Here is a 70,567-nt window from a genome sequence, read left to right as displayed (position 1 = left end):
CCATTAGAGCATCTAATCTGACTGTGACGGTGCAGTTCTGGCGGGACCCAACTGAGAGTGCCAATTCAGGACCAATTGCTCAAACAGGGCAGTCACAGCCCTAGGCTGGGGTTTTCCCACCTTTAAGGCAAACCGAACCAGCCAGACAAACAGGACTTCGGTTTCACCCCACTGGCTAACCACAAGTCACACGAGCAATTCCCTTAGACACTCCAGTCTCCCAGTATCACCACCAGTGCACTCGTCCTGGGGATGAATGGTTATGAAAACCAACACCCCAATAAAAGAAAAAGGTTCTCTCGATCCCAAAGGACCAAGCCCCAGACCCAGGTCAATATACACATCAGATCTTACCCACAAATCATGCTGTTGCCAATCCTTTAGAATCTAAAATCTAAAGGTTTATTCATAAAGGGAAAAAGGTAGAGATCAGAGGTAGAATTGGTTAAATGGAATCAATTACATACAGTAATGGCAAAGTTCTTAGTTCAGGCTTGTAGCAGTGATGGAATAAACTACAGGTTCAAATCAAGTCTCTGGAATACATCCCCCGCTGGGATGGGTCAGTCAGTCCTTTGTGCAGCGCTTCAGTTTGTAGCAAAGTCCCTCCAGAGGTAAGAAGCAGGATTGAAGACAAGATGGAGATGAGGCATTAGCCTTATATAGGCTTTCCCAGGTGTAAGAACCTCTTTGTCCTTACTGTGGAAAATCACAGCAAAATGGAGTCTGGAGTCACATGGGCCAGTCCCTGCATACTTTGCTGAGTCACAAGGCGTGTTTGCCTTCTCTACATGGGTCAGTTGTGTAGCTGATGGTCCTTAATGGGCCATCAAGCCAGCTAGGCAGAGCTAACACCAACTTGTCTGCGGTGTCACCCAGCAGCAGAGCACAATACAGACAGTACAGAGCCAATACTTATAACTTCAACTACAAAATAATACACAGACACACAGATAGCATAATCATAACCAGCAACCCATAACCTGGTCTTAGACACCTTAGATGACCCCCTTTACCTAAGATTTGGTGCCACTACAGGACCTTGGTTGCAATCCATGTTCTATATGGTCCCAATTTATATCAATAACATCACACTGACTCCCTGCATATCCCAGCCCGTCTGTGTATCACAATAGCTTCTTTTTGACTAAAGCATCTTCCCAAAGGCCTCTAGTCTTCATTGGAAGACATCAAGAGATGCAGAATCCATCACTTCTCTTGGCAGCTTGTTCCAGTGATGAATCACCGTCCCTCTTACAAATCTCTGCCTTGTTCCAATGAGAATTTCTCTGATTTCTGCTTCCAGCCATTGGTTCTTGTTATGCCTTTCTTTGCAAGACTAAAGAGCCTTTAAATACTTGGTGTTTTCTCTCGCGAAGGCACTTGCACACTGCAATCAGCTCACCTCTAAACAGATTGAACTTTTCAATGCCTCCTTATAAGACATCTTCTCCATCCCTCAAATATGGCTCTTTTCTGCACCCTCTCCAATTTTTAAAACGTTATTTTTGAAACGTGGACACCAGAACGGGATGCAGTGTTCCAGTATCAGTCTCACCACTGCTGAATCACCTCCCTTTCCAGCCTCTGTTTATCTATCCATGAATGGTGTCACTGCCTCCCAAGACTTGTGCAGTCTCTCCGCCCCGTACAGTCCTTGGAAGGAACCCCCTTCAGTGTGACAGCCCTTCTTGGAGAGTCACGCTCTCTTGAGGGTAAAGGCCCCTCTGCTTCCGTGAGACCTGAGCATGCCTGTCTGCCATGGGCCCCTCAGGGAGTCCCCTCCCTCTGGACCCCCGGGGCCTCTACTCCCAGAGGAAGAATGCAACCCCGATGTCTAGACTGCAGTGATGCTCAGCCAGTATAAAAAAGAGGAGTTTATTGAACATCTGAACACAGCACAGGAAACTCTCAGGGCCTCAGGCCTAACCTCCCTCTGCACAGTCCAGCTAGGTCTCTCCTGCATCCATGTGGGCTCTGGCTGTTTTCTCTCCCCAGTCCAGAAGCCCCCTCTTTCCAGCTAAGCATCCGATATCATCTTCCCACAAGCCTCTGTCCTTTGTCTTCTGTCCCAGAGAAACTGGCTGCCTGGGTCTCCTCTCTCTCTTTAGCGCGAGGGGAGGGGGAGAGCTGAGATTTCAGGCCGCTGTGTTATGGCGGGATTGCTGCTATTATTTGACAGAACCTGATAATTCAATGGCACAAACAGGGGAATGGGGCAGCGCTACAGAGTCAGGGAGTGAACTGGAGAAAATACAGGAAGGATTTCTAGCAAGGGCGACGTGTAACTAACCAGAATGAAGAATATTCTCTGCCCCCCTCGTCTAACTCTGGGCCTGACTCTCTCCCGTGCTGAGGCCCCTTTCCCTGTCTCTGGCCGTGTCTGGGGGCTTTATGCCACGGTAGAGCCCCGAAGGTAAAGGTGTGATGTAGCCTCAGCCCCAACAAGACTCAGGCCCATGTCACTTTCATCCTGGGTTTCAGATGAGTGACCCCTAGAAGTTGGGGAGCCACCGGTGCCTAGACCATGGCCCGGCCACAGAGGCCCCGCCCCTGCTCATCCTCTTCCCCCAAGGCCCCGCCCACTTGCTGTTCACTGCCCCCTCCCCCAAGACCCCCTACCTGCCCCTCACTCTTCCTCCAAGATGCCACTCACCTGCTGCTTTCTCCTCTCTGCCCCTTTCCCCTAAGGGGGGCTGCCAGGGGGCCATGAGGCCAGGCACCCATCACTTTTTCCTACCTTAGGTGAGCAGGGGGTGGGGTCCTTGGGGAAGGAGGCGGAGCAGGGGCAGGAAGAGGCAGAGAGAGGGAGGGGGCTTGGGGGAAAAGGCTGAGCAGGGGTAGGGCGCAGGCTTTGGGGGGAAGAGGCAGAGGGGGGATGGGAGGAGGCAGAGCAGGCCATCGGGTTAAGAGGCAGAGCGGAAAGGGGTGCAGGTTGGGCCCCCACTTCTCTGGAGCTTCGCTTCCAGCGCTTGAAAGATGACAATGGGCCCACATCCCCAGTGTTCCCCCCTGCATGGGCGGCCGTTTGGGGGAGGCTCAGCCACCCCTGGCTAAAACACAGGCCTCGCTGTGAGCAGGATTTGAACCTGCACAGGGAAACCCTATTGAATTTCAAGTCCAACACCTTAACCACTCGGCCAGCACAGCTGTGAGCAAAGCAGGCCCCTAAGGCCAGAGAAACACCCAGGCCTGATGTCATCTGAACTGCAGAATTCAAACAGCAAACCTGGCTCCCAAAGCACCAGGGGGAATTTGGGGCTCTCGTTCCTTCGCCGTGTGGTTAAGCACCAAACCAGCACCCTCCTGTGGGGTCTGTCATTGTTCCTCTCCACACTGTAACCATCCAGACAGGGAGAGGTTCCCTGACCTGACCAAGGTCAGACAGTGAGGTAGAATCCAGCTCTGCCCCGCACCAGCTCCCGGCTCTATCCGCCAATTGACTGACTTTCTCGCTGGATTAAACTCTTTGTACTGGACTCTTTTCTCTATGTATAAACAGGACTAAGCCACAACTGGACTGTCCAACAGGAGAATGGGCCATGGCTCCCTTCCCCTGGACCCTGGATTTCTCACCACTTCAGAGAAACTTGTTAGTGGAAAAATGAATCACAGATAAATGACTACAGATTATGAACCATTTGCTGTTGCCTTGGCACATGGCCCCACCCAGCCTTTTCCCCTGAGTCAGGAATGATAATTTATTGGTTCACTCTGATTTGTTTCAGTTTTATGTTAGCATCTATTGCCACTAATTGGTCAGAGCCCGTCACTTCCGGAAGTCCAAAACGTTTCCCCCCTAGCTCCCGTTTTGGTACCTTTGATTTTCCTCAGTCTCCTTCAGAGCACTGGTTTTCTTGGCACCAATAACCAAGACTGATTTCCAGATCAGGAGACGTGTCCTCCAGCTGCTGGAACTTCCCTGTTTCACACCTAGAAAGAAGTGCCCTTATATAAATCCATGGTACGCCCACATCTCGAATACTGTGTACAGATGTGGTCTCCTCACCTCAAAAAAGATATTCTAGCACTAGAAAAGGTTCAGAAAAGAGCAACTAAAATGATTAGGGGTTTAGAGAAGGTCCCATATGAGGAAAGATTAAAGAGGCTAGGACTCTTCAGTTTGGAAAAGAGAAGACTAAGGGGGGACATGATAGAGGTATATAAAATCATGAGTGATGTTGAGAAAGTGGATAAGGAAAAGTTATTTACTTATTCACATAATACAAGAACTAGGGGTCACCAAATGAAATTAATAGGCAGCAGGTTTAAAACAAATAAAAGGAAGTTCTTCTTCACGCAGCGCACAGTCAACTTGTGGAACTCCTTACCTGAGGAGGTTGTGAAGGCTAGGACTATAACAATGTTTAAAAGGGGACTGGATAAATTCATGGTGGCTAAGTCCATAAATGGCTATTAGCCAGGATGGGTAAGAATGGTGTCCCTAGCCTCTGTTCGTCAGAGGATGGAGATGGATGGCAGGAGAGAGATCATTTGATCATTGCCTGTTAGGTTCACTCCCTCAGGGGCACCTGGCATTGGCCACTGTCGGTAGACAGATACTGGGCTAGATGGACCTTTGGTCTGACCCGGTATGGCCTTTCTTATGTTCTTATGTTCTTATGTTATGTTCCCCATTAATCATTATCATATTTTATTGTCGTATTTTACTCTGAATTTCTTGCCTGTGACAAATGCTGAATTGAGGGACTGGAGAATGAGTCTCCGTGTATCCAGCCACAGAATAGCTGCAGCCCCAGCAATGGCTCTGCAAGCTTCCCCGAGGTGTCCCGTCAATGTGCTTCACCCCGATTTACCGTGACCAGCTCTGGGGACAGGATGAGTTCGGTCCCATGGGCAATTCACTCCTCGGCCTTCGTGCTTTGATGGCCAATAGATTCCAGTGTTCCTGCTGGTCATTGTTCTGTGGCCATCTGCCCACCTGCCAGTGGACCGAGATCAGCTCCTCTCACACCAGCTCATTCCTCACTGGTCTGTGAATGGTCACCACGTCATACAGACGTTTGTTCACTCCTGCCGGCAGGGCCGGCTCTAGGTTTTTTGCCGCCCCAAGCAAAAAAATTTTTGGCTGCTTCTCCCCCCCGCCCCCAGACATGAGCCCTCCCCCGCCCACCAGTGCCCCCCAATCACACCTCCTGTTGTCCCAGCACTGGGCTCCCCCCCAAATGTGGGATCCGCTACCAGCACATTGCAGCCGAGCTGAGACTCCATCCCCATGCGGGTGGAGCTGCTGGGCAGCACGGAGCGGGAGTACTTCCAGGTGGCGGCACGGCTACGGGGTGGCACAAAGAACACGGCCCCCTCCCTGGGCTTCGCAGCACTGCTGGTGGCCAAGGTGGATCAGTTCGCGCTCACCGCCCTCACCCCCGACATGCTGGCAGCCGAGGACCTGCTGCTCTTTATTTATTTAGAGAATCTAAAAGCATTATCTAGAATCTCTAAATGAATCAATCTAAATGAATTTATTTAGAGATTCTAAAAGCATTTAGAGAGCTTCGAAGCTAAAGTTTCCAACGAAACCAACACTGACCAGACTTAAAAAGAAAACATTCACTGCTAAGGAGATCCCAAGCTGAAGTCGCACAAACAGTCCTGACACCAACCTTAGTGCTCAGTTCATGCCCACGCCAGTGAATAGAAACAGATAGTGACCAACATCCAAACCCCCTTAACTCTGACCCTGGGGTTTTCATAGACATCCATAGGCCCTTTCAATATTAAATTGAGAGGAATGCGTAGAGAGCACTCTCCCCTTAGGGCAGACACATCCCTCTCCTTTACCCTGGCAGAGGGGGGTCTCCCCCATAGCTCTTCTCCAACATCCAACCTTTCCTTAGGCCAGGGCTGGGCTCTCCCACTGGAGCTACTCATTGCTTCATGGATTGTGCTCCGAAATTCAGACAAAAAGAGGGCAATCCCAAGGCTCATGCAGACCAGGTGAGAGATTTCAGGAGAGATTAACTTTCACTTCAGAGAAAAAAATGCATGAAAACAGTTTTATAAACAAGTAGCTAAAGACACAAACCAAACCAACACTGACTGTGACACCTCCCCCTCCCCCTGAAATGCAGAGGAGATCCCGCGCTGAAGTCACACAAACAGTCCTGCCACCAGTTCTTCTCCGCTAGAGATACAGTGTCCCTCTGACGCTGCCACCTCCTCCCTCCCCTCTTCCCAAGGCCAGCCCCTACTGACCACTCTCTGGGCTGGAGTGGTTCTGCCCCTACACCCTGTCCCCTCCTCTTCGCCAGGCCAGGACAGGAGAATGGGCTCAGTGTGCAGCTCCCCGCTGGGTTTATATCTGGTGCCTCCCTCCTCTCACTCCCCTCTGCACAACGTCAGGTTCCTCCTCTCTAACCCTCCAAGGAGCAGCCCCAGCAGGGAGATGCAGCAGGGGAGGGGCGAGAGAGGCAGTTTCTGCAGCCCTCACAGCAGGTCCCAGCAGCTGGGAGAGGAGCTGCCAGGGCATCTCTGCTGGGTCCCAGGCACTCAGGGCAGAGAAGCAGCTCCCCAGGCTGGCGTCGTAAATCAGAGACCAGGTGCGCTCATCTCTGTGACCCTTTTCCTCTCCAGACCACAGGCGCCAACTTCCCTCAGTGCCGGTGGGTGCTCGCGCCCCCCGGTCCCACCCCAACTCCACCCTTTCCCCACCCTCATCCCACCCCCATTCCAACCCCTTCCCCAAAGTCTCAGCCCCCTCCCTGCCCCTATTGGACCCCTTCTCCAAATCCTCGTCCCGGCCCCACCGCTTCCCCAAGTGTGCTGCGTTCCCCCTCCTGCCCCCTCCCTCCTAGCCGAGCGAAACAGGTGCAAGCGCTGGGAGCTAGAGGGGGAAGCGGGCACGCGGTGCGCTCAGGGGAGGAGGTGGAGTGGAGGTGGAGGTGGAGGTGAGCTGGGCGGGGGGACAGGGAGCTGCCCAATTTTTCGGAGCACCCATGGAGTCGGCCCCTATGCTCCAGACTCTGCCATCTGAGCTACAGCCAGCTGGGGAACAGGGAGCTGCAGCCTCTGTAACCAAATGGGAATGTACAAAAGTGGGTCCCATTGCCCAGGCTGAGAACTGCAGTGACGTCTCTGCTCAGTGTCAGGCGCCCAGGACAGAGGCAACTCCCTGGGATCCAGGCCTGTCCCAGCCAGACCAGGGCTGCTGGGGAGTGTGAGAAATGGTCCCAGCCTCCCCCAGGGCTGAGCTCTGCCCCTAACGCTCTGATTCTCTCTGTCCCCAGTGACTGTGACTCTGGATCCAGACACAGCTCATCCCCAGCTCGCCCTGTCTGAGGATCGGAAACATGTGAGATGGGGACGCAGCCGGCAGGATCTGCCCGACAATCCTGAGCGATTTGACACTGAGCTCTGTGTGCTGGGCTGTGGGGGATTCACCCTGGGGAGACATTGCTGGGAGATGGAGGTGGGGGATGGGGAACGCTGGGCTGTGGGGGTGGCCAGAGAGTCTGTGAGGAGGAAAGGCTGGATCATTCTTAACCCTGAGGGGGGGGATCTGGGCTGTGCAGCGGTGGGGGCGTCAGTTCCAGGCTCTCACCTTCCCTGAGACTCCCCTGCCCCTGAACCAGGTCCCCAGAAGGATCCATGTTTCTCTGGACTGTGAATGGGGGCAGGTGGCATTTTTTGATGCTGATAACGAGGTCCCGATCTTCACTTTCCCGCCAGCCTCTTTCACCGGGCAGCGAATCCATCCCTGGTTCTGGGTCTGGACAGGATCCTGGCTCAGACAGTGTTGCTGAGACATGGCGGGGGATATCGCCCTGGAGTCCCTGAAATCAACCTCTCTAGTCTCACACACCCTTGTCTTTGTGACATTGGAAGTTTCCTGTTTCCTTCAGGCTTTCTGCCATGCAATGCACCATGACCCTGAAGGCCCTACTAAGTGTCTGCCCTGCCAAAGTATGGAAAACAAGGGGTGGCTTCTCTGCCTCCTCTAATCTCATCCACCCAAGGCTTTTGCTGCCGTAGGTCACTGTCCTCTGGCACAGGAGGACTCTGGGAATTCTGGCTCAGACGGTGCTACTGAGACATGGTGGGAATAGTCCAATGGGCATGAAAAAATGGGTGTCTCTAATCACAGTCATCTTAGTCTGTGATACTGGAGGCCTCTCATCTACCTAGCCTCTGGCTTATCTTTATGACCTTGGAGGACACCTGTCTACCCAATCCCAATATCTAATCTCTATGACACTCCCCTCCCTCCCTGCAGCCCCAGGGATGGGAAGGGGTGGGGGGTATGAATAACTCCTGGAGCAGCAGCAGGTGCATAGGGGCCCTGAGGGGCACGTGTGGGGGCTGCAGGATGAGAATCATAGAATCATAGAATCATAGAATTCAAGATCAGAAGGGACCATTATGATCATCTAGTCTGACCTCCTGCTAGATGCAGGCCACATAAGCCGATCCACCCACTCCTTTAGCAAGCGACCCCTGCCCCATGCTTCGGAGGAAGGCGAAAAACCTCCAGGGCCACTGCCAATCTTCCCTGGAGGAAAATTCCTTCCCGACCCCAAATATGGCGGTCAGCTGAACCCCGAGCATGCGGGCAAGACTCTCCAGCCATACCCTCTGGAAAAAGGTTATATCATATCATTGACCCATTGTACTATTTACCAGTGTGGCACTTAATTGACCTATTGACTAAGCCCGTTATCCTATCATACCATCTCCTCCATAAACTTATCTAGCTTAATCTTAAAGTCATGGAGGTCCTTCGCCCCACTGTTTCCCTCGGTAGGCTGTTCCAGTATTGCACTCCCCTGATGGTTAGAAACCTTCGTCTAATTTCAAGCCTGAATTTCCTGACTGACAATTTATATCCGTTTGTCCTCGTGTCCACATTAGCACTGAGCTGAAATAATTCCTCTCCTTCCCTGGTATATATCCCTCTGATATATTTAAAGAGTGCAATCATATCTCCTCTTATCCTTCTTTTGGTTAAGGAAAACAAACCGAGCTCCTCAAGTCTCCTTTCATACGACAGGCCTTCCATTCCTCGGATCATTCTAGTGGCCCTTCTTTATACCCGTTCCAGTTTGAATTCATCCTTCTTAAACATGGGAGACCAAAACTGCACACAATACTCCAAATGAGGTCTCACCAACGCCTTATATAACGGGACTAGCACCTCCTTATCCCTACTAGAAATACCTCGCCTAATGCATCCCAAGACCGCATTAGCTTTTTAACGCCACATCACATTGCCTACTCATAGTCATCCTACGATCAACCAGGACTCCTAGGTCCTTCTCCTCCTCCGTTACTTCCAACTGGTGCGTCCCAGCTTATAACTAAAATTCTTGTTAGTCATCCCTAAATGCATAACCTTACACTTCTCACTATTGAATTTCATCCTGTTACTAATACTCCAGTTTACAAGGTCATCCAAATCTCCCTGGAGGATATCCCGATCCTTTTCCGAATTGGCAATACCTCCCAACTTGGTGTCATCCGCAAACTTTATCAGCCCACTCCTACTCTTGGTTCCCAGGTCAGCAATAAATAGATTAAATAAAATCGGACCCAAAACCGAACCTTGAGGAACTCCACTGGTAACCCTCCAACCTGACAGTTCCCCCTTCAATACTACCCTCTGAAGTCTCCCCTTTAACCAGCTCCTTATCCACCTCTGGATTTTCATTTCGATCCCCATCTTTTCCAATTTAACCAGTAATTCTTCATGCGGTACCGTATCAAACGCCTTACTGAAATCCAGATATATTAGATCCACCGCATTTCCCTTGTCTAAAAAATCTGTTACTTTCTCAAAGAAGGAGATCAGGTTAGTTTGGCACGATCTACCTTTCATAAATCCATGCTGTAATCTATCCCAGTTGCCATCGGCCTCATGCTCCGGAACCACTCTCTCTTTTAAGATTTTTTCCATGACTTTGCATACTACAGATGTTAAACTAACAGGCCTGTAGTTACCCGGGTCACTTTTTTTCCCCTTCTTGAATATAGGAACTACATTAGCTAATCTCCAGTCAAACGGTACAACCCCCGAATTTAGAGACTTATTAAAAATTATCGCTAACGGGCTAGCAATATCACTCGCCAATCCCCTTAATATTCTAGGATGAAGATTATCCGGGCCCCCCGATTTACTTCCGTTAAGTTGTTCAAGTTTGGCTTCTACCTCAGATACCGTAATGTCTACCCCCATATCTTCATTCCCATTGGTCCCTCTATCACTATTCCTTAGCCCTTCATTAGCCTCATTAAAGACCGAGGCAAAATATTCGTTTAGATATTGTGCCATTCCAAAATTATCCCTAATCTCCACTCCATTTAAAGTTTTAAGCGGTCCCACTTCTTCTTTCTTGGTTTTCTTCCTATTTATATGGCTAAAAAACCGTTTGCTATTGGTTTTAATCCCCTTCGCTAGGTCCATCTCCACCCGTCGCTTTGCCTTTCTCACTGCTTCCCTACACCCTCTGACCTCAATAAGGTAGGTTTCTTTGCTGATCCCTCCCTTTTTCCACTCCTGGTACGCTTTCTGTTTTTTCTTAATAACCCCTCTAAGACGCTTGCTCATCCAGCTCGGTCTAAAACTGCTACCTACGAGCCGTTTTCCCCTTCTCGGGATACATGCCTCTGACAACTCTTGCAACTTCAACCTGAAGTAACCCCAGGCGTCATCTGCCTTTAGATCCCTAAATATGTTAGTCCAGTCCACTTCCCTAACTAGTCGCCTTAATTTAGTAAAGTTAGCCCTTTTGAAATCGTAAACCCTAGTCTCAGATGCACTATTGATTATCCTCCCATTTATTTTGAAACGAATTAGCTCATGATCACTCGAGCCAAGATTGTCCCCTACAACAATTTCCTCAACAAGGTCCTCGTTACTCACCAAAATCAAATCTAAAATGGCATCCCCCCTCGTCGGTTCAGCAACCACTTGATGAAGGAATTCATTAGCTATCATGTCTAGGAAAAGCTGAGCCCTATTATTATTACTAGCATTTGTTTCCCAATCTATATCCGGGAAGTTAAAGTCCCCCATGATCAAGCAGTTCCTATTAGTATTTACCTCCTTAAAAACATTAAAGAGCTCTCTATCTGTCTCCAAGCTAGATCCGGCGGTCTATAGCACACCCCAATCACTATCCCGGGTGAGGCTCTGGTAGTTTTTTTCCCCAATGTGACCATTGCCCAGACAGACTCTGTATTATCCATTGCATTGCTAGTTATCTCATTACATTTCACCTCATTATTGATATACAATGCTACTCCCCCACCTTTACCTTTGCATCGGTCTTTCCTAAACAGCACATACCCTTCCATACCTGTACTCCAGTCATGGCTACCGTTCCACCATGTTTCGGTTATTCCTACGATATCCGGTTTCAATTCTCGGACCAGGAGCTCCAGTTCCTCCATTTTGTTACCTAAGCTTCTTGCATTGGTGAACAAACATCCTAATTTTTCCTGTTGGGCTCCTCTCACTCTTTTCACCCAACTCGGTAGGGACACAGTACTTCCAGTATGACTTGTAGATCTAGTATCCGTCCCCCCCCTCTTCCTTACACCTAACCGTCCCCCTCTGGCTATATCTGTTGTTATCTTGTTGTTCTCACTCCCAATGTATAAATTTGGCGTGGAGAGCACCAGATGGAGAACTGATGGAGGGTCAGGGACAGAGGTGATGTGGGGGTTGGGGCTGTAACTGCTAGGTGGGCTGGGGGATAGGCAGCTGGGGGGCTGCCAAGGACACCAAATTAATTGTGATTTGGGAGGTGTGGGGAGAAGGGGGGTACTCTGCACCAGCAGGGAGCCTGGGAGATACAGACCCAGTCCCAGGGACTGGAAGGTGTGACCTCCAGGCCCCTGGGGAAGGGATGCTGTGGTGGGGGGGTGGGCAGGGGAGGGGATGTCATTTGGATGAAGATGAGCTGGCTGCAGGGAGGGGAGAGGAAGGTTTCATCAGAAGGGAGAGAAGAAATTAAAGGGGGGGCAGGAAATAAAGTAAAACAAGAGTAAATCGAGAAACCTGGGGAAAGGCGAGGGGGGTAGCGAACTAATGCGAAAAGAGTGAAAGCAAAACAATCCTGACAGCGGAGACGCTCGGAGCAGAGGGAGAGGAAGGGGAGAGATCTGGGAACCTGAGCTGGAACGATCTGTGATAGGGAATGAAAGAGATTTGGGGCAGACAGAGAAATAAATGGATGGAAAACAAGCGCTAGCTAAAATGATGTGCAGAACTGGATGAAATAAAAGAAAAGGGAGATGGAAAGAAAACACGAGAGGGAGAGCTATAAAATCTTTCTGATGTGTGACTGTAACTCGTTAACGGGGTGAAAGTAAGCAGAGGGACTTACTGGTACCCCAGGTCCCTCCTGGGCAAGGTGGGGGGTGGCTCTGGTCACTGGAAGGGGCAGGGCCTCGGGTGGAAGGGGCGGGGCTGGGGACCAGGAGCCCTGGTGCTGCAGCAGCAGTAGCCAGGAGTCCCGGGACCATGGCAGCGATTTGAAGGGTCCCCCCAGAGATGCTGCCCCTTTTGCTACCCACATCAGTGGCCCTGCCGGGAGAAAAAAGGCAACTCAGCAGTGCTTTAACATCGTCCGTGTGTGGACTGGTACTGGCGGCCAGTTCTCATCGGTACACTGCACCAGCCCACACCAGCCCATTTTCACCTCTGCTCATTAATTTCACTCCAGAGTGCATTTGCACTTTAATGCCTTTCAGAACAATACTTCAATTTTCTGGATGTTTTCCCCACATGGTCTTGTTATGAAAGTTCCCTTCCAGTTCCCTTTAAGCCTGTCATTTACTTTATGTAAATAAAGCATATAAAAGTGTTTCCTTGTTTATTTCCCTTTCATTTTCCAGATATGATTTTTGAAGATAGTCATGGAATTTTTTTTCTCCTGAACTGGTTGTGTCACCGAACTCTAATGAGGATATGCATGTATGTCACTCTGGGTTTGTCTACAATGCAATGTAAGCCCAGGGTTATTGGGTCTGGAGTCAGCTGGCCAGGGGTGAAAGTAACGTAAAGTACTTACCAGTACGACGGAGTCCTGAGCGGGGTTGTGGCCTCAGCCAGAAGAGGCGGGGCCTTTCAATATTTAAAGGCCCTGAGGCTCTGGCTGTGGCTGGGAGTCCTGGCAGGGCCGGTGCAAGGATGTTTCGCATCCTAAGCGAAACTTCCACTTTGCGCCCCCCCCCCATGCCCTCGCCCTGAGGTCCGCTCCCCCGCAGCAGCTCCCCCCCTCTGCCCTGAGGCACCCCCCTGCCCTAGCTCACTCCTGCTCTGCGCACAAGCACCAGCACCCTGAGCATGCTGTCGCTGCTTCACTTCTCCCGCCTCCCAGGCTTGCGGTGCCTAAGCTGATTGGCGCCACAAGCTGGGAGGCAGGAGAAGTGAAGCAGCCAGGGCATGCTCGGGGAGGAGTCAGGGCAGGGGTGAGCTGGGGTGGGGAGTTCCCCTGCATGCTGCCCCCCACCCCCAGTTGCTGCAGGTGGCCCTCCCCCCAAAGATCCGGCCGCTGCGGTCACTGTCGAAGAAAATGGCGCCCCCCAAATCCCAGCGCCCTAGTTGACCGCCTAGGTTGCCTAAATGGTTGCACCGGCCCTGGTCCCAGGGCCTTCAAATCACCCCGGAGCTACCAGCTGCAGAGGTGGCTGGGAGCCCCAGGGCTCAGGGGCAAATTAAAGGGCCCAGGACTCTGGCCTCCGCGGAGCTCCAGGCCCTTTAAATCACTGCTGGAGCCGTGTCTCCGCTACCCCAGGACGGCAGGGCTCCGGCGATGATTTAGAGGGCCCAGGGAAGCCAGTCTAGTCTGGCACAGCATACCAGTTCTTGCCGGTACACCGTACCAGACCATACAGGCTTACTTTCACCTCTGCAGCTGGCCCATGTTGGAGAACCCTGGGCTTGAGCATCTACACTGTTTCTTAACCCTACATTACGATATTTCTAACCTAGGCTCAAATCTAATAAGAACATAAGAACATGAGAAAGACCGTACCGGATCAGACCAAAGGTCCATCTAGCCCAGTATCTGTCTACCGACAGTGGCCAATGCCAGGTGCCCCAGAGGGAGTGAACCTAACAGGCAATGATCAAGTGATCTTCCTCCTGCCATCCATCTCCATCCTCTGACGAACAGAGGCTAGGGACACCATTCTTACCCATCCTGGCTAACAGCTATTTATGGACTTAGCCACCATGAATTTATCCAGTTCTCTTTTAAACATTGTTATAGTCCTAGCCTTCACAACCTCCTCAGGTAAGGAGTTCCACAAGTTGACTGTGCGCTGCGTGAAGAAGAACTTCCTTTTATTTGTTTAAACCTGCTGCCTATTAATTTCATTTGGTGACCCCTAGTTCTTGTATTATGGGAATAAGTAAATAACTTTTCTTTATCCACTTTCTCCACATCACTCATGATTTTATATACCTCTATCATATCTCCCCTTAGTCTTCTCTTTTCCAAGCTGAAGAGTCCAAGCCTCTTTAATCTTTCCTCGTATGGGACCTTCTCCAAACCCCTAATCATTTTAGTTGCCCTTTTCGGAACCTTTTCTAGTGCTAGAATATCTTTTTTGAGGTGAGGAGACCACATCTGTACACAGTATTTGAGATGTGGGCATACCATGGATTTATATAAGGGCAATACTATATTCTCCGTCTTGTTCTCTATCCCCTTTTTAAGATTCCTAACATCCTGTTTGCTTTTTTGATCGCCTCTGCACACTGCGTGGACATCTTCAGAGAACTATCCACAATGACTCCAAGATCTTTTTCCTGACTCGTTGTAGCTAAATTAGCCCCCATCATATTGTATGTATAGTTGGGGTTATTTTTTCCAATGTGCATTACTTTACATTTCTCCACATTAAATTTCATTTGCCATTTTGTTGCCCAATCACTTAGTTTTGTGAGATCTTTTTGAAGTTCTTCACAATCTGCTTTGGTCTTAACTATCTTGAGCAGTTTAGTATCATCTGCAAACTTTGCCACCTCACTGTTTACCCCTTTCTCCAGATCATTTATGAATAAATTGAATAGGATTGGTCCTAGGACTGACCTTTGGGGAACACCACTAGTTACCCCTCTCCATTCTGAGAATTTATCATTAATTCCTACCCTTTGTTCCCTGTCTTTTAACCAGTTCTCAATCCATGAAAGGACCTTCCCTTTTATCCCATGACAGCTTAATTTACATAAGAGCCTTTGGTGAGGGACCTTGTCAAAGGCTTTCTGGAAATCCAAGTACACTATGTCCACCGGATCCCCCTTGTCCACATGTTTGTTGACCCCTTCAAAGAACTCTAATAGATTAGTAAGACATGATTTCCCTTTACAGAAACCATGTTGACTACTGCTCAATAATTTATGTTTTTCTATCATAAATCTGGGGCTCTTGTGTCCACACTGCAGCATGTAGACCTGAATCCAACCAACCCTATCCCAGATTCCGACCTGAAATGTGGCCGCTGTAGCCCTTTGACCATGTTGCAGTGTAGCAAAACTCTTCTGCCCACCCTGCACTGTGGGAAAGCCTCCACGAGTGTTCAAATCTTAATATACATCAGACAATCCACACAAGAGAGAGACCCCATAAATGCTTGGATGGTGGAAAAAGCTTCAGTTCCAGCTCATACCTTCCTAAACATTTCAAAATCCACATGGCACTGTATCTATAAATGCCTCGACTGGAAAAAGTTTCATTGATGATCAAACCTTGCTTCACATCAAAGAGAGAACCGATAAATACTTGGAATGCAAGAAAAGCTTCAATAACTGCAGGAAAAGATTCAGTCTGAGCTCACACATTATTCCCCATCGGATAATTCACACAAGACAGAGCTTGAAGGGGTACCTTCATTTGGTGCTCACACAGCATCAAACGTCAGCAAGTCCATACAGGGAAGAGCCTCTCAGATGTCCTTAGCCTAGAAAATGCTTGGAGCTAACACCATCGTGGACATCAGAGACTCCTCCACACAGGAGAGAAATTCTCTCGGTGCCTTGACTAGGCAACATACAAGTTGTCAGTCTCAAAACACACAAGTTCAGGAATCATTTCCTTCTGGTTACAAGTTTCCACACTGTCAGTGGGCAACAAAATCAAATCAGTTTTATGGTTTCTTTGTGCCCTTGCTAGGGTATCAACTTGATTAGACAAAGTTGCTACACTCTTTCCCAGCAACACACTAAGCAACAGTACCAGAGTCACTTGGTGCCTGGGATCTTGTTAGGGCACTAACTGGATGCAACCTAGTTACAGTGTCACTCTCCCTAGCAGACACAAATTTAGGACCATTCCCTTTCTGGGCGTTAGTTGTAACCAGAACCAACTCTGAGACAACTGCACTGCCCTCAACCATCACAGGCTGAGATGCACCTTCTCTCTGCTCCACAGACAAAGAAGAGCTGGAGAAACGTTCCCCTTTACCAGACACACAGCTTGGGATATCCTTTCCCTTGTCCCAGCACACAGGACTGTTCACAGACAACTGCTTGGAGACTGGGGTAGCTTCCTCCATAGGCAAGTCATTACCCCTGACAGACACCGGCACATTCCCTTCACTGTCAGAATCCTCCACACAGGGAACAGGGAAGATATAGGGACACTCATTTTCCACTAACTTTGCCTTCCCCAACTGGTTAGACAAAGCCATCAGCTCACCTGGCTGCCTAGGCTCATCGAAACTTTCCTTGCCTTCTTCTCCCTTGTCCCACTACCCAGGGCTGGTTACAGACAAATACTGGGATAGAGGGGTGGTGTGTATTTGGTTGTCGTGGTAACAGAATCTTGTTGTTGCTCTGGCAACTGAGTTAGACTATTAGGGGATAGCCCAGCCAGTTTTGGCTGGTTTGGTTAGTTCAGTGTGTGGCAATAAATGGCTGCTCCATGATTTACAGCTCTCTGTGTCTCCAGTGATTTCTTCCTAAACTGCTGCCCGCAAGGATACAACAACGTGGCGACAACGGTGGGATCTCTATGCTGCCCCAGCAACAGAAGGACGTAAACGTCAAGGTAAAAAAAAACCCCACAAAACTAAAAACCTTGTTTGCTGCTGGAAGGGGGTGAGAATTGGCTTGTTTGCACTGACTGTGCAAACTGAAACTAAAACCATGGCTACACTTACAGGGCCACTGAAACCTTTTGAGGAGACTACAGTGCAATGGCCTGTATATACTGAGTGTTTTGAGCTTTTTGTTATTGCAAATGACATTACAAAAGAGAAGAAGGTGCCAATATTCTTAAGTGTTGTAGGGGCTAAGACCTACTACCTGCTACGCAGCTTACTACACCCTGTTAAACCAGAGACCAAATCTTACAGTGACACTGTGGAAATCCCGGGGTCCCATTTTTTTCTCCAAAACCACTGGTAATTGCTGAAAGATATATGTAAGCGGGGGAATGGTCCCGCTATTGTGGGGAACTTTCCTGGCTTCTGTGCTACCCCGGTGAAGTGGGCTAGCGAAAGGATCTGAGTCCTCGCTCCCACTTCCTTTACCCAGAGGCCTCCCTGCCCTTGAGGACTCTCCTGTTTGGCAGTAGCCCCAACAAGACTGGGCCCAGGATTCCTGGGGGGCTCAACCCCCAACCCTGCTGTGGCCACCTAGGACAGGGGCTAAGGTGTCCCCACTCCGGGGTACCCTCTCTGCACTGGGCACCTCCCTGACCCACTGATTATTCCAGACAATTTAAAGCAAATACAAGTTGTTTACTTAACAATCAATTTAAAGAAAAGAATAAGAATAAATGGGAACGGTTACAGGGAAACACATCAGCCTGCTCTGCGGCAGGGAACATTACAAACAGTGTCTCTGGACATCAAGGCACTTTGCAGTCTGTTCCTTGTAGGCCCCAGGCCTCCTTCTCAGGCCCTGGCTGTGCTGCAGGGATGCTGTGGGTGGGACACTTGAAATGGTGGTGACCACACACCTCCGGGCTTTGGGTGGTGGGATCCTTCTTCCCAGTGCCAGCCCCCCGGCAGGTTAAGATCCCCCTCCCAGCCTGGCCTGCATGGACCCTTGGCTGGGGCGTCTTCCTGCGCTGGGCCCTTTTACCAAGGTTCCCCCCTTGGCTGGCCCCAGTTGCTCACCACACTCTGGCTCTCTGGCTGCAGCTCTGCTCCCAGCACAGAATCTGCTCTCCCTGGGCTGTGCCTCTGGCTCTCTGGCTGCAGCTCCGCTCCCAGCACAGGATCTGCTCTCTCTGGGCTGTGCCTCTGGCTCTCTGGCTGCAGCTCCGCTCCCAGCACAGGATCTGCTCTCTCTGGGCTGTGCCTCTGGCTCTCTGGCTGCAGCTCTGCTCCCAGCACAGGGTCTGCTCTCTCTCTGCGCTGTGCCTCTGGCTCTCTGGCTGCAGCTCCGCTCCCAGCACAGGATCTGCTCTCTCTGGGCTGTGCCTCTGGCTCTCTGGCTGCAGCTCTGTTCTCCAGCTCAGCTTGGGCCCCTGCTTCCTCCTTAGCTCGGCCCCACTCTGTCTGACTCCGGCACATTCCTGCTCGCACACGGAGGACGGGACCCACACTGGCCTTCTGTCTCCCTGATTAGCCGGCCTGTCCTGTCAATCAGGCTGACCTGGAGCATTGGCCTCTTGCCATTGTTCCTGGGGACTGTCAGTCTCAGGGTCCTGATTTGCCATCAATCCCTCCCCTTTTAGTGCTGGGAGCTAGCAGCCAAAACACCCCCACTGAATGTTAGTAAGGGGGCAACAGTCCCCTTACATATAGGTTCCACAAAAGAGACCAGAAAGATGAAACAGTTGTACAATTTGTAGCAACTTTGAGAAAGCTTGCAGAACACTGTGAATTTAAGGAGATGTTTAATGACGCCCTACGTGATAGGTTAGAGTGTGACCTGCCCAGTGAAGCTATACGGAAGCGCCTATTGACAGAGGCTCAGCTTACCTTACCGAAGGCCATTGATATTGCTGTCTCCATGTAACTAGCTACAAAGGGGGCACAATCCATCAGTGCATCCCTTGGGGTGCATGAGGTGTCACAAGAAACTACCCACAAAACTGTGGGGAGTCAGAAATGTTACCGTTGTGGTAAGCTGGGTCACCCTGCATCAGAATGCTGGTGTAAGGACCTGGTGTGTCAACACTGTGGCAAAAAGGGACATGTTGAGTGTGCCTGTAAACAAAAGAAAAAGAGGCCTGGGGTCTGGCTGACCAAAAAGGGAAATCTGCATACCCTAGAGCAGACCTAGGATGACCAAGGAGACACCTCATCACAAGAAGAAGAGCCACTCCACGTTTTGTCCTGGGCAGTGGGCTCACATGAATACTGGGTAACCACGTTGTTGGACGGCAAACCTATATGCATGGAATTGGACACAAGTGCGGCCATTTCACTGGTCTCTGAGACTGTGTATAAAGAAAAGCTACAGCATCTTCTGCTTAAGGCAACAAAAACTGTTCTGAAGACGTATACGGGAGAAGCTGTGCCCATGTTGGGCACTACTGATGTTAAGGAGCTCAGTGGATAGGCTGCTAAATTGCCACTGTTTGTGGTGAGAGGTAATTACCCAGCCTTAATGGGTATGTCTTGGCTTAGGAAGATCCAGCTGAATGGGACAGAAGTGCACGAAATGACTAAAGAAGAAACCAGTCTGAATGCTGTACTAAGGAAACATGCTGCTGTTTTTGGAGAGGATCTGGGAAGTATGAAGGGAATCACTGTGACATTGAACATTAAACCTGACAGTCAACCAAAATATCTGAAAGCCAGAACTGTGCCATATGCCATCAGGCTGAAAGTTGAAGCGGACCTGGAGCACTTGGTCACAAATGGAGTCCTAATACCAGTTACCCCTAGTCCATGAGCAACTCCTATTGTTCCAATAGTGAAGAAAGATGGCTCCCTCAGATTTGTGGTGATTTTAAAGTCACTGTCAACCCAGTGTTATGTGCAGAGCAATACCCGCTTCCCCGCATTGATGACCTCTTCGCAGGCCTGGCTGGGGGACAAAAGTTCAGTAAGATTGATCTGAGTCAAATGTATTTACAGATGCATGTTGACGAAAAGTCCCAAGAGCTGTTGACTATTGTGACGCATAAGGGGCTTTATTGATACAGTCACCTACCCTTCGGAATAACATCTGCTCCTGCTCTGTTCCAGAGGGCATTGGACCAGGTCTTGTGTGGCTTGCCAGGAGTCCAGTGCTATCTGGACGACATCCTGGTCACTGGAAGGAATGAGGAGGATCATCTAAAGAATGTAAAGGCTACCTGACAAAGACTGGAAGAGTATGGCCTATGAGTCCGCAAAGACAAGTGTGAATTTTTCCAATCCTCTGTTGAATATTTGGGACACATCATTGATGCTACACGCCTTCATAAGGCCCCTGCAAAGGTTAAGTCTATTGTGGAGGCTCCCCCACCTCGAAATGTTAGCCAGCTTCACTCATTTCTAGGACTATTGAACTATTATGGAAAGTTCATCTCACATTTAACCACACTGCTAAAACCACTTCACAAACAACTTGGGCAGAACAAGACCTGGAAGTGGACTGAAGCCTGTGATGTTGCATTTAACAAAGCTAAGGGTGCATTGCTAAATTCTGATATTCTGATGCACTTTGATCCATCCTTACCCCTACAGTTGGCCTGCGATGCCTCCTGTTATAGAGTGGGAGTGGTCGTGTCACACATTATGCCTTCAGGAGAAGAGAGACCTTGTTTTTGCTTCACGCATTCTAAGCAAAGCAGAAACTAACTATGCCCAAATCGAACGTGAGGCATTCGGAATCATTTTTGGAATTCAGAAGTTTCATCAGTACCTGTTCTGATGGAAGTTTACTCTTCTCACAGACCATTGACCTCTGGCTTCAATTTTTGGACCTCACACAGGCATTCCCCCGTTAGCTACTAGTCTTATGCAAGATTGGGTATTGTTGCTTTCCGCACACACGTATGAAATAAAATATTGGAAATCCACTCTGCACGGCAATGCAGATGGTCTCTCAAGGCTACCTTTGCCAGTCAAATGTCAAGATATTGCCCAGAAGGAAATATTTTACTTTGAACAAGTACATAACACACCAGTCACTGCTACTCAGGTAAAGATGGCAACTTACGTTAACCCAGTATTCTCCCAAGTTATGGACCTGGTGATGCATGGAACATCTCAACGAACCTCTCCAGTCTCATCCGACCTTGTTACCTACATGTCCAGGAGGACGGAGTTATCAATCCAGTCTGGTTGTTTGTTGTGGGGGAGGCATGTCATTATCCCACCACCACTGAGATCACAGATGTTAGAACAGCTACATTCCGGTCACTGTGGAATAGTGCACATGAAGGAAATTGCACAAAGCTATTTTTGGTGGTCTGGATTGGACAGTACTATTAAAGAGAAGGCAAGGGCTTGTATGTATGTCAGGGTGTGAGGAATGCACCCCAGTGGGCACCCCTACACCCATGGGACTGGCCTGACAACCCATGGCAATGTATACACATTGACTTCGCTGGCCCATTTGAAGGAAGTATGTTCTTGGAAGTGGTAGATGCCCATTCTAACTGGCCAGAAGTCTCTGTAATGCAGTCCACTACTGCAGAGAGTACTATCCAAAAACTACGGAGACTCTTTAATCATTTTGATCTACCAGAATAACTAGTGAGCGACAACAGACCACAGTTCGTCTCTCAGGAGTCTGAAATTTTATGAAGGCAAATGGGATACACCACATTACTTCAGCACCATATCATCCATCCACCAGTGGATTAGGTGAAAGGTTTGTGCAGACAATGAAACAAGCTTTGAAATCAGCAAGGGAACAATTGACCATTCAAAAGCATCTGGACACCTTCTTACTATCCTATAGAAACACACCTCATGCTACGACCAAGGCATCCCCGGCTTGCTAATGATGGAATGACAGCTGCGCACTTGCTTTGATCTGCTGAAACCTTCTGAACCCCAACAAATTTTGCAATGTCAGCAGCAAGATCAAGTCATCAGGTGTACACCCAGAGCAAAAGACCAAACCTATAGCCAGCTTTTGGCTCGGAATTATACTTCTGGAGCTAAATGGGTCCCTGCCACTGTCATTGCTCAAACAGGACCTGTTTCCTACACTGTCCAGACTGCAGAGGACCTCACCTAGAGGCGCCATGTAGATCAGCTGTTGCCAGGTCATACCAGTCCTCAGGACACATCTTCAGTTGAATTGCCTGACTTCACCACTTCCAGCGAGACACCGAATCAAGAGTCACCTGCTCCTGACTTTCCCCCTCTATTACTGCCTGCGGTGGAGATACCCCTCTGTCTGGCATGAGCTGATACCCCATCCTCACCCTTTCATCCTACGAACCCTGAGCCCATTGTCAGGACTGCGCCCAGGACACTGTCAGGTGCAACAACACCAGAAATCCACTGTAATCCACCTAGAGACAGAAGGCCTCCTCAATATCTAAATCTTTAGCTAGGGCGAACCCACAGTTACAGGGCAAAATAATCCCCAGGGTTTAGCCGGGAATGGAGGCAGTCTACCCTCCTTCTCTAGTTAGTGTTTGCTTTATTTAGGGGATGCTCTCATTAAGGGGGGAGGAATATGTTGTGTATTTGATTGTCGTGGTAATAGAATCTTGTTGTTGCTATGGCAACTGAGTTAGATTATTAGGGGATAGGCCAGTCGGTTTTGGCTGGTTTTTGATTAGTTCAGTGTGTCGCAATGGCTCTTTCCAGGTTTACAGCTCTCTGTGTCTCCAGTGATTTCTTCCTAAACTGTTGCCCCCAAGGATACAACACATCTGAGTGCTGGTGGTCACAGGTGTCCTCCAGAAAAGGCCAGGCCAGCTGGTCCTATGCTCCAGTGGCGCTCAGAACTCTGAATCCTGTAATCCCAATTAAAATCTTGGTGGGACTTGCTGGCACTGCATTGGTTTTCTGCGAAGTCATGGAGGCCCTTCTGCTCAGCTCCCCAGTTGCACAAGAATTTGTCTTTTTCCTACTGCTGGGTTACTCATGCCCACTCAAGGGAGGTCTTTGGTCCGGCTGGCTTGACAGGATGGACCCATGCAATAACTTGGGGTCCCACAACTTGAGTGTCTGGCTAGAGATACCTGAAGTTCTGCGGGTTGCGTTTTTCTCTGTGTCACCTGATGCTGACAGGCTTTTGCCATTGCATCTCCATGCTTTTCCTCTTGCCCACCTCATTCTAAAAAAAAAAAAAGGAGCGCCATGGCCAGGCTTCATAGTCAGGGGAAAGAACCAGGAGCAAGAGTCGCAGGCTGGAGCACAGCACCACTTTCTTCCTCTGGGCACCTACAGCAGGGGTGGCTGGTGCTGACAGCTCTAAAGGAAGGCTTCCACACCAAAGAGCTCCATAGGGTGGGGCAAGAGTAGGGGGGACCATGCCTAACTGTGGTCTGCAGACACCTACAAAGACACTGGGCCGATCTGCTCCACACCTCCTGGCACTTCAAACACGCATTGCAGGCCAACCGCAGACCAGCACGTGGGGTGTCTGCTGGCGTTCTGTGGCCAGCATCAGAATGTTGTGGGAAAGCAGGGCTGGCCCCCAGGAGGGGGCTGTTACCGTTCCCACTCAAGGTGCTCATTCTGGTGGGGAAGGAGGAGATTTTTCTCCAAGCAGCTTTCCCCAGCTGGCGAGAGGCAGAGAAATACCCAGGGTTCCACAGGTGCTATTTAACCAGCCCCCGGAAGCATAGGGGCAGGCACAGATTAGGAGGAGGGAGACTACTCTACACGCTAGCTCAGGCATCCACCCACTTTGGCAAGCTCAGAAGCCCAGAGGCTAGACTGGGACTATCTAGGACTCACATGCCAGTCTTTGCTTTCCCCGGCCCCCCTGGAGCCAGAACCTTTGCCCCAGGGTTTTCAGCCAAAGTGAAAACTAAGGAAGCAGAACTACTATGGACTCAAACCCTCAATCATTAGACTCTGCTTTTAGACCTCACAAAACAGCTTTTTGAAGCATGTTTTTAGAACCATAAATGGATTTCATTGAGAGGACCCCTAAACTGTGGTTGGGATGCATGACTTTGTTCTTTCTTTCTCTCATTCCAGGTCAGCAGGAGAGCTGGGGGAGAGTCAGCAGCAGTTTGTAGCAGGGGGACATGGCGAAGCACGGGAACCTCAGCTGTGGGTTTCACACAGGAAAAGGCAGGTAATTGTTGGTGTGAATCTAGAGGGCCTGCCATGAGATGGCTGTCTGTTGCCCTCTTAATTCTGCATCACCCCTGCCCCTTACCCTTCTGCTTCGCTCTCTGTGATAGAAACCAGCAAGGGAAGTGGAGTCATTGCCTCTTCATCATGTACACCGGAGAAACATTGTTCCTTACATCCTCCTTATTAAGAACATAGAACAGGGGTAGACAACCCATGGCATGGGTGCCGAAGGTGGCACTCGAGCTGATTTTCAGTGGCACTCACGCTGCCCGGGTCCTGGCCACCGGTCCGCAGGGCTCTGCATTTTAATTTAATTTTAAATGAAGCATCTTAAACATTTTAAAAACCTTATTTACTTTACATACAATAGTTTAGTTATATGTTATAGACTTATAGAAAGAGACCTTCTGAAAACGTTAAAATGTATGACGGGCCCGCGAAACCTTAAATTACAGTGAATAAATGAAGACTCGGCACATCACTTCTGAAAGGTTGCCAATCCCTGACATAGAACATAAGAACGGCCAGACTGGGTCAGACCAAAGGTCCATCTGGCCCAGTATCCTGTCTACTAACAGTGGCCAGTGCCAGGTGACCTAGAGGGAATGAACAGACCAGAGCAATCATCAAGTGATCTATCCCATTCCCAGCTTCTGACAGACAGAGGTTAGGGGCACCATCTCTGCCCCCGCGGCTTCTTTTTTGAACCCCGCTATAGTCTTGGCCCTCACAACATCCCCTGGCCAGGAGTTCCACAGGTTGACTGTGTTGCATGAAAAAAACCTTCCTTTTGTTTGTTTTAAACCCGCTGCCTATTAATTTCATTTGGTGGCCCCTAGTTCTTGTGTTGTGAGAAGGAGTAAATAACACTTCTTTATTTACTTTCTCCACACCAGTCATGATGTTATAGATCTCTATCATATGATAGAAGATTAGGGTTGGAAGAGACCTCAGGAGGTCATCTAGTCCAACCCCCTGCTCAAAGCAGGACCAACACCAACTAAATCCCCTCTTAGTTGTCTCTTTTTCAAGCTGAAAAATCCCAGTTTTATTAATCTCTCCTCATACAGCAGCCAGTCCATACCCCTAATAATTTTTGTTGCCCTTTTCTGAACCTTTTCCAATTCTAGTATATCTTTTTTGAGATGGGGTGACCACAACTACACTCATTATTCAAGATGTGGGTGTACTATGGATTTATATTGTCAATATGATCTTTTCTGTCTTATTATATATCCCTTTCTTAATGATCCCCAACATTCTGTTTGCTTTTTTGACTGCCGCTGCACATTGAGTGAATGATTTCAGAGAACTATCCACAATGACTCCAAGGTCTCTTTCTTGAGTGGTAACAGCTAATTTAGATCCCATCATTTGATATGTACAGTTGTGCATCGCTTTGCATTTATCAACATTAAATTTCATCTGCTATTTTGTTACCCAGTCACCCAGTTTTGAGAGATCCTTTTGTAGCTTTTCACAGTCTGCCTGGGACTCTTTGCAGTCTGCCAGGAGCAGAGGAGGGTGGTCCTCCTTCCCTCGCACCCTTTCCCCCTGTGGAGGCTGGCCTAGGGCCCAGTTGCATCCCTGGGAATTTTCTCCCAGGCCAACTGAGGGGTGCACCCCACAGATTGGGACCTCTGACCTAGATAATCATTTAACAAAATGGAGGAAACTGAGGTATACAAAACGTTTGAATATTGTGTATACCTCAGTTTCCTCCATTCCTCCCAGGACAGCAGGGGACCAGCCACCTGGGCCTGGCAGCTGGAGCCCTGCCACATCTGGGGCAGCTGACAGGATTGCAAAGTAACATTTAAGCCTCACTTTTAGAACTCTGGACTGTCAGGATTTTTTTTGCAGTAGATTAAATTGCTTGTTTGAGGATTGGCCCCTCACCCTTCTCTCTCTCTCAGCTGAAGCCCCCCCCCACCCCCCCAGGATTTAGCTTTGTTTCCCTGCTGTGTAAGAGGTTTCTCATTGTCTTTCCAAATGTTGTGCAGGAACTGCCTCATGGAGGAAGCACATTCCTTTGTGTAGGGCAGGTCTCTCCTGTTTGGCTGGAAACCCAATGTAAGAATGTGCCTCAGGTGGAAAAAAAATCCTTCCATTTGAGAGTTCTACCAGGAGATCTCTGAGGAAGGCTTCATTTGACTAAGAAATTGTGACTCTTGAGATCAGTTCACGACAGCTGGCATGTCTGCTCTGCCCAGTCTGGACTGCACCCAGGATGTGGCAGAGCCTTGAACTGAAGAAGGATTTTATCTTTCATGGGACATCTAAGTGTTATTATTTCCAGGTCTGCAGGTCACAGCTCAGCCCTGATGTGACAAAGGGCGGGAGGGTTCTTGGTTTTTCTGTGTTTTCCAGTGGGTTGCATGCAGAGGGGGTGGGACTTGGTGTCCCCAGGTGTTATGGTGTTACGGGTTTAACGAGGTGAGGGGAGAGGCAGTTTGTTGGGACACAGGACCGGAGAGGGAACTTGGGACCCCGGCCGATGGCCTGGAGGATGGAGACCCCAGTGACTGGTGACCCGGAGACCCAGCTCAGGAGTCACAGCCGGTTCTGGCCAGTGGGAGGACAATGGGCTGCAGGGAGAGGACCCCGGTGACCTGACCAGCCGGCTCCAGCCAGAGGGGGGCTGAGAGGAGAGGAGACCCAGGTCTGCCTGTTTATGACCCTGTTTCCCTGGAGAGAAGACAATGGACAGAGGCAGGGCTTGGGGCCAGGGATATTGGAGGCCCAGCTGCCCCTCACCCAAGCCAAGCGCTCCCCCAGCCCAGTCTGGAACTTGAGCAAGTACAAACACTTGGGGGGAACATTTGCTGCCCCCCCAGGTACCCCGAACTGTCGCTGCTTACCAGGAACACTGCTTTTGAATCACTGCAAAACTGCCTGCAAGGAGAGAGACACTGCATCTGCCGGGTTACTGTACTCTGACAATGCCTTGTACTAGTCCGTCACAGTGACCGATTTTCTGACCATCGGCAGTTTTTAGCTGCTCAGATAAAGGAGAGGCGTGAGGGGCCTCTTGGTGAATCTAGGTCTTTTCCTCACTGCGAAGTAAGGTAATTGTTTTGTTTTGTATGGTGTTAAATCCTTGGGGCAGCCGGTGTAGGAAGCAATCACTTGAGGCCAGAGAGCAGGCAGCTAACCAAAACCTCCATTTTATTTACAGACACAGAGAGCTCACTCAGCCAGTTGAAACCGGTTGAGCTAACCCATAATAATCTAACTCAGTTGCCATAGCAACAAAAACCATGACAACCAAATACACAACATATTCCTCCCCCCCTAATAAGAACATCCCCTAAATAAAACACACACTAGACTAGAGAAGGAGGGTAGACTGCCTCCATTCCCGGCTAAACCCTGGGGATTATTTTGCCCCATAACTGTGGGTTCGCCCTAGCTAAAGATCCAGCCGATGAGGAGGCCTTCTGTCTCTAGGTGGATTACGGCGAACTTCAGATGTTATTGCACCGGAAAGCACTAGGGGCTCAGGGTCCGCAGCACGAACAGGTGAGGAGGTGGTATCAGCTCGTGCTGGGCAAAGGGGTATCTCAGCCGCCGGCAGTAATGGAGGAGAACAGTCAGAAACAGGTGACTCGTGATTCGGTCCCTCACCAGAAGAGGTGAAGTCAGACCCCTCAACTGCAGATGGGTCCTGAGGACTGGCATGACCTGGCAACAGCTGATCTACATGTCGCCGCCAGGTAAGATTCTCTGCAGTCCGGACTGTGTAGGAAACAGGTCCTGTTTGAGTGATGACTGTGGCCGGAACCCATTTAGCTCTGGAAGTATAATTCCAAGCCAAAACTGGCTGTCCCGGGCTAAAGGTTCGGTCTTTTGCTCTGGGTGCCCGTCTGATGACTTGATATTGCTGCTGATGTTGCACAATTTGTCGGGGTTCAGAAGGTTTCAGCAGATCAAAGCAAGTGTGCAGCTGTTGTCCCATCATTAGAAAGGCCGGAGATGCGTGGGTCGTAGCATGAGGTGTGTTTCTGTAGGAAAGTAAAAAGGTATCCAGACGCTTTTGAATGGAGTGTTGTCCCCTTGCTGATTTCAAAGCGTTTTTCATTGTCTACACAAATCTTTCAGCTAATCCGTTGGTGGACGGATGATATGGTGCTGACGTGATGTGGTGTATCCCATTTGCCTTCATAAAATTTTGAAACTCCTGAGAAACGAACTGCGGTCCGTTGTCGCTCACAAGTTGTTCTGGCAGACCAAAACGACTAAAGAGTCCTCGTAGTTTTTGGATAGTACTCTCTGCAGAAGTGAACTGCATTATAGAGACTTCTGGCCATTTAGAATGGGCATCTATTGCCACCAAGAACATGCTTCCTTCAAGGGGGCCAGCAAAGTCAACGTGAATACGTTGCCACGGGTTTTCAGGCCAGTCCCATGGGTGTAGAGGTGCCCACTGGGGTGCATTCCTCACACCCTGACATGACATACAAGCTTTTGCCTTCTCTTCAATAGCGCTGTCCAGTCCAGGCCACCAAAAATAGCTTCGTGCAATTTCCTTCATGCGCACTATTCCACAGTGACCGGAATGTAACTGTTCTAACATCTGTGATCTCAGTGGTGGTGGAATAATGACACGCCTTCCCCACAACAAACAACCAGATTGGACCGATAACTCCGTCCGCTTGGACATGTAGGGAACAAGGTCGGATGAGACCGGAGAGGTTTGTCGAGATTTTCCATGCATCACCAGGTCCATAACGTGGGACAATACTGGGTCAACGCGAGTTGCCTTCTTTATCTGAGTAGCAGTGATGGGTGTATTCTCTACCTGTTCAAAGTAGAAGATTTCCTTTTGGGCACTATCTTGGTGTTTGACCGGCAAGGGCAACCTTGAGAGGCCATCTGCATTGCCGTGCAGAGTGGATTTCCGATATTTGATTTCATATGTGTGTGCTGAAAGTAACAATGCCCAACGTTGCATACGACTAGCAGCTAATGGGGGAATGCCTGTGTAGGGTCCAAAATTGATGTCAGAGGTCGATGGTCTGTGAGAAGAGTAAATTTTCGCCCAAACAGGTACTGATGAAACTTCCGAATTCCAAAACAATTCCTAATGCCTCACGTTCGATTTGGGCGTAGTTAGTTTCTGCTTTGCTTAGAGTGCGTGAAGCAAAAGCAATAGGTCTCTCTTCTCCTGAAGGCATAATATGTGACACGACTGCTCCCACTCCATAAGGGGAGGCATCGCAAGCCAATTGCAGTGGTAAGGATGGATCAAAGTGCGTTAGAACTTCAGAATTTAGCAGTGCATCCTTAGCTTTGTTAAACGCAACATCACAGGCTTCAGTCCACTTCCAGGCCTTGTTCTGCCCAAGGAGCTCATGAAGTGGTTTTAGCAGTGTGGCTAACTGTGAGATGAACTTTCCATAATAGTTCAGAAGTCCTAGAAACGAGCGCAGCTGGCTTACATTTCGAGGTGGGGGAGCCTCCACAATAGCTTTAACTTTTGCAGGGGCCTTATGAAGACCTGCAGAATCAATGATGTGTCCCAAATATTCAACAGAGGGCTTGAAGAATTCACACTTGTCTTTGCGAACTCGTAGGCCATACTCTTCCAGTCTTTGTAGGGTAGCCTCTAAATTCTTTAAGTGATCCTCTTCATTTCTTCCAGTGACCAGGATATCATCCAGATAGCACTGAACTCCTGACAAGCCACACAAGATCTGGTCCATAGCCCTCTGGAACAGGGTGGGAGCAGATGTTATTCCGAAGGGTAGGCGACAGTATCGATAAAGCCCCTTATGAGTCACAATAGTCAACAGCTCTTGGGACTTTTCATCGACGTGCATCTGTAAATATGCTTGACTCAGATCAATCTTACTGAACTTTTGTCCCCCAGCCAGGCCTGCGAAGAGGTCATCGATGCGGGGAAGCGGGTATTGCTCTGCACACAACACTGGGTTGACAGTGACTTTAAAATCACCGCAAATCCGGAGAGAGCCATCTTTCTTCACAATTGGAACGATAGGAGTGGCCCATGAGCTATGGGTAACTGGTATTAGGACTCCATTGGTGACCAGGCGCTCCAGGTCTGCTTCAACTTTTGGCCTGATGGCATATGGCACAGTTCGGGCTTTCAGATATTTTGGTGGACTGTCAGGTTTAATGTTCAATGTCACAGTGATTCCCTTCATACTTCCCAAATCATCTCCAAAAACAGCAGCATGTTTCCTTAGAATAGGGGTTAGACTGGTTTCTTCTTTAGTCATCCGGTGCACTTCTGCCCAGTTCAGTTGAATCTTCCCAAGCCAAGACCTACCCATTAAGGCTGGGTAGTCACCTCTCACCACAAACAGTGGCAATTTAGCTGCCTGTCCATTGAGCTCCACCTTAACATCAATAGTGCCCAACATGGGCACAGCTTCACCTGTATACGTCTTCAGAACAGTTTTTGTTGCCTTAAGCGGAAGATGCTGTAGCTTTTCCTTATACACAGTCTCAGGAACCAGCGAGACAGCTGCACCAGTGTCTAGTTCCATGCGTATAGGTTTGCCCTCCAATAAAGGGGTTACCCAGTATTCATGTGAGCCCGCTGCCAAAGACAAAACATGCAGTCAGGGGCGGCTCTAGGAATCACGCTGCCCCAAGCAGCGCGGTGCCGTGCGCCGCCCTTCCCCGGTGCTGCAGCGGGTCCCCTCTTCCCGCGGCTCTGGTTGAGCTCCCGCAGGCATGCCTGCGGCAGGTCGACCGGAGCCCGGGACGAGCGGACCTGCCGCAGGCAAGACTGCGGCAGGTGGCGTGGTCCCGCGGCTCCGCTTGACGTGCCGCAGGCATGCCTGCGGGAGGTCCAGCCGAGCCGCGGGACGAGCGCCCCCTCCGCAGTCATGGCTGCGGCAGGTCCACTCGTCCCGGGCTCCGGTCGACCTGCCGCAGCCCTGACTGCGGCAGGTCCGCCAGACCAGCCTCCCGCCCTCCCCGGCGGCAGGGGACGCCCCCTAGATTTTGCCGCCCTAGGCACCAGCTTGTTTTGCTGGTGCCTAGAGCCGCCCCTGCATGCAGTGGCACTTCCTCTTGTGAGGAGGTGTCACCTTGATCATCCTGGGTCTGCTCTAGGGTATGCAAGGTTCCTCTTTTTGTCGGCCAGACCACAGGCCTCTTTTTCTTTTGTTTACAGGCATACTCAATGTGTCCCTTTTTGCCACAGTGTCGACACACCAGGTCCTTACACCAGCATTCTGATGCCTGGTGACCCAGCTTACCACAGCGGTAACATTCTTGACTCTGCACCGTTTTGTGGGTCAGTTCTTGTGACACTTTTTGCACCCTAGGGGATGCACCGATGTATTGTGCCTCCCTTGTAGCCAGTTCCATGGAGACAGCAATATCAACAGCCTTCTGTAATGTAAGCTGAGCCTCTGTCAGTAGGCGCTTCCGTATAGCTTCACTGCAGAGGCCACACACTAACCTGTCACGCAGGGCATCATTTAACATCTCTTTAAATTCACAGTGTTCTGCTAGCTTTTTTAAAATGGCTACAAATTATACAACTGTTTCATCTTCCTTTTGGTCTCTTTTGTGGAACCTATATCTTTCAGCAATTACCAGTGGTTTTGGGGAGAAATGAGACCCCGGGATTTCCACAATGTCACTGTAAGATTTAGTCTCAGGCTTAACAGGGTGTAGTAAGCTGCGTAGCAGAGAGTAGGTTTTAGCCCCTACAACAGTTAAGAATATTGGCACCTTCTTCGCTTCTGTAATGTCATTTGCAATACCAAAAAGCTCAAAACGCTCAGTATACACATGCCACTGCTCTGTATTCTCATCAAAAGGCTCCAGGGGCCTGGTCAGAGTAGCCATGATTTTTAGTTTCACTTTCACAGTCAGTGCAAACAAGCAGCTTTTTTGTTTGTTTGTTCTTTACCTTGACTTCTACTTCCTTCTGTTACTGGAGCAGCACCAGGATCCCCTCCTCGTCGCCAGTGTTAAATCCTTGGGGCAGCTGGTGTAGGAAGCAATCACTTGAGGCCAGAGAACAGGCAGCTAACCAAAACCTCTATTTTATTTACAGACACAGAGAGCTCACTCAGCCAGTTGAAACCGGTTGAGCTAACCCATAATAATCTAACTCAGTTGCCATAGCAACAAAAACCATGACAACCAAATACACAACATATGGAACCACAAATTCTGTGTTGAAAACTTCTTCATGTGTAACAGAGACAATGGGGGGAAGTCTGCCCAAGGAACAGTGGTCGAGTTTCTGCCTGGACAGCTTGTCTTTGAAAGGAGAATTGTAAGTATTTCAAATACTGTTTACAATGCTTTGCACCATTTTGGGAGTTTTGTGGGCCTTAAATGTTTGTTTGCTATAGAAACTGTATGGCCTAATCTACAATTGAAAGAGACCAATGAAGAAATAACTATGCCTTCCCTCAGGGGTTCACATACAACAGCCCTGAGGTTTCCTGCTGCAGACTGCTTTTCCAAAAACACCTCAACCTTTCTTTCTTTGTGTCCAAATTAAAAATAGAGAGTTCACATCGGTAGCAAAATGTGCCAGGAGTGGCCGCACCGTCGCGGTTTGCTACCCTAGCCCAGAAGGCGTGAATAGCAGAGGTAGCAAATTATTACACGCATAATCTCCATCTGCCACAATTTGCTACTCCTGGACCAGGAGATGAAATGGTGGAATAGCAAATTTCGACATGATTCTCTGTCTCGATTTGCTTCCCCTGCACTACACGGTGGGACAACAGACAGCGTCAGCAAACTTTGACAGGGGGCAGCGAACGAATAGCTAGTTCTGCTAGAAGTAACAAACTGCGTCACAAGGGGGGCAGTTAGTAGGTTCCCCCATGGCTCCTCTGCAACCAGGATGAGGCTCCCTGGGCTGGGGGGAACACGGAGGAGCTGCTCCGTGGTTGTGCCAGGGCCCCTCCTAGGGTGTTTGTGACACTCGGTGAATGCGACTCTGGATGGGGAGGAAAAAAAAACCTCCTCGGCTTGGATGGAAGAAAAGAAATGCAGATCCCTGCCTGTGAGGGGGGTACACCCAGCAGGGTCGGGGTGGGGGTGAGAGAGCAGGACTGGGGCGCGGGGGGGTGGGGGGAGTGGAGGAGCTGGGAGTCAGGACGCCCGGGTTCTTCTAGCCACAGGCGAGCTCCAGCTCGGAAAGTCCCGGGTCCCACGGAGAGTGTTGTTGCAGGCGGAGTTGGTGTTGAGGGGCACAGGAAGGGGCTGGATCAGCTGACCGCTGGCTGGTGGTGCTGGGAGGAAGGAAGTGGGCGATGGGAAAAGCGGAGTGCGGCAGCTGCTGCCCCTGGATTTGAGTGGTCAGCAATCAGGGCTCTTGGAAGCCGGGGGCTGAGTAGCTGCTGCTCCCGAGTGGGGTCTGGGCCCGGGAGAGACCTGCATTACAGCCCCCTCTGTGCCTAGCAGAGATGGGGACTTTCTCCAGTGGCTGGAACTAGCCCCCCGCGGGCAGCCTCGGGCTCTGCCGACATCCGGAGCTGGAGACTGCAGGTGATGGGGATGGGCCGGAAAGTGACTCTGTACAAAGGATCCCTGGGGAGCCTCAGACCTTGCAGCCCTGGGAATCTGCTCTCTGGCTGTGAATGCACCCGGGGGAGGGATGGGAGCTGCCTTAACAGGAAGGGAGCCAATTTCCTCTGCTCCTCTCAGAATTTGCTTCTTGTTGCTGCCAGCTCTTGTGATTTTATTGAGAGTCTTTAGGTAATTGGTGCTTTTTCTTAAAGCCATTGGTTAGGTGAACATCTCAGCTTTCACTGAAAAATAAAGTTTCTAGCCCTCAGGTTTGACCTGAGGGGTCAGAAGGCAGAAAGCAAAACAAATTTATTATTAAACACCCCTCCCCCATGTTTATAAGCCTATCTTATTATTTGTTATTATTTATTTTATTATTATTTTTGGCCCGACTAGTGGTTTTTCAAAGTTTGAGGTTGGCAGTACTGTCTGCTCCAGGAACTAAACCGGAGAGCAGATTGCAGAGGGGTTTCAGGGAAACCATAAGTATTTGATGGAGAGAGCAAGAAGAATTTGTGCTTTTTAGGAGAGAAAGAGTTGTGAGGATAACTACATTACAGATTGTGAGGTGCAGCTTGGCCTCCACTCTAGACCCACAGAGAAGTACAAAAGACCACAGACTCCTATAAATAACCATTTTAAACTACAAGGAATCCGGTGGCACCTTAAAAACTAACAGATTTATTTGAGCATAAGCTTTCGTGGGTAAAAAACCTCACTTCTTCCGATGCATGGAGTGAAAATTACAGAATGAAATGAATAGGCAGCAGGGTTAAAACAAACAAAAGTCAACCTGTGGAACTCTTTGCCAGCGGCTGTTATGAAGGCCAGGACTATAACAGGGTTCAAAAAAGAACTAGATAAATTCATGGAGGCTAGGTCCATCAATGGCTATTAGCCAGGATGCACAAGGATGGTGTCCCTAGCCTCTGTTTGCCAGAAGCTGGGAATGGGTGACAGGGGATGTATCACGTGATGATTACCTGTTCTGTTCGTTCCTTCTGGGACACCTGGCATTAGCCACTGTCGGAAGACAGGATACTGGGCTAGCTGGATTGTTGGTCTGACCTCGTCTGGCCATTCTTATGTTCTTATTTCTGGTGGCTGTGAGCACCCCAGGATCTCACGTTGCCTGGAAACTAACTTGTAAATTTCCCCCTGTTCAAGGTGACCCTCGTTTCCCATTCCCATTATGAAAGCTGAAGCCAAGCTGCCCCAAGGAGAGGTGGCTGCATTTATATGTGTAAGGATGGGGAGCAGGAAGAAAACTGAAGAGCTGCAGGAGGCTGAGGGGCCATATAAAGATGTCAGGCAGGAAGAGGCTGAGAGAGGCCTGGGGAAGTAGGGGATACAGAAGGGACACTGACAGAATAAAGGGAATCAGTGCAGGAGGATAAGGTGGGGCAATATGAATATGTGGGGGCGGGGCAGGGGAAGATGAGGTGGCCACAGAAATCAGGTTGGCAGAAAGGGAAAATGAGGAGTAGGATGCTGTGAAGGGAAATGGGGGGAGAGGAGACTGAGTGCGGAAGGAGACCAGTCGGGGACGGTAGAGAGATAGGGTAGTGATAAGTGAAGAAATTGGGGAGGAATACCATGGCAGCTCCCCCACCCCCGGGGATAGAAGCTAAGGCAGTGGTCCCCAATCTTTTCACAGTTGCACCCCCCTTACCCCTGTCTGCACCCCCCCCCCCCCGCAGGGAGCTGGGACATGTCTGGGGGTGGGGGCACAGACAGGCGTAAGGACACAGAGGCTGAGGCCACAGCTGTGGGCAGGTCTGGGGCTGTGAGCAGAGCCGTGGCTGGGGGCCGAGGCTGGGGGTGGGGTTGGGACCAGGAGGAGCAGAAGCCTTAGCTGGGCCACTGTTGGGGGCTGAGGCTGGGCCGGGAGGCGGGGCTGGGGCTGGAGCAGAGCTGGTGGCGGTGGAGTGGGGCTGGGTGGGGCTTCTGCCCCACCCCCTGTGTGGACTGGCTCAGGCCCTGCTGCATCCCCCTGAATATTCCTCCATGCTTTTCTCGAGGGGCGCGTCCCATAGTTTGGGGACCTGTGGGCTAAGGGATGTCACCTGCAAACAACCTCTGGAAAATTTTGGACCTGACATGCTTAAACATGCTTTGCGGGTGGGCAGCTTCCCTCCAAAGTCTCCAAAACTAGAAGGCAAATTGCCACCCCCTCCCCTGGCCTCTCCTCCAAATGATTATGGTTTAAGCCAAATTTGTGATTTTGAGGACTGACTCCTGAATACTGAATATCCAGGGTGGGCAACATTAAAAAAGGACTTGGCCTCATCCCTCCTGGGCCACACGTCCAGGTCACATTCTGGTCTCAGTTAAATTCTGGTGTCAGCCCAGATTCATGGCAAGGAAGGACAGAGGCTGACTCCAGATCTGGAGGAGATGAGATCTGTGTCCATCCTGAGGTGGGGAAGAGGAAGGAGGCTATTTCATTTTTTTCTGCCACTGGAGGGCTCTGGTTATTATACAGGGAGGAGAGAGACAGGTTTTCTGGGGTCTTTACTTCCTGGGTCAGATACTGAGATGCTGCTGCTGGCTTCTGCTTCATTTCTGGTCATCCAGAAGCCCGGGCTGGGCCACTACTGCTCCCCAGTGAGATCTGTGTGGGGAGAGACCTGCATTAACCCCCCTCTCTGCCCAGCCAGGGGGGACTTTTTGCAGTGGCTGGAACCAGCCCCTGGGGCCGGGCAGGAAAGTGACTCTGCACCTTGCCCCATCTCTGCTCCCCATGGGTCTGCCCTGGCTTAGCAGCTGTAAGGAAGCAGCAGAAGGGCTTGCCCCTATGCAGGGTTAGGGGCCTCAGGGTGACTAGTGGGGGGTCCCCAGCAAGGATTGGCTGAAATCACCCCAGCACCATAACAGAGGCAGCCAGCAGCTTGACCCAGAACATTCCCCCCCACACACACACACACATTCTGCCCAGAGGGAGAGCATGGGGGGGGGGTAAATGCACCAGGAGAACACATGTGAGGCAAGGAGGCAGCCTGTGATAGCAGGAGCCAAAGGAGGAAGGGTCGCGTGTCCCCCCAGCAGCGCGGGGACCAGGCGGAGGCAGGAACCGGCTTTTCCTCTTCCTGCTCCTCCCCTTCTCCCCAGAAAAGTCAATCTGTCCTGGGATCCTGCAGGGAATGGAGCTGGGCCGGGCTGTGAGCTGGAAACATCCCATTCTCCGCCCCGCTCCCCCCTCCCTGATTGCTCCTGCTGCCCCTTCCAGTCTCTCTGTCCTCCTCCTTTCCCCTCTACCCTCCCCTTCTGGCTGGGAGACCTATTGTCCCATTCCTGGCGGTATTTCCTTTCCCATAGCTGGATTGGTTTCTGCTCCTGGTATTGGTAACAAATGCCATTTGGAGCTAGTGTGACCGGATAGCAAGTGTGAAAAATTGGGATGGCGAAGGAGGTGGGCAGGGGGGAGGGTACAGTAGGCACCTGTATAAGACAGAACCCCAAGTATCGGGACCATTCCTATAAAATTGGGACATTTGGCCACCTTATTTGGATCCAAACTTTCTGCCCCTAGTCTTTGGGCGGGGGAGGGTGACCAGTTTCTCTAGCTATGACACAGACATGGCATTGTAAGGGTTACGGTACCCAACATGCACTATGCTTAATCTCACAGCTGGGATTCCGATGGAAGGGAAAGATTTTTTTTTTATTTTTTTTTTAAGTGGAATGAATATAAATTAACAGTCGGTAGGGTCAGTCTGCTATAACAACACCCTCCTCATGTAGTCAGTCCACCTATCAGCCTCTGGGGGATATTCTGAGCATTGGGAGCAATGACTGAAACTAATGGGTTTTTGGGGGGGGGGCGGGGGGTTCACACCGGTAGCATCTGACAACACTGGGGTTTGCGGGGTCCAGGTCCAGAGCTGGCACTCTGGGTACGTTGAGTGACAGTAGCTGGGAAAGCTGGGGGCAATGTCTGAAATTTAATATTTTGTGTATGTCTATAGAAGTGGTTCTTAGTCTTTCCAGGCTACTGTACCCTTCTCAGGAGTCTGATTTGTCTCATGTACCCCCAAATGTCACCTCACTTAAAAACAACTTGCTTACAGAATCAGACCTAAAAATATGAAAGTGTCACACAGCACCCGGTTACTGAAAAATCGCTTCCTTTCTCATTTATACCAGATAATTATAAAATAAATCAATTTGGAATATAAATATTGTACGTACTTTTCCGTGTATAGTACATAGAGCAGTATAAACAAGTCACTATATGAAATTTTAGTTTGTACTGACTTTACTAGTGCTTATTATATAGTCTGTTGTGAAACTAGGCAAATATCTAGATAAGTTGATGAACCCCTGGAAGACCCCTGCATACTCCAGAGGTATGTGTACCCCTGGTTGAGAACCCCTGCCCTGTAGTGTGGGGGATATTTGCAGCTGGGGGTTGGGCCTCTGGCGACAAGGTGGGTTCTGTTTTTATTCGTTTCCCTTTTCACACCTGCCTTGCTGAGGTTGGACTGCAATGGAGACAAAGTCTAAGGGCCACATCCTGCTCTGGATGTGAATCCCAGGGATGCTGCACGGGCAGCTGCAACACAGGAAATCTGCCAGCTGTGAGAGCGTTTGTAGTCATTTGTAAATATAGATATGAAATCTTCCCCCCTCCCTGATTCTTCCAGGAGGGGCTGCAAGAGCATCTGTGCTGTGCAAGAAACGAGCAAAGAGAAGCCAAAGATGACAAGGAGAGGCAAAGAGTGGAACAGCTGGTGGGTGCTCAGAGTCGTTCTCCCCACCCCGGCACCAAGGTTTGCCTGGGATCAGAGTGCCTGGAGTGATGTGGCAACCGCAAGGACCCTCCTGCCGGCCTCAGCCAGGAAACCATCCCTACTGGAATCCAGGGAGGAGGGTGGGGCCAAGCATGTGGAGGGTACCATGATGCTCTTGGGGAACATTTGCCAGTGTATGGGCCTTGTCTGTGAACTGGCCCAGAGAGACCCTGCCCAGAGGCTGCTCAGATATTATAGTGGCTGGGATTTCTCTGGAGTGCCTAGAGAAGATGGAGAGAGAGGAGAGAAAATGTGGGCTGATTGGATGGAGATTTTTGGCTCAGTGCAAGTTGTTGAGGTTTTTGTCCTGTTGCCATTTGTCCCTGCCCTGGGCCCTTCAATCTTTCCTGTTCTAAGTGAACTTCCCCATCATACACCACTAGGGACCCTGGGTTTTAGCCAATATTTCCCCTATCTGCTGGGAGGCACATGTAGGATATTCCTCTGGTTACCTTGCCACCCTCTCCCTGTAACTGCAGAAACAGACAGAAGCCAAGAGGCAGAAAATCATCCGGGAGTGGAAGAAGCTATGTGGGTTTCTGGAGGAGCAGCTTCCCGCTGTCCTAGCTGGAAGAGCTAGACAGAGCAATTGTCAAGAGAGGGGATGAGAGGATCTCTGAACTGTCCCTGGAGATTTCCCTGCTCAGTGAAATGGGAGGAGAGAATGGAAAGGAGCCACTGAGCCAATCCATACAGGTGAGACTGTGCCACTGTAATGATAATACACAGCATTTCTTTTCTGAAACTTTTTATTAAGGCAAAGCTACAATAAAATGTTAGCTTCCTATATCATACATGACTTATTCAGCATCATGTTAATATTCCAAGAACCTGGCTAAAGATTCTGACTCGTTGACTGGCAAGCCCTCCTCCTCTGAGTACACTACAAGGGATGACCAAATTTCTAAACATATCCTCTTTTGGGCACGTCTCTTGTGTACGTACTTGGTGTGAAAGCTGTTTCATTACAAGAAAAGTCCATATTTTACAATACCACAATTCCATAGGACGAGAAGTCACATTTTTCCAGTAATAAGCAACACTTTAGCTTTGGTGCTAACCATAAAAAAAAAATTAATTTGTCATTCTTTTTAAAATGTACTGGACTTTAAGGAAGCAGGTCAGGAGATCTCTGGGAAGCTGTCATTTTGTTATAAGATAAATCTCTTTAATAATTGCCTCCCCAAACTGTCTAGTTCCTGGACACCACCACCATATGTGCAAGTATGTTCCCTTTTCCTCACCATAGTGCATCCCTAGCAGTAAAAATATGATTGATCTTAACTTGAGTCAAATGCCATCTGTACAGTAATTTATAAAAATTTTTGTGAGCTACAGAAATTGAAGATGTATATGTATATCCCCTTTCCCACTCAATCAATATCAATATCTTTGCCCATATCCCTCTCCAATGTTTTTATCTTGGTTATTTTCCTATCAACATCTTTTTCAATTAAAATTGTATATATCTTAGAAATTAAACCTTTTGTTCCAGATTCCTCCTGGATTAACTCCTCAAATGTGGTCAAAGGTCTAGATAGAGACGTCTTGTATCCAGATTTCACAATGGAATATTTGATTTGTAAATATTGAAAATATGGGATCTTAATTATTATTAGCTATCTCTTGATATGATTTCAAATCGGGCCCCAGGAACAGCTGTCCAAACTAAGTCATCTCAGCTCTTACCCATAATGCGTAGTCACTTTGATATTTCCTAGTGATAAATTCGTGACTAGTAATAAAAGTAGCTACGGGAGAGGGCCTCAGGTAAAGGAATTTTTAAAAAGTTGCCCAAAGCTGCTAATGTGGCCTGGGTGAATGGGTGATTTTTGATTTTTGGTGACCTACATTTCTTTGTAACCTAACAGTTACTATCAATAGCTATATTTGGGCTCTTGTCTTGTTCGAGTTTTACCCATCATTTGGATGGTCTATTGTTAATGCAGTTGATCATGTCTTTCAATTGTGATGCATAATAAATAATAAGCCAAATTAGGGAAAGCTAGTCCACCCAACTGTGTAGGTTTATTCAGTACTTTAGAACTCCCACTTTGTCTTGTATGTTTCCATATGAATTTTAATAGTGCATCCTGCCATGTTTTTAAAGCATGCCACAGGTGCCAACTGGGATGTACTGAAACAAAAATAACAACTTTGAGACGACATTCATCTTTTACGAGGCTACCCTACCTAGCCTAGAAATTTATTATTTGTTCAATTTCTCCAACTCTTATGTTGTTGTTTTTTCCCACAGTGGAGGGTTGTTTGCCTTAAAAAAAGATTTTACAATATTTATTCCTAAATATTTTCAAAATGCCATTACCTGTTTAAATTTCTGTCGCTGACAGCAGTTTGTTTTGTCCCTTTCAGGAATATTAATTCCTAAAATTTCAGATTTATCATAGTGTATTTTGAAGACTGATACCTGCCCAAATTCCAGAGTCAATTCTCCTCTATCATTTTGCATGATGCTTCTGGATCCTGCAAATATAACAAGATATTATCAGAATACAAAGCTATTTTTGTGTTCTAATCCAGAAGACATTTTGATGCTCTTTACCAAGAGGCTGTTTCTTACATGTGTGGCAAATGGCTCCATTGCCAGAGCAAACGGTGAATAAGGGACAGTTCTGTCCCTTACTTCTAGACAAATTAAAAGTTGCAGATTGATGACCATTAGCCAAGGCAGATGCACGAGGATGAGTATACAGGGCCAATATGCCTGTGGAAAACACATTTCCAAAACCAAACTTTACCAAAATATGTCTGATGTATTCCCCTCCAGCCAGCTGAATGCTTTCTCACCATCCAAACAAAGCAGCACACAGGAAAAATTGCTAGGATTAACATTCTAAATGAAGGCTAGATTTACATTAGACCTAATTTCTGATGCACCGGTTTTGGTTCATTGATTTCTGGTCTCACACGGCTGCTGTTTGCTAGGCATGATTTTAATACAGTCCTTGAGTTATATCAGTAGCCTTTTTTGTTTGGACTAATTCAGTCTTCCTGTCTCTCTTTTGCATCTTTTCCCGTCAGTGTTTGTTATTGTAGGTTACTGTGACGTTTTATGAACTTTCACTCACTTTTGACGGTTAAGCTCACAATTTGGGTAAATTATCACAACAGGGGATGACATGTGCCAGCACATTGCACAGGAATAAACTTTTGTGTTGGGCAGTGGCATGTCCCAGCTACTTCAGAACTATCCAAGAGTCACAGTAACAAGACCTGTGACTACATACACATTTTCAAATATCAATAACGAGGGCCCTACCAATTTCACAGTCATGAAAAATGAGTCACACAGCCTGTGAAATAAGCCCTTCCCTGTGAAATAGGATCTCTCCCTGCTGCTTGGAGCACTCCAACCAGGGGGTCCTAGCTCCAGCTGGGCTGGGGAGGGACAGAACTTGTTCATCCCCTGCACAGTCACTCTCGGGGGGAGCTCAGACCCACCTCCACTTCCGGGAACCTCCTGCGGCTGCAGGAAGCGCCACGGTTTCTGCCTTCAGAGTTCAGCTGAGGGTGTCAATACTGTGAATCCTCTACAACGAGGTTTGTGATCCCCCTACAATCCCCTTTTGGGTCGGGACCCTCACATTTACAACACCATGAAATTTCAGATTTAAACATCTGAAAACATTAAATTTACCAATTTGGCAGGGCCCTATCAATAATTTATTCAAATTAAGAGGCAGATACACCATGTGAGAGTGGGTTTTGTTTACTATAAATTGTTAGAAAATTCAATCTCACTTATTTTGTTGAAATTTAAAAAAAATTAAATGTGCATTGATGAGGGTTTTGTTTGTTTTTTTAAATCTTGGCCTTTTGAATAAGACATTGGGAATAAGGAGCCAACCTTAACCTGTGGAATATTCTTTGCATTCATAATTAACCCTCATCTCACTTGTTTACTTTCTCTTGGAACAGGATTTCTTCTTCCCAAACCTGACATGATTTCCAAGGTGGAACAAGGGGAAATGCTGTGGGTCCCAGATCTCCAGGGCTCCAAGGAGAGGGAGATCTTGAGAGGTACCTGTGCAGATGAGGAGTCCTTTAAACTGACTCAGAAACAATTCTTGAATGATGGAAACAGCTTGGAGTCCCAAAAATGTCTCATTATTGCCCCACTTCTGGATTGTACCCAGCAGGTGTTGTATCCAAATGACAGATGTCACTCATGTCTTCACACCCACCATCACTGACACCTGGCAGCACCTCCTTGCCACCTGAGATAGGATGTAGAGGTTCCATCCTCTCTATTCGCTGGGAAATTTTTTTTGGAGATTCTTATTTCTTTTTTTATTTTTTTTTGAGCTGCCAACAGTTCATTTAATTTGTGTCTCTCCCCACACATCCACCACCCCATTTGCTCTGCCCCTTTCTGAGGTTTCCCTCCCTCCCTTTCCCCACCCTCCTGGCACAGGGAATGACTCGCATCTGGATTCTCTTTCTATCCCAGCAGGTGATGGGATGATGAGAAAGTACAAGGAGGAGAATCCCCAGCAGGAAGGTCCTGAGCAAGTGGAACAACACTGGACATTACCGGGAAGATCTGAAGGGAATGTGTCCTTGAGTCCTCAGCAGGAAGCAGCTTGTGAGAATGAGCACAGGCCAGAGAACCATCAGGATAACCTCCCCATGCAGGAAGTAGGTAAAGGTGTTCATTATGAGGGAGGTTGCAAGGACCTTAAGAGAACAACAGTCCAGCAGAGAATCTCCATGGGAGAGAGAAAAACCACATGCACCGAGTGCGGGAAAAGCTTCAAATGGAGATCAGACCTAATTAGACATGAGAGAATCCACACAGGAGAGAGACCCTATAACTGTCCCAACTGTGGGAAAAGCGTCAACGATAGCTCAGCCCTTACTTTACATCAGCAAACCCACACAGGAGAGAGACCGTATAAGTGCCTCAACTGTGGGAAAAACTTCACTCGCAGCTCTCGCCTCATTGAACATCAGAGAGTCCACACAGGAGAGAAACCCTATAAATGTCTCGACTGCGGGAAAAGTTTCAGTGTGAACTCAGCTCTCATTAGACATCAGAGAGTGCACACAGGAGAGAAGCCTTATAAATGCCCTGACTGTGAGAAAAGCTTCAATGTGAGTTCATCCCTTAAAACACATCGGAGAATCCATACGGGCGAGAGACCCTATAGATGCCCTGACTGTGGGAAAAGCTTCAAGGAGAGATCAAGCCTTATTAACCATGAGAGAATCCACACAGGAGAGAGACCCTTTAAATGCTCCGAGTGTGGGAAAAGCTTCAACCAGATCTCAGCCCTTCTTCTACATCAGAGACTCCACACAGAAGAGAGACCCTATAAATGCCTCAATTGTGGGAAAAACTTCCGTGTGAGCTCAGCCCTCATTAGACATCGGAGAATTCACACAGGCGAGAAACCATATAAATGCCTTGAATGTGGGAAAAGCTTCAATGTGATTTCATCCCTTTGTACACATCAGAAAATTCACGCGGGAGAGAAACCATATAAGTGCTCCGACTGTGGAAAAAGCTTCAATATTAGTTCGTCCCTTATCACACATCAAAGAATCCATACAGAAGAGAGACCCTATAAATGCTCCAGCTGTAGGAAAAGCTTTAATATTAGCTCATCCCTGATTAAACATCAGAGAATGCACACAGAAGAGAGACCCTATAAATGCACCAACTGTGGGAAAAGCTTCATTCAGAGCTCATACCTTATTAAACATCAGAAAATCCACATGGCAGAGACGCCTATACATGCCCCAGTCAGTAGCCATAGTAAAAATAAACCATTTCCTGATTTCCCTCCTACATCAGTGACATTTGGTTCCCAAATATGTGGCTGCCCCTCTCTGGGGTGAGGATACAGCAGCAGACAAACCTGAACTGATGAGTGACTCTGGTTCTGTTTGTCTAGAACACCCCAGGCAGAGCAGAATACCTGATCCACTTTGCCTCATTGCTGCAGGCCCAGCTGCTGAGGCGATGTGCCTCTCCGCCTTCTACCTGATGGGCAAAGGAAGAGAAAAGAACAACTCTGGAAATTCCCTCTCCCCTTCCCTGCCCTTTCATGGAGATTAGCAGAAGAAAACTTGGGTCCCATATTCACTCTAGAGACCTGTCTCCATCTCTTTTCTTCCACCAGCCCATGGGCTGGGCTCTCACACTTAACTGGAGTTGTTCCCTGCAGTGGGGTGTCCCTGAGGGCTGGTAACTCCTTCTCTCCCCAAATCCCCCAGGGTGCTTGTTTCTTGGGGGATCAGATGTTAACAGACCAGGAGGGATGGGGGATGGGCAGGTAATGGAGAAATGTAATGTTTGGGGTTGATGGAGATGGGAACCAGAAGCAGTCAGATGCAGAGTGTTGAGGTTTCCAGTGTGTGGGGATCATGGAATAACAAGTGTGGAAAGGGATGGGATTAGGAAGGTACTTCTCCTATATTTCAGCCCCTCTGACCCTTTCCCTGTCCTCTCAGTATTAAGAAAGCATCACTGAAGGGACACAAAAACTAGGGGTCACCAAATGAAATTAATAGGCAGTAAGTTTAAAACAAACAAAAGGAAGTATTTCTTCACACAAAGCCTGTGGAACTTTTTACCAGCAGATGTTGTGAAGGCCAAGACTATAACAGAGTTCAAAAAAGAACTAGATAAATTCATGGAGGCTAGGTCCATCAATGGCTATTAGCCAGGATGCACAGGGATGGTGTCCCTAGCCTCTGTTTGCCAGAAGCTGGGAATGGGCAACAGGGGATGGATCACTTGATGATCAACTGTTATGTTCATTCCCTCTGGGACATCTGGCATTGGCCGTTGTCGGAAGACAGGATACTGGGCTAGATAGACCTTTGGTCTGATCCATTATGGACATTATATGATTTCCAAAGGGACGCATGGGCCAGGCCCACCTCAGCTTTAGCCTCCAAAGGTTTGTCTAGAGTAAGAAAAGTGGTGAGGGTTAGCTAGCGTGTTTCCCTCTGATCCTGACTGAATCTCCAGCACTTTCTCTATGCTAGACCATCCCTGAACATCTCCTGTATATTGTTGCCTCATTAGCAGGGTGATTGAGTCACTCTTAAGATTAAGTATGCTCTTTCAGGACAGAGTGACTCATTTCCAGTTATTCTCACATTGATCTGAATTGTACTGAAGAACATTACTTTTTGTACCCTTTCTTCTGTTTCCAAGATGTTTCAATATAACACAGAGCAGGAGCAGGGCTACATAAATGTGTTGTTTCAGAATCTGTGATACCTGAAGGTGATGGGGTGAGTCAAAGGGATTCCATTCTTCCCCCAGTGGTATTGTGATTCCCCTTTTTCCCCAGCAGCATTAACCTCTATGGCTCAGACAGAAGCTGTCTTCTCTCAGTGCTACCCCTTCACCTCCCAAAGGGTCACAAGGGAACATGGTGTGAAAATCTATTTTGATTTAAACAACAAGGAGTCTGGTGGCACCTTAGAGACGAACAGATTTATTTGGGCATAAACTATTTTGATTTAGAGTCATCAGATGTAACATGCTCTGGGATTAAATTTTATGTGAACTTCATACCCTTCTCCCTGTAACGTGGGTTTCTCTCTTTCCATTTGGTCACATAAGTGGATATTAGTTTTGTTTGACAGGCTATAGCTGATACTTATTCTGGTCTTCTTGAGACAAATTACCATTGGTGAGAATAGTCATTTCTTCTATTTTTTTCTTTGCCCCAACCCTTTGCTATGAGATTTTAGTGTTTTTTGAACCATGGGAATAATAATCATTGGCACAAACACTGATGGGCAAATGTCAGAGTCACCATCCGAAAGGCAGAGAATGAAACAGAGCAGGAGATGACTGTGTGATCCCTGCAGTGACATGAGATGGAGCCAGGTGGGGGAGAGTGTGGGAGATACAGCTCTGGGATAATGCAGCATTTGTACAGCTGATGCTGAGAACTTGGAACTCATTACACAGGGGACAGAGAGACAGGAAATATCCTTGTGGGGTGAAGCTATCACTGAAATGCGAAGAGTGTAAATAACATGAGAAGAGGGGTGAGCAAGGGTGTGGGGCGGGGGCAGGGGGTTACCAATTCCTGGGATGAAGCTGGGCAGAGGTGGGAAGGAAATGGGGATTTTCAATAGGCCTGTGTAGCCCTGAAGTCAGGCCCCCTAGGCACCAAGTCTATAGGGAAGGGAAGACCCTCATAGCCCAGCAGGGAACCCTCCCCCTCCCCATCTACTACAGTATCCTGTGTTGGCATTAAACGTGATAATTGCCTCTCTCGTCCCACCCACATCAGGGGACTTTTAGATTCCTCTGCGATCCACAAAACTGCCTGGGCTCCTAGGTTACTGCTGTAAAAGTTCCTTTGATGCCTAAGAGCAGGCACCCTGCTGCCTAGCTCGTGCTGCTCAGATGCTTATTGTGCTGAAGCTCCAAGCCGATCCTCAAATTGAGGGAAGATGGGTGCTCCTCTGCATCTCCCGCCTGATCCAGGAGCTGTTCTCTGAGAATGCTTATCTCCCAACAAAGTGGGAGGAGAACTATCACCTTTCACCCAGGGGTTAGGGTGCACACCTGGTATATAAGAGAACCTGGTTCAATTCTCCCCTCTGGGGACGTGAAGGGATCCATATAGGGGTTTCTCACCTCTTCGGTGACTACACCAACCACTGGATTATAGAGTTATTCTTTATCAGGTCTGGTAAATATTCAGTTATTTAATTAAATGGAAACAATTTCTACAAGAGACCCACATCAATTAGGTATTGCTAGACAATTCCTAGTGCCTCTATGCATTCTGCACTATGTATTGTGAACTAATAAAGATAATTTTATTTTCCAAACATACAAATGTATTAAGTGGCAAAAAGCAGTGCAGAAAAACAATGTGCAAAAACGTGCAGGCAATGTAAACAAAGCTTTAACATCAGTTAACAGAGTGGTACTTTAAAATTGGAAAGGCAGCAAATATTTCTGTCCATTTCAGCAGACAAATGCAGGCTGCTTGTGACTACACATGGGCAAACCATGCTTTGCACAGGTCAGTGTACCTGTCCCCCAGCATGGAGTGGTGGGGGTTAGGATGTGGCCTGAGATGCCACACGGAACATTGGGGATGTAGGGAGCTGCTAGCATGGAGTTCTCCAAGGACTGTGAAAGGTGGGGAGTCTGGGATTTTTGTACCTGTAGGTCAACCAGTGTCTGCAGCATTTGGGTTTGCTGCTTGAGAAGATCTATGTTGTCCTGGTGCAACTCCCTCTCCTAGGACTTCTTCTCTCCTCTCTTTAGTTCTCCCTAGTCTTGGTCATATTGGGCCTCAGGGCCTTTTGCTCACAGGCCTGTGCAGCACTGACTTGCAGGACCTTGCTGACTATGCCCTCCCTAGTCCTCTGCTTTCTCCTCATCAGTGTCAGGCATTCTGTGGGGGTAGAAAGGACACCCCTTAAGGCTGCAAGGGCAGAACAGCTGATTAAACACAGATATGTCACTGGATTTACAGTCACAATGGAAAGGGAGAGAGAAGGCTCAAAACTCCCATCCCTTATTCCCAGAAATGCTTTTAAGAAGAAAAGTTTGACACCAGCTGTAGAGCGCCTCCGCACTGCACCGCTCTGCAGCCCCAGTCACGTTGTGTATGGCCCCATGAGTGGTGAGTGAGGAGGTGGCAGAAGGAGGAATTTTGGTTGCACAAAGCAATAACATTTCAGTCCCTGTTCCATGGGAACAAGTTCAAGGCAATGTCACTGAAGACTAGCACGACATTCCATGGGTGGTGGTGGTTTTAGCTGATCTCTCCTGAGGGTAACAAAGGAACAGAAAGCATAGCTCCTACTGATGTCCTGAAGATGCCTGGGCCTGTATGCCACTAGCCTGTTTTCTGCAATGGTGCCAGCTGAATTCATCATGGACTGGCATGGCAAAGTGTCCTACCATGGAGGAAGAAATAAGGCAGCCCTCCCTACAAGCTTTTGGGAGAGGATTTCAGAGCATCCCTATAAAAGTTTAATCAAGATGTCTCAGGAGGCTACAAAGGACATCCCTATGTACATAAACAAAGTGCCCCCCCCCTATGCTTAACCTAGCAGGGGAATAAAAAGCGTGTGTCAATTCTACCTCTGCTTGTTGTACCCCTACTTCTTGTATGAATAAAACAATGAAAAGTCAGTACCTGTGGCTTGTTATCTTGCGGATGGGCCAGGCACCATCTTTAAATTTAAACATTGTAAGGAAAAATGCATGGTTACATTTTCCCAAGGTACCTTCCCATTCCTTGGGTCCATCCAGGCTTGCCTGGCAGACTGTCTAGACTGCTGGTGGTGGCTTCAACAGGTCCTGGCTCATGGCTTGGCTGGAGCTTCCTGCTGTGTTTCCTCCCCATCCCTGCACTTCCTCCTCCTCACTGTTCATAGCAGGGGTCTCTGTCTTGGGCTCATCTGAAGTATCTACAGTGGTTTTGTGGGGTCTTTTCCAAGGATGGCATGCAGCTCGGTGTAACAGCCCAGCACCAGATTGGTTGCTGCTCTCCCTTGCCTTGTGGTCCAGCTGATGCAGTTCCTTTGATTCCATGCGGCATTCCTGCTGATCCCTGTCATATCCCTTCACCTGCAGCCCCCATGCAGTCTGTTCGCAGATATCCATGTTACTACAACTGGTCCATACCTGGGCTTGCACAGCCTCTTCTCCCCCACAGGCCCAGGAGATCAAATATCTCCAGTCTACTCCTGGTGGGAGCACATTTAGTGCATGGCATTTGCATGGTCAGCTGGACACAATGGCAAGCTCCTTGTTGTCCTTGCCAAGGAGGGCAATCAGGAAAAGGCATTTCAAAAACGCGGTTTTTGAAAGGGGTGGTGGCTTCCAGTCTCTGTGACCCTTGGGCAGTAGAGTTTACAACTGTGACCAGATCTGTGACAGTCATAGGGAATGGGGCATTCTGGGACATTTGCTGGAGGACTATGAGGTCAGTAACAGGAGTTGAGCTGAAGCTTCTGCAGTGAAGGAGAAACTAATGAAGTGGGCTCATGACACAGCCAGAGGAACCGCAGTGACATCCCTGCTGAGTCTCAGGTGCTCAGGACACAGGCAGCTCCCTGGGATCCAGGACTATCCCAGCCAGAAGAACAGGGGTGCTGGGAAGCATGAAAAATGGTTCCAGGCTGCCCCAGGCATGAGATCTGCCCTTAACGCTCTGATTCTCTCTCTCTCCCCCAGTGAATGTGACTCTGGATCCAGACATCCTGTCTGAGGATCGGAAAAGTGTGAGTTGGGCAGCAGGATCTGCCTGACACCCCTGAGCGATTTGACACTGAGCCCTGTGTGCTGGGCTGTGAGGGGATTCACCTTGGGGAGACATTACTGGGAGGTGGGGATTGGGGGATACTGGGTTGTGGGGGTAGCCAGAGAGTCTGTGAGGAGGAAGAGACGGATCAGCCGTAACCCTGAGGTGGGCGGATCTGGGCTGTGCAGTGCTGCAGGGGTCAGTTTCAGGCTCTCACCTCCCCTGTGACCCCCTCCCCCCCGCCTCTGAGCAGGGTCCCCAGCAGGCTCCGGGTGTGTCTGGACTGTGAGCGGGGGCAGGTGACATTTATCGATGCTGGTGACAAGGCCCCTGAGACACCAGGGGAGGGAGGGAGAGGAACATCTCACTGGGAACCCTGAAATCAGCCTGTCTACCCTCAGAAAGTGTAGTCTTTATGACCTCCTCCTGTGGACTTTCTATCGTGCAGTCTCTATGATCCTGGAGGCTGCATCAGGTCTCACCTCTGTGCAGCGTCTGGACTGTCAAACCATAGAGAGCATTCAGTGAGCGAGGCAGCGAAGCAAATTTCATTGCCCCTGGGATTGTGCAGCCTGTTTGCCACTGTCCTCTATGATCCAGGAGGACTCTGGAGATCCTGGGTTAGATGGTGTCACTGAGACATGATGGGAACAGCCCACTGAGAATGAAAAAAATGGGCTTCTCTAGCCAAGGAATCCTTGCCCCTATGACCTGGAAGGCTGCAGTCTACCCAACCATAGGCACCAACTTCTCCTGGTGCCGGTAGGTGCTCGCACCCCCTGCCCCGACTCCACCCCTGCCCCTGCAGCACCAGGGATGGGAGGGGGGTGCAGAACCCCTGGAGCTGCAGGAAGAGCTGAGGGGCAGGTGTGGGGGCTGCAGGGTTATAATTTGTGGAGGGGCTGTGGACAGAAGTGATGCTAGGCTGGGGAGCAGAATTAACAGCTGGGCTGGGTACAGGCAGATGTGGGGGTGGCAGGGACACAGAATTAATTAACTGGGGTTTTGGGGAGAAGCTGTAGGCTCTGCACCAGCAGGGAGCCTGGGAGAGGGAGACCTAGGGACTGGAGAGTGTGCATTCATCCCAATATCCAGTAGAAATGAATGGCTAGTGTAGACACTTCCTACATCGACAGAAGGGAGTTTTCCATTGATGCAGTTAAGCCATCTCTGGGAAAGGCAGTAGTTAGGGCAACAAAGAATTCTTCCATTGACCTATCTGCACCTACATCCGAGGTTAGATCGCCCTAACGACATCACATAGGGTGTGAAAGTTTTCACAGCTCTGAGCGCTGTAGCTAGGCCGATCTAAGTTTTAGGTATAGACAGGCCTCAAGAAGAATAAGGATATGTCTATACTACAGTCACTACTACAGAAGAGCTACAGCTGTGTCGCTGAAGTGTCATAGTGTAGATGCTTCCAACACTGACAGAAGTGGTTTTTCCATGTTAATCCTCCTTTCTCGTTAATCCTCCTTTCTGAGAGGTGGTAGCCAGGTCAATGGAAGAATTCCATTGTCTACACTGGAGATTAGGTCAATCTAGCTGTGGCACTCAGAGTACAAAATTTTCCTTAGCCCTGAGTGATGTCACTAGGCTGATCTATGTTTAAGTGTAGACCTGGCCTATGAGGGGTTTCCCTGGTGCTAGCTGAGAACACAGGGTCAGAGGGATTGGCTGGCAGCTTGGCATGTGTGAGGCAGAGAACTAAGAGATGCAGTTGTGAATGGGATCCTGGCAGAAAACTATGATACAGCGCTTGCTTCACGCACAGGGATCCTTGGAACAGCAGATGTGGATTTCTGAGTAAGGAAACTGCCTGCAGTTGTTTGTTTCTACCGTGTTCAGGGCACATGAATGTGCGGGCATTCTTTGTAAATAATAAAGGTTGCACCAAAGATAAATACCTGACTCCTATAATCAATTTCTCCACCCACTAGAAGAACCTGCAAGGCCCCAAGCACTGGCTAACTGCTGAGGTCAAAGGACCAGTGGTACAACCCAAGTCTGAATCTAGACCTATAGCAGTAAATGAGTTGTTGGGAAACATTTTCTGGGCATTCCAGCAGCAAAGAGCCTGTGCAGAGGAGCAGATTGCTGCTCATTGTGGACTTCAGCATCTGCAACTTTGTGTGCTGAACAATCCCCATTGTCCCTTCTCCAGACACTCCTCTCCCCAGATCCAGAAAAAAACCCAAACTAGAATCCCTGGCCCGTATTCCCCTCCACCCCCAGCAGAACCAGTCCACACAGTGACGAGGAGCTCAGTATAGGCCCAAGGAGAATGATTGGAAGAGCCTAGGGCAGCTGGAATGGGGCAGGATGGGGGTGGGATTGTTACTTTTCCTTTGGTCTACAGAGTTTTGCAAAGATTAAACCTAAAATCTTCTTTCCAGCTCTTAGCTGGTGTTTTGGATGGGCTGGGCTGTAACCTTTAGATTGTGATGTCCTAAAGTTTAGGAGATTTATTATAATATCACCCTTCAGCTCAAGAGTTGCTCTGGATTAATGTGTTGCTGACGTTTTCATGCCTTGTCACTAGCACAAACCAGGTGCTTCTGACCTTAACCCATGGTTCTATGTAGCCTGTGGTTCCATGGTTCTACATAACCCCTGTAGCCAGGCTGGTCCCAGGCCGGTGTCTAGATGTACAAGACACAGCTAAGCCAAGGCTCCTCTGCACACACATTGTCACTGAAATAACTCAAGGGGGTTTAGTTCCCACCTATTGTGGCTTCAGTGCATACACCCACCTCACAGGTCACTGTCCTTTTGCCTCAGGGTCTTAAGGCCGGTAACCAAAAGTTCCTTTAACGTGCCCCTCCCTTCTCCCCCCGCCCCAGTCACAGTGAAGACCCAGAGTTCAGCGGTGCATCTGCAGAGTTCACCTTTCCCCCTGGCATGGGGTGGTGGAGGTTTTGGAGGGGGTGCACCTTGCTCACTCAGCTGTCCAGCCATTTGCTGTGGCACGGTCTGCCTGGCCAGCCACTCACTCCTTCACCAGCCACTCGGTCAGCTGTCTGCTCACCATCCCACACTCTCTGGGACATCTTGAGATCCTACCACTTAGTACAGCTCTCAATGATTTCAGCTGTTAGGCAGAAAGCCTCATTGCTAGCAAGGACAGGGCAGTCTATTGTAGCAGGGGGAAAAAGAACAGGAGTACTTGTGGCATCTTAGAGTAACAAATTTATTTGAGCATAAGCTTTTGTGATTGTCCCACAGTAGGCCTAATGCTGTCCTGATTATCAGTGATTTCAGCTCTGTTGGTGTGTAACAAAACTCCCAGTTGAGTCTTAACTGCTATTACACAGTAAAGATCAAATTGTCGGGGGCCCACACCAGCAGGCACAAGTATATCACCATACTCTGATGACTCCACTGGGTATCGGCACCCATGTCCCCTGCCTACCGAGTGCAGTTAGTTGAAGATGAGGCTCTCAATCAGGGTATGCCAAGCACAGTTCTGCTGGCCTTGATTCACATAACAAGGATAACAACCCTTTAGTACCCCTGCCCCCAATAACAAAGTGACTTGTGATCCAACGCCAGCCAAAAGTGACCATTTGGGCAAATCAGCCCCATTATGCTGAGCACCTACGCAGGGTGGGTGTGCCTCAGCAACCAAAGTCAAAGTCCTCTTCCCCAGCTCATCACTAGGTGTTGGGGAGAGCTCATCCAGACCCTGCTTACATTAAGAATGTCCCAGTTCAAGTGAGGTACGTCTCAACAGCACCTGGGCGGTATGATTCTTGGGTACATGTAAACATGCGGACACTGCTGAAGCTAGCACACTACCAATAGCAATAAGGCTGCAGCAGCAAGGGGGTGGCTTGGACTAGCTGCTGTAAATGTAAACAAATGTGTTTGTCTTAACGATTGGCTGAACAAGAAGTAGGACTGAGTGGACTTGTAGGCTCCAAAGTTTTATATTGTTTTAGTTTTGAGTGAAGTTATGTAACCGCCCCCAAAAAATCTACATTTGTAAGTGCAACACTCATGATAAAGAGATTGCACTACAGTACTTGTAATGAGGGAACTGAAAAATACTATTTATTTTATCATTTTTACAGTGCAAATATTTATAAGAAAAATAATATAAACTGAACACTGTACTTTGTATTCTGTGTTGTAAATGAAATCAATATATTTGAAAATGTAGATTAAACCATCCAAAATATTTAATACATGTCAGTTGGTATTCTATTGTTTCACAGTATGATTAATCACAATGATTTTTTGTAGTTAATTGCATGTTTACTGTGATTAATCTACAGCCCTAAAATAAACCATTAATGCTTTTTTTTAAAAGCAATATAGCAACAAATACAAAACACACAGAACTACAAAGTTCCCCTCCCTCTGGATCTACTACAGGATTTGAATCACGTCTCTTCAGATCCCCAATGCACACCCCACCACTTCAGCTCTGGGAATAATTGCTGTACTGTGTATGGACCAGCTGGGACAGGACACATGCTTTTCTGGTGGGTTACACAAGTATTTGCTGGTCATCGGTAGAACATTTATGATCAGGACTCACTTTTGCTGGCTTCACTGTGGTGGAGGGGTAAGGGAAGCTCCTTAAAAGTGTGTGTGGGGGGAGGAGGGGACAACACCAATACCTGAACCATCATCCCACCCCCTGCACTGCCCCTTTCCTGATGCCCCTGTGCCACCCCTTCCCCTCAAGCTCCCAGTCTTGCCTGCCCCTGCCCCTTCCCCACAAGGCCCCACCCCCGGCTCACTCTCTGCCCCTCCCCCTGTCCCGCCCCTTATGGCCACTAAGACGAGGGCAGGCATAACCCTCCCACTTATAAAAGTGATGGGGCCATGGCCCCCTGGTACCCCTGGTGTGGTGTAACCGTTAGCAACAGGAGCCAAAGAACAGAGTATTTGACACGTTGAGACTAAAGCCGGTGGGGATGAGTAGCTAATACCTGGGGCTTCCACACTACAGACCCTAGTTCTAGTCCCCGTTTTGACCTTGTGCAACTTCTCTGTTAACTTATTAGCACAATGGGCTGCAAAGGTGTCCAATACCAGATTGCGTTCTAGGGCTGGGCACACAAAGTCATGGACAGCCCTAGGAGATGGGACACGCCTGCACACACACAAACAGCTCTCAGTAGAAGTGAGACGATTTGTGCACGTGGCTTCTGGCTTGTTTCACTATACCCCAGCCCAGGTGCTTTGTCCTTGTCATTGGAGAGCATCCCTCCTCCCCCAGTTCCACTCAGCAGTCTGGGAATTCGCAGTAGACAGTCAGCTGCAGGTCACATGGACTGAGGGATTCATCTCTCCAGCCTCCTCCTCAAAGCTCCTGGAGGCCACTTCTGTTGGCCAAAAGTAACTACATGTCACATGTGTCTGACTGATGGCTACAATTCTCAGGCAATACATTCACAAGCAAAAAAAGAAAAAAAACCCAACCACCAGCAGTGAGATCCTCTGCCTGAGCCCATCCACCAGAGCTGACAGCCTCTGACTGCCAAGAAGCAGGAAGACTGACTGGTTAGAAGGAAATTTACAACCGTGTAACCAGTTTGCCTTACATAATCATGACAATGTATCTCATCATGGTAGGAGTCAGGATCTAACACACTATTGTATCCAGCTGCTCATGAAGTAACCACCTGCTTCCCCAGCAGCATCTCAGCATCCCATCACAGTTACAGCTCCTGTTCTGGTTCCAGAAGGCCACTCCCCAGATTCACTGTTGAATCTGATCTCAAAGCCACTCTGCCGCAATAGACTCTTGGATGCAGTGCCCAGCCACATGAAACAGCCGCAGAATGAAGGAGTGTGACTGATGGCTAGAAATCTCCAGCCACGCATTACCCAGCAAAACAGGAGCAGATACATAATTTAGGTTCACACCATCCAGCTGTAAGAATGTATGAATTCCTCAGTGCAATGCATTAAATAACTGCACCATTGAACCAGCTATACGGCAGGCCCTGTAACTAGCCACATCCCTGGCAAGTGCTAGACTCACCGCAGCTGGAGTTGCATTTCTGGTCCCAGGTGGCTGCTCCCCAGCGTCATCCAGGCCCCCGCTGTCTGTCCCCAGATCCCCTTCTGAAGCCAGACTGGACAAGTGGCCTGAGAGCCTTGGGGCCTGGAGTTCTCTGGTTAGCCCATCCCCCCATACAGCGCAGGACCCTCAGCGCCAGCTCCCCGCTCACCTGCTGCCATCTGCAAAGAGCCAGGAGTCCCTGAGAGCTGGGGAGAGTGCAGGGGAACAGAAGCAGAAGGTGCTGGGCTAAGAACAGGCGTGACAGCTGCTCTCTTGGCCAGCGCACCCAGCACTGAACCAGGAACACCTAGAGCTCTCTGTTTATCCCACACCCTGGGCAGTGCTGGACCCCTAGTGCACGATCCCCTCACTCCTGCTGCCCTTGGCCACTGGGCCCCAGCCCTCACCCGGGGGACAGGAGCTTGGTCTCTGTGGGCCAATGAGTCCTTGGCCTCTCTGCTGGGCTGACAAAAAGGGAGAAAATCAGTGCCGGCCTTGCTGGGTATGGTTGTGTGAGATGGGGTCACCTGCCCCACTACGGCCCAGGCTGAGATCCCAGCAGATTCCAGCCTGGTCCCTGAGCCACTATCAGATGGACATTCCGCCTCTGTGTGCTGGTAGGGAGGCATTGGGTCATTGCCCTGGGGGAGCTGCTGCGGGAGGGAGGAGATTTTCTGCTCACAGCCCTGATGGGTTGGTTTTACTTAGTTCCCCACCAGATAAGGAGCCGGGACAGACAGAGATTGTGGGTGAGGGAAAGAGATTTGTGTCTGTTTCCTCATCCCTTCCTCCACAGGGACCTGATTAGAAATGGGCTCCCTAGTGGAAGCCGGTCTAGGGACTAGCAGAAGCAGGAGGTAGATGGGGGTCTGGACAGCTGTGTCCAACAGGTGAGCACAGAAAGCAGCTGGGTATTCAGAGGCAGCATTTTAAAGCAGGCCTGAAAAACGATACACTTTCACTCCTGTCTGCTTGTAAAGCGAAATCTGCAAACCCCAGACCCAGCAAAGGTTTTTAGGGGGAGGGGAGCCCCTCTTGCCTGCAAGCAAACAGCCTGATCCCCCCCACAGCTGCCTCGACTGCCAATAACAGAGGCACGTCCCACAGCGGCAACCAGTAAGGGAGACAAAACCAGCTATAAAAGGAGAGAGCACAGAGAGGGTGGGGAGGCATGGGCAGAAGGGGCTAGGACAATGGAGTCCTCTCTATATTGGGCTGTCTCTCCAGACACAGCCCAAAGGAGCTGATGCAGACTGCTAGGCCTAATCAGATCCCAGGAGCCAACTGAAAAAAGCCAACTGGGGGTAGTAGAGACCCCCCTGAAAGACCACATCAAGGACTGGTGACATCACCATTATCACCTGCCTCTGCACAGACTGACCCAGTGAAAAATTCTGTGTGTGTCCCCATCTGTTCCCTTATCCTCCGGGCCCAGGTTCTGGCTGCAGAGTTTCCCCAGACTCTTCACTCAAAAGCACACTGGTTCAGATTAAAACATAAAACAAGATTATTAACTACAGAAAAATTGAAGTTAAGTGATTATAAGTGATATCAAACAGCTCAAAGCAAGTTACCTAGTAAATAAACAAAACCACAAACTAAGCCTAAAAACCTAGAAAGATTGGATATGAATTAACAATTTTTCATCCTGACTGATGATACAAGCAGGCTTGCAGGTGCTGAAGGCACAAGCTGCACTTGCTTTGCAGCTTGGGCTCCCTACCCCTGTTCCTAGTCATTTTCTTTTGGAGCTCCTTTCAGCAGGCGTTCAGCAGTGGGAGAGTGAAGAACAACCAATTATGTCACTCCCTGCCTTACATAGCTGTTCCATATGGCAGAAACCTTTTCTTTCAAACTTGGTTCCTAGGCCAGTTTGTGGAAAAACATAGGTACCCATAACAGATCAGTGTCATGTGGTCTGGTCACATGCCCTTGCATACCTTGCTGAGTCATAGCACCCATTACTCATCAGCTGTCTGGAGCGTTCTCAGGAAGGCTCAGCAGGTGGGGGCTGAGATTCTCCCACACTTATTGTTTCCCCTGATGGCCCATGACCTAATATAGGCCCTTCCCAGCCAGCTGTCTAGACTGGAAGCATCTTGCTTAGAGGGTATCACCCAGGTGTAACTACATTTGAAATAAAGATACAAAAGCTTTGTCTACACTAGCAGTGTTAAAGCACTGCTGCAGCTCTTCTAGCACTCTAAAAAACACCCCCACGAGGGGCATAGCTAACAGCGCTGGGAGCATGGCTCCCAGTCTTGGTGCCGCGACTACACTGGCACTTTAGAGCGCTGAAAGGGGGAGTTTTTTCACACTCCTGAGCGAGAAAGGTTCAGCGCAGTAAAGTGCCAGTGTAGACAAGGCCAGAGTCATGATTCATAACTTCAAATACCAAAATGATACATGCATACAAATAGGATACTCATATTTAGCACATCAGAACTTTTCCAATGACCCCTCTGGTACAAAATGCATCATAATTATGCCATAATAATATCATAGTAATATTACTATGACAAATATGGGGTGTAGTGTCACAAGCAGTTTCTCTCTCCCTTCCCCCAGCAGGCTAGCAAGAGGCAGGAAGGCCCATCAGTTCAGCAGCCAGGGCTGCAGCAGGGAGGAGGGGCTGATTGGGACTTCTCCTCTGCCTGGGGTTTGCTTAGACCAGTCAAAGCCAGAGGGTCACGGATCAGCTGCTGCTGGAACCTGCCCCTAGAGATGGGCAGTTGGAAACTTGGGAGCCAAATGCCACTGCTGTGTGTGGGAATTAGGAAACAAGAATTTTTACTATGGCCAGCCCTAGTCAGGGCACTGAGAGAATTTCTCTCCTTTATGGAGAAGTCTCTGATGTCCAATGTGGTGTTAGCTCCACCTAAGCATTTTTCATGCTAAGGACATCTGAGAGGCTCTCCTCTGTGTGGATTTGCTGATGCTTGATGCTCTGTGAGCACCAAATGAAGCTTCCCCGACATTCAATCTCTTTCTTCTGTGAATTATCAGTCTGAGCTTACACATTATTCCCCATCAATCTTTTTCTGCAGTTATTGAAGTTTTTCCCACAATCCAAGCATTTATCGGTTCTCTCTCTTATGTGGACTGTCTGATGTCAAGCAAGGTTTGATCATCAAATGAAACTTTTTCCACAGTCAAAACATTTCTAGATTCCGTCCCATGTGGATTCTCTGACGTTTATGAAGTTATGAGCTGGGACTGAAGCTTTTCCCTTCATCCAAGCATTTATGGGGTTTCCCTCGTGTGGATTCTCCCATGCTTAATAAGGCTTGAGCGCTGACTGAAATTTTTCCCACAGTCCAAGCATTTAAAGGGTTTCTCTCCCGTGTGGATTCTCCCATGCATAATAAGGCTTGCGCGCTGTCTGAAACTGTTCCCACAGTCCAAGCATTTAAAGGGTTTCTCTCCCGTGTGGATTCTCTCATGTTTAATAAGGCTTGAGCGTTGACTGAAACAGTTCCCACAGTCCAAGCATTTAAAGGGTTTCTCTCCGGTGTGGATTCTTTCATGGCTAATAAGGCCTGAGGTCCGACTAAAACTTTTCCCACAGTCCAAGCATTTATAAGGTTTTTCCCCCGTGTGGGTTCTCTGATGTATAATAAGGGTTGATGGTGCACTGAAACTTTTCCCACACTCAGGGCATTTATATGGTCCCTCTCCTGTGTGGATTTTCCCATGACTAATAAGGCCAGAGCTCTGACTGAAACTTTTCCCACAGTCCAAGCATTTATAAGGTTTCTCCCCCGTGTGGATTCTCCCATGCTTAATAAGGCTTGAGCTCTCACTGAAACTTTTCCCACAGTTCAAACATGTAAAGGGTTTCTCTCCCTTGTGGATTCTCCCATGTTTAATAAGGCTTGAGCGCTGACTAAAACTTTTCCCACAGTCCAAGCATTTTAAAGATTCCTCTCCCGTGTGTGTTTTCTGATGCATAAGAAGGGCTGATCTGTCACTGAAACTTTTCCCACACTCAAGACATTTATATGGTTGCTCTCCTGTGTGGATTTTCCCATGGCTAGTAAGGCCAGAGCTCTGACTGAAACATTTCCCACACTCCAAGCATTTATAAGGTTTCTCTCCAGTGTGGATTCTCAGATGTACAATAAGGGCAGACGGTGCACTGAAGCTTTTCCCACAATCAGAGCATTTATATGGCCTCTCTCCCGTGTGGATTCTCCTATGGCAAATAAGCCCTGAGAGCTGACTGAAGCTTTTCCCACACTCAAGGCATTTATAGGGTCGCTCTCCCGTGTGGATTCTCCCATGGCTAACAAGGCCTGAGTGCTGACTAAAAGTTTTCCTACACTTCAAGCATTCATAGGGTCTCTCTCCTGTGTGGATTCTCCCATGCTTTATAAAGCCAGACAGCCAATTGAAGCTCTTCCCACAGTCCAAGCATTTATAGGATCTCTTTTTTTTGTGATTTAATTGCTGGGCTGGGGTTTCCTTGGGACTACTGCCTCCTCTCCCACATTCAATGGATTCATCCATTTTCTTTCTTGGGCTGCTTCCCAGCTTCCTCTCTGACCTGTGCCAATTACTCCAGACTGTTCTCTGTTCCAAGCATCGGGAAAAATTACTGTCAGATCTCAAAATGGTCCCCTGCATTTCCACTTGCTCAGGACCTTCCTGCTGTGGATTCTCCTCCTCATTCTCACTCTGTGTCTTGTCACCTGCTGGAGGAGAGAGAGAATTCAGGTAGGAGTCATTGCCTGAGCTGGTCGAAAGGACAGAAATGGGAATAGCAAAGAGGGAAAACAGAACACAATAACTGTTGGGGAGACTGAGAAATTGGATTCTTCCACCACATCCCATCCAAACACTCACAAGGAAGTGAAGTCAGGGAGGAAACTCCTGACAGCTAACAGGGTGGGTGGAAAGCCATGAGCAATTATCTGCTATGCTGACCACAACCTGACCTGAGTGAGATGAGGCAGAACTGAGGGGGCTCACAGCACATTTTGGAGATTTTCAGCCTTTTCCTTCATTTGCCAGTTTCTGTGTCAGTGTCACTGACTCCTCACCTGTGTGGGTGTCTCTTGGGATCTTCCTTTCCTTGGAGGCTTGGAGATCCGGGACCCACGGCTCTTCCCCTGCTTCCAGCCGGGCAACTAGGTCAGGTTTGGGAATGGGGAGTCCTGCTCAGGGGGTAAAATCAGGCATGAGCAGAGCACACAGAGGATTGGTGGAGTATTTGTCACAAAGGGCACATCTCGAGTTTAACTTGACCCCATTATTTGCTGGGGGGTTGTGGGATCTGAACAGATGGGACCATGGTCACTGAACCCCCTTGGAATCGGGCGATGTCTGGAGGGGAGGGGGATTTGTCACACCCTCACTGGGAATTTTCAGGGTCTGTGCGCTCTGGGGGACTTGCTGAGGCACATGCAGCTCTGAGGTTACCCCCCTGCCTCTGTTTAAACCTCAGAGCCCTCCCCACACATGGAGCTGGTCCCATGAAGGAAGGTACACAGAGAACCTGTTTGAAGTGAGAATGAATGCAGAGAGGATAATACTCTGCTTCTGCCCCCATTACAGCTGGAGGGATGGAGATGAATTAGTATGTTCATTAGCTCCATGACTCGCTTATCCCATTGGATGGGGTTTGGAGGTGAATGGTTCTCTAACCCCGGAGCTGTGGATTATATGACCCATTTCCCTCTAATCTAACTGACCAGATTCAGAAATGCAGGCTCCATGGCTTCAATAGCTGAAGGGACAGGAATCCTTACCCAGCGAGGTAACAATCTCATAATTCTCCTGCATGACATCCCTGTAGAGGGCTCTCTGACCGGGGTCCAGCAGAGCCCCCTGCCCCTCAGTGAAATACACAGCCACCTCCTCGAATGTCACCGGCATCTGAAACAACAGGTGCTCCCCACTCAGTGTCTGGTGCCCCAGACACAATCCCACTATTCATGGGGTGAGAAGCCCGAAAATAGGACAGCTCTGGGAGGGCCAGAGGAGCAGAATCCCACCCCCACCCAGCTCAGGAGGCTCCAAGGAACAGAGAGGTGGTGAGAGTTCTTTGTCCCTCCCAGCAGACGGAGGAGGGCAGGGTCTTCTCATTTACCACCCACCTACTAGGCACAGGCTGATGTGGGAAGCAGAGCTCCACACAGGGGACAGGGACAGGAATCCCAGCACCTTCCCTTTGTATTTCTCCGCAGTCTCTGGGTAGTGGGTTCAGGCTCCAGCACTCTGGCCTGTTTTCCCTGCCCTGTCCAGGGGGGTTGTTTCCTGTTTCAGAAATGGGGGAATGTTCACCCCACCAATGGGCCTGTTAATAAATCAGGTCCTAAGCTGAGCTTGTCCCAGCAGGTTTAACACACCCTGTCTACCTCCCTGCCTCACCCTGTTTCCTTCCCCTCTCCCTCTACAGCAACCCTCCCCACCAGCTCCCCACAAAATCCCCTACCTGAGCTGGATCCACCACAGCCATTTCCCTTCCTTGTCCCCTAGGACGATGGGATGATCTGGAGCAAAACAGGGTCGTTATTCTGCAGCCTGTCAGGGTGAGAAGGGCAATTGGGGAGGTTTCTAAATTAGCATTAGTCCCTTTCACACCCCAATTCCACCCCAGGCTCTTTCCCTGCAGAGAGTCACTCTCAAACTGGGGGTCGGGACCCCTCAGGGGGTTGCGAGGTTACTACATGGGGGGTCATGGGCTGTCAGCCTCCACCGCAAACCCTGCTTTGCCTCCAGCATTTATAATGGTGTTAAATATATGAACAAGTGTTTTTAATGTATGGGGGGGGGGGTCGCACTCTGAGGCTTGCTGTGTGAAAGGGGTTACCAATACAATAGTTTGAGAACCACTGCTCTAGACTCCGCCATGCTGAGAAAACCATTACGTTATTACAACAAAGACCTGATCCCCCAGATCCCCCCGCCCCCGGACTAAACCCATGAGACACTTTTAAACCATCCCAGGAACGGAATCTCTGAGCCAAATGCTAGAAAAGAACAGAACCAAAGGCCCTGCTCTGGGGGATCCCCCCTGACACTGTCCCCAGGGCAGAGCATCCCCCAGCAGCGCGGGCACCAGGCAGAGGCAGGAACTGGCTTTTCCTCTCCCTGCCCCTCCCTTTCTCCCCCGGAAAGTCCATGTGCCCCGGGGTGCTGCAGGGAATGGGGCTGGGCAGGCTGGGAGCCGGGACCTCCCTCCCCACTGATCGCTCCTGCTGCCCCTGCCAGTCTCTCCACTCTCCCTTTTTCATGGAAGAACTGGTTACTGTCCTGCCATTCCCATGGATGTTTCCTCTCCAATAGCTACTGACACTGCTAACAGGAATGTGCACCTGAGTGTGTCGGGGGCAGCAGACACCCGGGAGCAGAGATAGGGCAGAGCAGGAGCCATTTCTGCAGAGTCACTTTCCTGCCTATAGGTCTCTCTCATCACCTGCAGTCTCTGGCTCAGGAGCTGATGCCAGCAGAGCCCAGGGCTGCCCTAGGGGGCTAGTTCCAGCCACAGGAGAAAGTCCCCCCTTCAGCTGGACACACAGGGGCTTTAATGATGGTCTGTCCCAGCACAGACCCCACTGGGGAGCAGCAGCTGCTCAGTCTGGACTCTCAGATCACAATGGAGGTGCCCCAGGAAGCCCAGCTAGCTCTAGGGTTCCAGTATCCTGAGCTCAGAGAGCGACTGACACTGGCCTCCTCTGCTTTAGCAGTTACCAGAGCGGCCCTGTGCTGCCTCTGCAGCCCCAGGGACAGTCAGGTCGATACTGATCTCATTTGCCCATCTGGACTCACAGTGGAGTCAGAGACCCGGTTCAAACTGGTATTTTATACATTAAGGTCGAGACTCGGTTCCAGTTAAATTTGTTTTACCGACTGAACCTCAACGGAACTGCACACAAAAAAAAAGGGGGGGGGGAAGGGTGCTGTTACCAGTTAAACTAAAGATTTGGCATTTTTAAGCTCATTATTTAAAAAAACAAACAAACAAACAAACAAACCCTACAGTGATCTTATTTTCATTTAAGAGAAGACAACAAACTAGCCAATGGGCTGGTGATGGCTCCCAGAACAGCCTGCCCCAGGATAGTGAGAAGAGAATGAGAATAGAAGGGGACCAGCCCACAAGCACAGGGAGGACGAGGGGAAGCTTGGGAGCTGCCTGCACACCATGGGAGGCAGAAAGAGGGCCCAGAGGTAGAGGAACCATCTCTGAGATGCCCCCCTGGGGACAGAAGAGGGGGGATGCTCCCTGGGCCCTGAAGTTCAGAACTCTTCAAGTCACAGGGCAAAGGTAATGGCTCCCCAACCTTCTCCCCTTAGACAGGCCTCCGCCCACCCTCCCCAACCCCTGGGGCAGCTCCTCCCTGCAGTTCTCCCATGTTCAGGCTCCAAGCTGCCTTCCCCACTGAAGCCACCTACAGGGCCCCCTCCCAACCTCCTCCAGGAACTCTCTGATACCCACCTCCAATATTTTTTTTTAGGTTTCTCAAACAGATTATTTAGGAAAAAATACTCATGTACATTTGACAGCCCAAAAACACTAGGAAAACTCATGTAAAGTTAAAGTTACCAAATAAATAAATAATCAAAAATCAAAACAGTTTCCATTTTAAGTTGCAGCTCTTTCTTGGATTTACCTTCACTAAATTGAAATAGGATTTAAACCGGTAACTGAACTTCTATTTCTGTGGGTCGCTTCAACCAGAAATGAAACTGAACCTATTGAATGGAACTGAACCTGAATCAAACCAAAACAAATACCAGCTGGATTCCTTGCCTGCTGTTCCTAACAGTGACTCTGTTTTAACACAGAAATCAGAGCAGGACCCTGTTCAGTCCTGTCAGCCCCGAACATTTATCATTAAGGAGTCAGAACCCCCAAATAATGAGACTGTCTTAAAAAAAAAAAAATAAAGACGACTAAGGGCCGGTCACTACCATGGAAGATCGGCGACTTCAGCTACGTCAGGGGTCTCAAACATGCGGCCCGCGGAGCTCTTCCCTGCGGCCCGCAGAGCTCCCCAGGGCCGCCCAGAGAGGCAAAGGGGCAATTTGCCCGGGCTCCGCAGGGGCCCCAAGAAAGCGGAGGCTCCGCCTCCGCCCCTCTCCTGGAGCCTCGGCGCATAGGCGCCCGAGTCTCCGTCAGCGCCTGAGCCGCCCGATCCGAGCCGCGTGGGGAGGCGGGGCTGGAGCTCTGGGCTGGCGCTGCGCTCGGCGTGGAGCTCACAGCCCGCCCCTCACCACGCGGCTCTGAGCGGGCAGCTCAGGCCTCGCGAGACGCGCCGGGTAAGGGAAGCGGGAGCCGCCGGGGCGGGCCGGGCCTGGGTGGGAAGCAGGACCCGCCGGGGCGGGCCGTGGGGAAGAGCGAGACCCGCCCGGGCGGGCTGGGGTGGGAGAAGCGGGACCCGCGGGGCGGGCTGGGGAAGGAAGCGGGACCCGCCGGGGCGGGCGGGGAAGGAAGTGAGACCCGCCGGGGCGGGCGGGAAGAGCGAGACCCGCCCGGGGCGGGCGGTGGGAGAGAGCGAGACCGCGGGGCGGGGTGGGAAGCGGGACCGGCCGGGGTGGGAAAGAGGACCCGCCGCCGCCCGAGCGCAGCCGGTCTTGGCGGGGCCCCTTCCGTTCCGGGACCCGCCGCCTAAGTGCCCCAAAGACCCGCGGCGGGGGCCCCCCCCGCCGCAGGTGGTCGGGGCACTTTTGCGGCGGGGGCCGGAACGGGAGGGGCCCCCCGCCGCCAAAGACCCCGGGCCCCCGGAATCCTCTGGGCGGCCCTGGAGCTCCCCCAGTTACTTCCTGTCACCGCCAAACTCCCCTCACCCCCGCCCCGAGTTATTTTCTGTGCCTAAGCTCCCCGCGCGCTGCTCCCCCATGTTTGGGGCCGGGTCTCTCCTGGCCCCACCTGCCACCCCACGCACCTCCCCCAGTGTCTCCCGGCCCCCACTTGCTGCCCCCTCACCGCCCGGGAGCCTGCCCGGGAGCTCACGCTGACTCCACTCCTCTGCTATGCCGGCTTCCGGCATCACCTGCTGCCGCAGGGTCCTAGAGCCCCCCTTCACTAGGGCCAGGGCAGGCTGCCCTTCTGCCCTAGTCCTGAGACTCTCCCATGCCCTGAGCCTCTCCAATGCCTCAAACCCCTCACCCTCAGCCCCACAGCCCTCACCTGACTTTTAATAGCATACTATTAATACTTTTAATAGCATACTATATTTTAATACTATACTACTATATTACTCTTCATTTTTTTTCTGCCTACCTCCAGGCGCTTCCCGCCGCCAAGCCACCAAACAGCTGTTGGTGGCGCTTAGCACTTTCCAGGAGGGAGGGGGGAAGAGCGGGGAGCCGCGCGCTTAGGGGAGGAGGTGGAGAAGAGACAGGGCAGGGGCGGGGCCTCATGGAAGGGGTGGATTGGGGGTGGGGCCAGGGGCAGCAAGGGGGCGTGTCAGTGATGCGGCCCTCGGGCCAATGCACTAGTCCTCATGCGGCCCTCGGGGTCATTTGAGTTTGAGACCCCTGAGCTACGTTATTCATGTAGCTGAAATTGCCGATCTGCTTACTGCGGTGTCTTCCCTGCGGTGTGTTGATGGGAGACAGTCTCCCATCGAATTCCCTCGTGCTTCTCCTTGAGGTGGAGTACCGCAGTCGATGGGAGAGCAATCGCTGGTTGATTTATCGTGTACTAGACGCGATAAATTGACCACCTGTTGAATTGATCGCTGCCCCGTTGATCTGGCTGGTAGTGAAGACATGATCTAGATTAGGAGCAAGTGTGCACGCGAATAGGGGTGGGAGCGGGAATATTTGCCTTGTAAATTCTGAGCCTTTAGGACAGGTCCGCACAACATACGGCCCGTGGGCCACAGTGGGCTCACTGTGCAGCCCGTGGGGGGCTAGTAGGCAAGCGGCGGGGTGGGGCAAGCCAGTGGCTGGCTGGCTGGTGGGAGGAGTGGTGAAGAGGACAAAGGCAGGCTGGAGAGTGAGGGTGAGCCAGTGACAGGGGGCAGTGGCAGAAGGAAAGAGGCCAGCGGCGGGCAGGCAGGTGAGCTGGCGGTGGCGGGAGCAGGGGAGCTGGCAGCGGACAGGCAGGTGAGCTGGTGGCGGCGAGGGGGGGCTGAGGAGGCAAGTGGGCAGTGGGGTGGGGCAGGTGAGCTGATGGTGGGGAAGGGGGCGGAGGAGGCGGGTGGTCAGTAGGCGAGCCAGGCAGGTGGGGAGCGGGCAGTGGCAGGGGGGCAGGTGAGCTGGCAGCAGGGGTGGGCTGAGGTGATCAGGCGGGCAGCGGCGGGGGGGGGGCAGGTGAGCCGGCAGTGGGGGCGGAGGGGGCTGAGGAGGCGAGCGGGTGGCGGGGGGTGAGGCGGTGAGCGAGTGGGCAGTGGTGGGGGGGGGCAGGTGTGCCAGCAGTGGGGGAGGGGGGCTTTATACTGGGGCGGGGGAGGTGAGGAGGCAAGCAGCGAGTCGGTGGCTGACGTGTTCTACTGATCTTGTCTCTCATAAAAATTGATCCTTTTTGCTGCTTTTCTCTGGGCTGGGGGTTGTCCCAGTGCTGCAAAGAGGGTGCTCCCAGAGGAAGGTGCTTGCTCCTAACTGCTCTTCTCTAGTCAGCCCACTTGACAAGTTTGATTGTCTCCTTGGTCTGGCTCCCATCCCCTCTCCAAGGGTTGCAGCTGACTGGAGGTGCTGCCTTCCACGCCTTCCTCATTCACACCTCATTCATTCAACAGGGCAATTGATTACCAAGTTGGGGGAAAATCTTATTCTACTTCTAGCAAAAAGACATTTTTCTTTTACCTTAATTATACTACCTTAGGGGCCTGCTACAACATATTAGCAAGGTTCAATACAAAATCACATACAAGTACAAATATTTTCTTTCAACAGAACAGTTTTTTTCATTTTTCCATGATTCATAAAAAAATAAAATATTTACTTTACTTGAAAAATTCTTAATAAAATATCCCCCCCCCCCACCACCTTCCTTTTCGGCCCATGGCTGTTTTGGCAGGGCGATGCTGGGGAAGGAGGGTTAGTTTCAGCAGGGCAGGGGAGCTGGGGGGGGGTCATGTTTGGGGGGGGGGCTGGGTGGCACTGGGGGTGTGTGTCCAGCCCTCAGCTGTTTTCTTTGGAGAAATATGGCCCTCTTCGCTTTATGTGATGTGCAGGCCTGGCTTGGGGGAAGTCTGCTGCCCCCCCCCCCCCCCATGTGTCTTTGACAATTTCTAGAGGGAAAAGATTCCCCACTCACAGCTGGGCGGGGCAATCCCCACCCCCTCTCCTATCCCAAGGGCTGGGGGAGCTGCCATTGTATCTCTCACCATCCCTCTCCCTTCTCCTATCCTCTGGCTCTCCCCTCCCCAGCTGGTCTCCACTTGCTCTCATATTCTCCCTCCAGCCTCCCCACGGTCTTTCCCCAGCCCCCATTTTCCTTCCCTTTATCCCCCACTCAGGGTTTCCCTCTGTTCCAGCTCTGCTCCCTGGAGCCCCAGAATTCTCCCCCTGATTCCTGTGTAGTCTCTCAGCCTCCCTTCTGCAGCCCCACATCCCCATGGCCCCAACCCCCCCGCATCCCTGTCCAACCCCTCACACATCCCCGTTCACCTCTCAGTGCCCTCTGGCTCCCACACCCCTCTGGCTCCGCACATGTCGCTGTCCCTCCCACTCCCTCCCACTCCCTGCAAACCATGGGAGCTGGCAGCCAGATTTCCTCTGCCCAGTGCAGGGAATCGCGGCCAGCCCAGCTGGGAGCAGCCTGGGGCATCCCCCTGCCCCTGCAGACAGGCTGCCCCGGGAGCAGCGCTCCGGGGGGAGGGGGGCAGGTCTCACCGTCTCTCCACGCGGGGCTCTGCCTGGGAGCAGGGCTCTGGGTCCCAGTAAGGGCGGGCGGGACAGGCTGGGGTCTCTGCACGGGGAGAGCCTCTCGGGGAGCAGCGGGAATGTTCCTCCCCGCCTGCAGCCAGGGCTCTGGGTCCCCAGCGGCAGCAGCCGAGGCCCCGGGGTCTTGCTAGGGACGTGGGTTTCACCGCGACAGAGTCGCTGCAGCGACCGCAATTCACTTCCTGCTGCCAGGCTGAGTGACCCCGGGAATCGCTCCGCCTGGCGCCTCCTGGGTCCTAGCGAGATCGATTGCACTGGGTCTGGCCTCCGTGTGTGTCTGTTATTGTTATTTATTGTATTGTCACCCCCAGGCCCACCGATGGGGGGGAGGGAGAGAAGGCGTCAATTGCCCGGGGGGGATTTAAAAGGTCCCGGGCAGATGGGATAATTATGTATTTTAAATAAAAATTAAGATAAAAAGACCCTCCCTCCCTTCCCCAGACCCTCCCATGTCATTGTCTAGAGATAGTAGCTGGGTGCCTCCCAAATCCACAGCATATTTTAGTGACAACTCTGGTAACTACACATGCATTAATGATATGCATATTTAGATAGAGAAATGACTTTCAGCAAGCTCACAGCTTAGCTCCTGATACCTTACAAGACATGCTTTATATGTAAGATCACAATGATATAAAAATGAGGAATATGGGGGTTACAGGATGCCCCCCCCCCAAGGTATAGACTGTCACACCAGGATATGGGGGATGATGGCTTCCTGGTCCTACAGAAGCTGCCCAGAACCCAGAGAGTCAGGGGGCATGTTTCCCGGTGACACTGACTCTGGTGGGATTCACTCTGGTAAGAGATTGATCCAGGGAGCAGTTTGTAAACTGTGATCTCTTTTTTCCACAGCATGTTCACTGCCTGCTAGCAGAGGGTTGAGCTGCAAGGTCTGCTCCCCTAGTTCGGGCCATGGAGTTGTCAGTGATATGCCACCAGGTTCCTCTGGTTATTTGTAGGTCAAATTAACCCATCACTGGGCTGTAGGAAAAAACCCTCCAGTTCTCCTCCCTTTCCCCTCAGGGCTTCCTGCTGCTCCTCACCCTGCCAGTGTAATTTTGCCTGCACAATTTGCTACTGGTAGCAGTTATTAACATCTGTGTATCCTCTCCTTTGCTGCCTTGTCACAACTTGCTGCATTTGACTTTCCCCATTCTACAGTCCAAGGGCAGTAAGTTGTGATGGATGGAGGCATTCCCACCTAGGGTGACCAGAAGTCCTGATTTTATAGGGACAGTCCCAATTTTTGGGTCTTTTTCTTATATAGGCTCCTTTACCCCTCACCTCCTATTTACCCCCCACCTCCATCCCAATTTTTCGCACTTGCTGTCTGGTCACCCTATTCCCACCACAATTTGGTATCTGTCACTTTCCCCGCTTTCTGGTCCAGGGGTAACAAACTGTGATGGGTGGGGTTCATCTGTCATAGTTTTACCACCTCTGCCTTTCTCCATCCTTTGGTCCAGGGCTGGTAATTTTTGATGTATGAGGACACTTCCAGCACAATTTGCTACCTCTTACCTTTCCCCATCCTCTGCCTTTCCCTATATCCTAGTCTAGGGGTAGAAAGTTGTGACAGATATGGGGTATTGTAGCCTATACGGCTAGCCTGCTTATTTGTCTATATATATATATATATATATATATATTATCTTATAGGTTTCTAAGGGTTTGACTATTTGCTTTATTATAATAGGTTTATAGATTTATATTATTTTTGGCTATAACACAAGGGACCTACGGGCAACATCCTCTATGATGTGCTAACGCAAAGTTAGCATACATATGTTTCATAGACTCATAGAACTGGAAAGGACCTCAAGAGGTCATCAAGTCCTATCCTCTGCACTCAGGGCAGAACTAAGTATTATCTAGCCCATGCCTGACAGGTGTTTGTCCAACCTGTGCTTAAAAATCCCCAATTATGGAGATTCCACAACCTCCCTAGGCAATTTATTCCAGTGCTTAACCACCCAGACAGTTAGGAAATTTTTCCT

The 70,567-nt window shown here is 49.8% G+C and overlaps 2 protein-coding genes and 1 non-coding gene across 8 annotated transcripts; 1 reads left to right on the top strand and 2 right to left on the bottom strand.

Annotated features, from left to right (window-relative positions):
* Positions 1-3,068: 3,068 nt before the first annotated feature.
* TRNAS-UGA lies at positions 3,069-3,150 on the bottom strand. The gene has a single exon. It is a non-coding gene; the product is annotated as a tRNA-Ser (tRNA).
* Positions 3,151-32,305: 29,155 nt separating this feature from the next.
* On the top strand, positions 32,306-45,135 carry LOC120383011 (zinc finger protein 664-like). Of its 5 annotated transcripts, none has more exons than XM_039500602.1 (5): positions 32,306-32,395; positions 38,292-38,378; positions 38,918-39,134; positions 42,378-42,479; positions 42,910-45,135. In XM_039500602.1, the coding sequence occupies exons 4-5, from the start codon at positions 42,401-42,403 to the stop codon at positions 44,298-44,300; spliced, it is 1,470 nt and encodes a 489-aa protein (XP_039356536.1). In that variant the 5' UTR covers positions 32,306-32,395; positions 38,292-38,378; positions 38,918-39,134; positions 42,378-42,400; the 3' UTR covers positions 44,301-45,135. The 5 variants fall into 5 exon arrangements, with proteins under 5 accessions (XP_039356536.1, XP_039356540.1, XP_039356535.1 ...); XM_039500606.1 differs by lacking the exon at positions 32,306-32,395 and adding an exon at positions 33,378-33,624 and having other exon boundaries at positions 42,913-45,135; XM_039500601.1 differs by lacking the exon at positions 32,306-32,395 and adding an exon at positions 33,378-33,624.
* A 12,925-nt stretch (positions 45,136-58,060) lies between these two features.
* Positions 58,061-60,875, bottom strand: LOC120383018 (zinc finger protein 501-like). Of its 2 annotated transcripts, none has more exons than XM_039500621.1 (2): positions 60,767-60,875; positions 58,061-60,415 (listed from the first exon to the last, which is right to left on the bottom strand). In XM_039500621.1, the coding sequence occupies exon 2, from the start codon at positions 60,348-60,350 to the stop codon at positions 58,968-58,970; it is 1,383 nt and encodes a 460-aa protein (XP_039356555.1). In that variant the 5' UTR covers positions 60,351-60,415; positions 60,767-60,875; the 3' UTR covers positions 58,061-58,967. The 2 variants fall into 2 exon arrangements, with proteins under 2 accessions (XP_039356555.1, XP_039356556.1); XM_039500622.1 differs by having other exon boundaries at positions 58,061-60,418; positions 60,767-60,870.
* Positions 60,876-70,567: the final 9,692 nt, after the last annotated feature.

This window comes from Mauremys reevesii, linkage group 15 (genome assembly GCF_016161935.1).
Source record: "Mauremys reevesii isolate NIE-2019 linkage group 15, ASM1616193v1, whole genome shotgun sequence".
NCBI classification, from domain to species: domain Eukaryota; kingdom Metazoa; phylum Chordata; order Testudines; family Geoemydidae; genus Mauremys; species Mauremys reevesii.
This window is presented reverse-complemented; position numbering and strand designations above follow the sequence as displayed.

Coding starts and splice junctions, on each gene's coding strand:
- LOC120383011 (XM_039500602.1), top strand. CDS start 42,401: ATGATTTCCAAGGTGGAACAAGGGGAAATGCTGTGGGTCCCAGATCTC. Junction 42,480..42,909: donor GGAGAGGGAGATCTTGAGAG/GTACCTGTGCAG, acceptor TTTCTATCCCAG/CAGGTGATGGGATGATGAGA.
- LOC120383018 (XM_039500621.1), bottom strand. CDS start 60,350: ATGCAGGGGACCATTTTGAGATCTGACAGTAATTTTTCCCGATGCTTG.